This window comes from Chenopodium album, chromosome 4, assembly GCF_948465745.1.
Source record: "Chenopodium album chromosome 4, dcCheAlbu1.1, whole genome shotgun sequence".
Taxonomy (NCBI): Eukaryota; Viridiplantae; Streptophyta; class Magnoliopsida; order Caryophyllales; family Amaranthaceae; genus Chenopodium; species Chenopodium album.
In genome coordinates this window covers 63,290,376-63,362,464 of record NC_137837.1, presented here as the reverse complement: position 1 = coordinate 63,362,464, position 72,089 = coordinate 63,290,376, and the positions used below count along the sequence as shown (strand labels likewise).

General features: G+C 39.1%; 1 protein-coding gene and 1 non-coding gene across 2 annotated transcripts; both read left to right on the top strand.

The window, feature by feature from the left end:
• Nucleotides 1-33,307: 33,307 nt before the first annotated feature.
• Nucleotides 33,308-33,411, top strand: LOC145629635 (small nucleolar RNA R71). The gene has a single exon (XR_014111797.1). It is a non-coding gene; the product is annotated as a small nucleolar RNA R71 (small nucleolar RNA).
• Nucleotides 33,412-37,532: 4,121 nt separating this feature from the next.
• Nucleotides 37,533-38,949, top strand: LOC145628003 (protein FAR1-RELATED SEQUENCE 8-like). The gene is made up of 2 exons (XM_081680339.1): nucleotides 37,533-38,664; nucleotides 38,801-38,949. Exons 1-2 carry the CDS (start codon nucleotides 37,533-37,535, stop codon nucleotides 38,947-38,949), a joined length of 1,281 nt encoding a protein of 426 aa, XP_081536465.1.
• Nucleotides 38,950-72,089: the final 33,140 nt, after the last annotated feature.

The following is a 72,089-nucleotide window of genomic DNA, read 5'->3' as shown; positions in this document are numbered from 1 at the left end:
ACAACATCGAATGTTCATAATTAAGGAAACATGGCACCAAAATATCTCATATTTTAATTAATGCAATTAGATAATATCATATATTATTCATGACCATCAATAAAATATCATATATTCTAAATTAGTCATGAGATAGAATCAAATCTTATTTTAATCTTAAAAGATAAATCATATTTATCCTCAAAGATTATCCTAACAAAGTTAGGAAATTCTATCCTAATTACTAGCCAATCACAAAATTTTAAATCAATTATTATCCAAAAATAATTATGGGATAATCACATTATTTAAATCAATTATTATCCTTTTGGAATATGCTCAGAATATCCTAACAAATCTTATCCAAAATTAACCACTTTAATTTTGGATAATTACCAATTTAACAACTTTAAATATGGATAATATCAAATATAACAACTTTTGAATATTTGATTTTATCCTAAAATAAAAGGTTTTATCCAAATAAAACCAATTTTATCTTTTAAAATAAAAGATCATATTTTCAAAATATTTTATCTTATCCAAAATAAAACTGATTTTATCCCAAAATAATTCATAATTATCTTGAAATAATTTTTCAAAACAGTTTTTTTTTTTTTTTTTTTTTTTTTTTTTTTTTTGAAAAAACCGCAAGCCATCACCGCCGACCACCGTGGTTGGCTAGCCGAAGCTAGCCACGGTGGCTGGCTGCCATAACAGCAGCCACTGCCGCAAGGCAGCAGCGGGCAGCTGCTCTGGCAGCCGTGGCAGCAGCCGTGCAACACTTGCACGCTGCTGCCCACAGCCACCCCGACCTCCGCCCTCCCCTTCCCTCCCTCTTGGACCACCACCTGGTCGGCAGCCGCCGTGGCTGCGCCACCCAATCGCGGTTCCCAACCAAAATAATAAGTTTTTTTATTTTTAATTTAATTAAAATAACATTTATTAAAATTAAATTAAATCAGTCCATAAGATTAAAATTAAATCACATTCAACTTTAAAATTAGGGTTCTTCATAAAATTAATCCCAACTTAATTCTAACTTTTAAAATTAAATTGATGATCATACACAAAACGCTTTTATGTATAAATCAATCCGATTAAAATTATGAATCATAAAATAAATCGAATTAAATCAAAATCAAGCACAAAAATCATATTTTAGGGCTAGGATTTTCGGAAAAATTCAAAATTTAGGGTTAGGGTGTTCGAAAATTTCGAACATATTAGGGCTAAAATTCGGTCTCTTCATGGCTATTTTGAGCATAATTAAATCACATTTAATCGATTCCAAAAGTTTAATCACATTAAATATAATAATTGAACCATAAATAAATTAATCTCCCTCTTAATTGAATTAAAATTGTGGACTATCAAAGAATTATAGTCAATATGCGTAAATGCAATAGGCTAACTGATACCACTGTAGGGAATTATAGGTACTACGCAACGGAAATAATCATGAATCATATTCATACAGTACCTAATCCCAAGATATAATGCATAACACATAAAGAACATATAATCGTACCTTTGAAGCGTGATTCCACGTGCGATCGAGCAAGAACAATGGGAGATAAAGAACCTCAAGCGTGATTCCTCTACTTGGTCCACGGGCACAGATTAAGACCTCCACTAATGCTAGTTAGTTGCAATTGAACCCTTCAATTGACCTTCTATGGAGAAGTGCGAGCAACGAACCACCATGAACCACCACGAACCACCACACGCGCCACCAAGGTGGCCGGCCGTACGGACGAGGGGAGGAGAGAGAAAGCCGTGAGTTAGAGAGAGGAATTAGGGTCTTTGGGATTGGTTGCCTTGATGTCAAAATACACGGTGTGTGAATTATGACTACTTGGTTGCAACCCTAGGCATGGATCTTATTTATAGATCTCATCTCTAAATAAGAGCCAATGTCAAAAGCCCAAAACTTAATTCCAATCTAACTATGCTAGCCCAATCCATTTCATGATTAGTTAATTGCTTATGAGGCCCATTAATGGGCCTCTAACTTGCTTAACCCAATACCCTTGTGTGTGACCTCATAGGATCCATTCTAGCGGGATTTGGACCATTTGACTAGCCCAAAGATCATCTCTCATAGTCTAGCAACAGATGATGACGCCCCAAGAGAACGAACTTATTATCTCCATAATAGTGATCCTTGATATATCTAGTAATTGCACTTATCGAAGACACAACTCCTTCAATAACATCATACAATTAGATGAAAATGACCTTGATTAGGAACAATCAACACATTTAACTCACTCTCGCACAATTAAGCATGTTAATTATCCTACTAAACTAATTCACTCTCGTGCAACTAGCCTAACAAAGGTATGGAAGAAATTAGGGCTCTCAACCAACTCACTCTCGCACAATCGATTGAAAGCACAATTAAGAACATAGAATCAATTAGCTAGAAAGATTCTAATCCATAAAAGCATCATCCATACACAATAATCAAGAAACAATTCCATACTAATCACAATCAATCATTCAATTTATTAACATAACCTTCACCCATTTCCCTAGAACAAAATCTAAGCTAACATAATGAAGAAAGACATGGAAAACAAGGTAAAATAAGAATAAAAACAAGATTAAACAAATAAACTAATTAATCTACTCAAATCAATAAACAAAAAGCAAAAACTAAGAATTAAGCAAGAAATAAAGATGAGAGAAAGTTAGAAAATTCTCATTGAATAGATGAGAAGAAGTTCCACAAAGTTGCTTCTTCAACCTCTCAAAAACTCCATGGAAATCCAAGCTTTCTCTCTCTACACTACTCCTAAACTAACCCTAAGAGAGAGAAAATAAAGGCTAAACTAAAACTAATCTATCTCAAATAAAATGTTGATTGATCAGTTATCTTGAAAATGACCCAAAGAGGGTATTTATAATACAAGCTAAGAATAATATTAAATAAAATAAAAAGAAATAAAACTAAACTTAAACAATTAAACTAAAAACCAAAAATAAACAAAACTACCATAAAATAAAATAAAAGGAAAATGAAAATGAAAAGAAAAGGAAAAATGAAAAGGAAAAAGAAAAAACCCCAAAAACCCCACTAAACCGTCCAAACCCACGAAAAATACAATCAGACTTCCAAAACTCCCCTTTCGAAAATGGCTGCTCACCTTCTCCATCATCAACAGCGAACAATCATCACCGTTCATCGAAAATCATCATCAAGCATCATCACATCGCAGCCGTTCGATTTTCATTAAAAGTCACGCGCGAAGCTCGTGAAATAGTTTGGTCGAACCATGGGTTGGTGCTGCCGAACTACGGGGTTGGTTCGGTCGAACCATGGGTGTGTTTGACCACACCTCTTCTAATTACAAAACCTCAAAAGTTTCTGACTCGAACTTCGACCGAACTCCTTTGGTTTGCTCGAACTTGATTAATTGCTATTTGCTCTGATTTAGGGCGCTTGATTGAAGTGAATTGTTGCAATTTGTTGGCTGCTACTGTTGCGGTGGTTTTGGCGGCTGACGGAGTACGAGTTGGCTGGGATTTGTGGCGAATTGCGTGGTTGAAGGTGGGTGGTTTGGGTTGGAGTTTGGTTATGTTGGTTGCGGTTTATGGGAGCAGGGGAGATGGAGGTGATTTGGTGGTGATTGATGGCGGTTTTGGTATTGTTGGGCTGATTGGAGTTGCGTGGTGGAGCAGGGGCTGCTGTTGTTGCGGTTTGTGGGCTGGTAACGGGGTTTAATTGGGTGTGGATTGGTGGTGGTTGATTGATGGTGTTTTGGTGGTGGCTGGTGTTGTGTTGTGCTGAGATTGGTGGGAGTGCGTGGCAGGTGGTTGGAGGTGGTGATTGGAGATAAATTTGAAGGTAAGTTGGAGGTGAGGTGATGAATTGAGGTTGGTGGTTGCGTGGCTGTGGAGGCTGGTGGTGATTTTGGTTGCTGGTGGAAGGTGCGGTTTATGTGTGGTGAAAGTGGTGGAACAGGGGAGAATTGATGGTGGAGGTTCGCAGGTGGATGCGGTTTTGTGTGGTGGTTTATGGTGGTTTTGGCGGTGGACCTCGGACCTTGATCCCAATCGACCACGGACCCGAAAACACCTACAACCAAAAACAACACGAGGGGAATATTAAAAGATAAAATAAAATAAAATAAAATAAAATAAGATAAATAAAGTAAAATAAAAAGCTAAAACTAAATAAATAATAAAATAAAATGAAATAAAATAAAATAAAACAAATTAGAAACTAAAAGAAAATAAAATAAATAAAATGAGAGAAACTAGGAATTTATTAGAAAACAAGAACTAAAAACTTAAAATATAAACATAGAATATAAGATAAATTAAATAAATTAAGAAAATAAGCTAAAAACTATTAAAAACTACTAAAATACTCAAAATAAAGATAAAAGACGAGAATAAGCAAATAATAGAAATAAAGGACAAAATGGGCTAAATTATTGGAAAGTAAGCCGGAAAACGACTCAATAAACACCCTAAAAGTGACATAAAAGTCACTTATCACATTTCACCCTTCAATTATACATCCTTTCCTCATAAACCACTTTGAGCCTCGTCTAACTATAGACCCTTGTTTTTTCAACCCATAACTACCTAACCTTGGGATGGGATGGTGTGTAACTTATGCAATTCTAAAAAAAAAAGCTTGAGTGATTTCAAAAGATCAAAATAAAAATAAAAGCAAAAAAATAAATAAAAGTGTACAAAGGGCAAGTGTTCCAATGTCTTTAATATGAACACGTCTCAGATTGCGTCTCTTATCGAGTGCTCGGTACCGTGCCTGAGAAACATGAATGCCAAGTGAGTGATAGACCGCATGATCGGGATTTCCAACACTTGCAAAAATAAAATAAATGCTAAAGCAAAAGATAAAAGAGAGCTAAAAAAGAGTAGAAACTCAAGCATAAAAATATAAAGATTCAAAAGCGAGGTTGCACACCTTGGGGGCTTATCTAGGATCTTGAGCCTTTATCCCCTTCTTCTATATCCTTTAGCCTAACCACGTTACAACCCTTAGAAAGACCTTTTTGAGGTATACGCACTTGTGCGAGGTTCGCCTAGAGCTACGTTTGGCCTGATTCCTAACGGATACGTAGGCAACCTCACATCGAGGTGCGGCCGTAATAAACATGCATTCATATTCACATTCACACACTTACACCATGATCATATCAAGGGATGTCCTATGCTCATCCCTATTCACTTAGATCTAGACTTGGGGGCTTGATCCCTACATCATTAGCTTACCTAGCCTAAGAGTCACCGTCATTTGACTATTTTAACAAACAATATTTTCCCACGCACTTAGCCCTTGCGACCTAACTTTAGTGTCACTTTCACACACTGAACAGATACATGACCAAATATACTTCCCTTAGGACCCTTTGTCATGAAATCTTAACATAACGATGAAGCATGCCTTGTCACATCACTCATCAATCATAATTGTCATTGCATTACGAAGTATGAAGTACTTAGCCTCCGTGCCTAAGTTACCCAAATACTTTCATCATGGAGTCAACAGTTGAGATAGCCTAGGATGGATTAATCCTTGCACCTTGAGAGATAGTATCAAGCAACATTTGACTAAGATCATTCAACATGCATCTTCAAACTTTCGATTCTTTTTCGCGTCTTTCTTTTCCGGGAGAAAGTCGGTACCCTCCACAAAAATGACGGAAATTTTTTTCTTTTTTGCATTTTTGAGTTGCACGATCACATTACGATGCACACACAAGTCATGTACACATTGAGTCATGTCGTGTCACATCACCTTGATTTGAGTCTAACACATGTGTCAAACAGTTTGAGTCGAGTCAACCTCGAGTTAGTCAAACATATCGAGTCAAGTTTATACCTTGAGTCGTGTCAAGTCGATGAGTCAAGCAACATTAAACCTTAGATCAACCCTAAGATAATTAAAGAAATTGGCAAAGTTCTATAGTCAAATATAAATACAGGTGCAGCAGAACAGGGAAGACCCTACTCCAGTGCCAGACGAAAACAACTAGCGTCTGACAATAGCTGTTAGCGCCTGGCGCTAGATCAGAGCGTTTGGCGACAGAGTCAATTCTTGGCGCCAGAGATATTTCAACAGTGACAGAGCTCGAAGTCTCTCAGAATAGCAATTTCGGGTTCCCTACTTAAAGCGCCTAAGAATTGGCTCATCACGGAGACACCGACATACTGGTTTTAGCGGAAGCAAAATTCAAGCGAGCTTTAAAGATCGACAAGTGTTGGTCTTCGGTAATTTTCTTCGGAATATTATCGCAGCAACTGAGGATGACTTCAAGTAAATTTATTTTCGACGGCATTCGCTAAGATTGTGGAAGTTGTCACCAAAGATTTGAGAAGATAGCACGAGATGGGCGGTCTTCGACGACATTCGCTAAAATTGTGGAGGTTGTCACTAAGATTTGAGAAAAGATTTGAGAAGATAGCACGAGATGGGCGGTCTTCGACGGCATTCGCTAAGATTGTGGAGGTTATCACCCAATATTTGAGAAGATAGAACGAGATGGGCGGTCTTCGACGGCATTCGCTAAGATTATGGAGGTTGTCACCCAAGATTTGAGAAGATAGCACGAGATGGGCGGTCTTCGACGGCGTTCGCTAAGATTGTGGAGGTTGTCACCAAGATATGAGAAGAGCGGTTCATGATGAGGCAGTCTTCGACGACTTTTGCTATGATTGGAAAGGTTGTCACTATGATTCAAGAAAAGGCTCAAGATGTAGCAACATTGATCGACGGCGTTCCCTAGATTGCGGAAGATCGTCAAAACAAACAGCAAGATAGCGTTCCCTAGATTATGGAGGGTTGTCACAAAAAACTGAGGATTGTTTCAAGAGAAGCAATCTTCGATAATATTCCCTTGGACGTGGAATATTATCAATGCGGATGAGGATTGTTTCAAGAGAAGCAATCTTCGATAGTATTCCCTTGGACGTGGAATATTATCAATGCGGATGAAGATTGTTTCAGGAGAGATAATCTTCGATACTATTCCCTTGGACGCGGAATATTATCAAAGCGGAGGAGAATAGTTTCAGGCGAAGCAATCTTCTATAATGGAAGCAGTTACGGGCGTAGCGGTTTTCAAGCGAAATGACATTCTCTAGCTTGTAGGAGGTCATCAAAACAATCGGTTACTTTCAGAGACGTGTGCTCGACGGTGCAAGATACGCGTTTTTTAACTCTTTTATCTGTTTAACTAACGCTAGTTTTGCAGGTATCAACGTTACAATAATGATTTAGGATCGCAGAACGTTCTGAATCATTCTCTGTCTCTATCGATACTTTGACTTTTGTTTTCGAAACTCGCGTTTCTCAAAACTCAGTCAAAGTGGGGGCTTCTGTAGACACCCATTTGTGTCTCCCCAAAACCAAACCCGGTGATGAGTACCTTTCATGTCGAATCATAATCGAATGAAGTGAAAGTGTGGAAAGTCTAGTGTTGCGGATAGTTTTAATTTCTTTTCTCTTCTCTTTGTTTTTGAAAACTTATTTTAAGAAAACATCCAATATGGTTTGGTTGGTCCATGATATGGATCCAATAGTAGTGTAGTTGGATGGGGCTTGACAAGAGCTTTCCAACGATATATTATAAGCTCAATTCCGATGAATATTGAGGAAGTTATGGCCAATTTACTAAACTGGGCCCGGTTTGAACCTTATATACGGCCCAATGATCTAGGGGAGGGCGTAACATGGATTTATCATTCCTAATGCAATTAAGAATGGTTTTAGTCTACTAGATTCTTCTAGAATGTTCTTTTCATTCCTAATTCAATTAGCATTGATAAATTGACTTTTGTTGACATTTCAGAGTTTTAATTAAAATCAAAGAACATTTTTGAGGAAAAGATACGATTTTATCCTCCTGTACGGCAAAGTTTATCTGATTTTCGAAAACGCGTCAAAAATAGGACTAGCTCTTGACGCCAGGTGTAGGCGTCGTTCGAAGTGCGCCTACGTTAAAAGCATGTGGTGAATATGCTTGGCACTCATAGGAAGTGGGAGTTGACATATACGATTAGGGACAAGAAAAGTAGGGAGCCGCCAACAAGTTTTTTTTAAGGAACTTGTAAACCGTTCACGGATCATTTAAGGCAACCACGAATAAGGGACAACAAAGGCAACAACGATTGACCCGTGAAGGTTACACCCCATTCATAATCCATGATATTACTAACTCCATATGGTTCGGAACCACGAAAGGAGGATCGGGGATGATGGTACGAAGTGAGTCATGGAGTCACATTCGCCCGTATTGGCCTCTACTCGATTATTATAGTGAAAAATGATTCCTGCGATCTCAATAGCATACAAATAAAATTCAATTTGCTCCAAACTATTATTATGCTAAATTGGTTGAATATTAATGCAACACATAATTCTAAAATATTAGTGATCACTTGAATTAATTAACAAGATTAAAAAGGAACCTAAACCGGTTGTCCAAATTATCTTATTAGGCGTGATTTTCAATTACATATTCCCTTTAAACATGGAATACAATGATCATAATAATAAATAAAATAAACATTAATATTGAAAGCAATTTAACAATAAAAGCGTTAGTCAAATCAAATATAAAATAACCTAATCATGATACTAGCAATATAAAATAGGAAAAATTAGAAAAAATAATCCCAACTTTCTTCAATTTTCGTAGAATAATCCCAACTTTCATTTATTCTGGAATAATCCGAACTTTAGGGGGTCTTCTTTTTCTTCAATCTCAAATACCGGTTACCGGTTGAATGGGTTTCCGGTTTTTTTTTTTTTTAATTTAAAGTGACCCGTATCACGCGTTAATTGGTTAAAAAAATATAAAAACAAAAAAATTAAAAAAAAACAAAATAAAAAAAAATCAGCAAAACCCCAGGCCAAATCCGGCCACCCTGCGCTGGTGATACGAGCCATCTCCGGCGGCTGCTGCTACTCCCCTCCCCTACCCAAACCCCGACGCTGGTTTCCCCCCTCCCCTGCGCCGGTTTCCTTCCCTCCTCCCCTACGCCAGTTTCCCCCTCCCCCAACGCTGGTGATGCGACCCAATCTCCTCCTCTCCATTTCCGCCGCCACCACCAATCGCAACTCCTTTTCCAGCCACTACAAGCACTCAAAACTTCCTTTAAATGTCTCCCCAACTCCCGAAAACCTCTAAACACCCTTCCCCCACCATCGAAAATCCTAGCCGCTAGGGTTTTCGACAATTCTAGCCGCTAGGGTTTTCGACGGTGAGGAAGTGGTTGTTGGGGGTTTTCGGGAGGGGTTTCGAATGGAAAAGGAGGAGATTAGGGGTGGAGGTGGGTCGAAACGCCGGCACAGAGGGTTTGGGGGGAAAGGGGTGCACATTTTGGGCAGGGGAAGGGAGGGGTTGGCGCGGCTGGCGGTGGCAGTTGGTGGTGGTGGTGGGGGTTACGGTGGCAGGCAAGGTATTAAGGGTTTTTTGGTTTTTTTTTTTTTTTTAAATTTTTTTTAAAATTAAATTATTTGTGTTTGGACCAATTGCAGTTTGACACGTGGCACATAACCTATTACAGAAGGTCATTGACTTTCGTTGACCGGTTTGGGATTGAAGAAAAAGAAGACCCCCCAAAGTTCGGATTATTCCAGAATAAATGAAAGTTGGGATTATTCTACGAAAATTGAAGAAAGTTGGGATTATTTTTTCTAATTTTTCCTATAAAATAAAATAAGAGTAATTAATTTAATTAATTACTCACTTTCTGCGTTTCCTTTAAATTGCTACATCATGAATAAACTGTTAGTAACTTCAATAAAAATATAAAATAAATAAAAATTAAATTAAATAAAAAGTAGAGTTGATTTGGTCCAAACCCTCAGTTATTTGTACCTTTCACGCCTTGGTTTAAGGACGGAACCTCGGGTTAAGTACAGACTCCTTGGAGTGCTTAGGGGAATTGTTATGAAAGAATAAGGAGGCTAGAAATTAGGTTAAAGAGGGAGAAGAGAATGATTTTTGGTGTAAGGTGAGAGAGAATGATTATTGGTGCCCCCGAACTGCAGAAAGGGGGGTCCTATTTATAGGGAAAATGAGCAGAGGGAACACGCGGAACCCTAAAAAGATAAAAACCCTAAAAAATAATACCGTGTCACGGCAAAGAGCACCGTGACACGATGGCAGGCACCGTCAGACGGGGGAAGATCCTGTGACACGGGGAAAAATTGAGTGACGCGGGAAATAATTAGGTTACGGGAAGTGAAAACGGGTTTAGGGATTACGCGGAGAAAAAACGGAGCAATCCCGTGGCACGGGATGTGCACCGTGACACGGGAAGAAATGTTGTGACACGGCATTGTCCACCGTGGCACAGTGCAGTATGCCGTGTCACGGTGTATAAAGTACGCGGAAATTACACGGAATATCCCCGTGTCACGGAATGAGCACCGTGACACGGGAAATCGCACCATGACACGGTGCAAAATCCCGTGACACGGGAGAAAATTGTGCAGAATTACAAAAATGGGCACCGTGTCACGGGAATAAGCTCCGTGACACGTCAGCTTTTGCCGCTTCGCGACATTTTTGCTGCTGCGCGGTAATTTCAGTTTTTTACCCGTTTTTAAAATAATCATAACTTTTGATCCGTAACTCGGAATAAAGCATATAATACATAATTGAAAATCTTATCAAGTATAATTTCCAACCCAATTAGAATCAAGTCAAAATGATATGTAGATTTTAAGATATGGTTGTTTTAGTGGAAGGGTATCGGTTTTAGGCCGAGTTTAGTGTTTTGCTCATATCTTTTTCGTTATAGCTCGGAATTGGGCTTATGATATATGGTTGGAAAGATTATTTAAAGGCCTATCCAAAAAATTAATAATTGGATCAAAATTGTATATCCATAAAATCAGTTTCTCTCAGTTTTGCGATGTGGACACGAAAAGTGGAAAATAGGTTATGGTTTAGGGAAATGAGCTAGAAATTGGATTGGTTCATGAAATATATTGGATAGAACATGGATTTAAGCACTCCAAAGATTAAATACTCAATTCGACCAATAATGGCGGTGAAAGGTGTTCATCAACGGGTTTGGTTTTGGGGAGACATTTTTAGGTGTCTACAGAAGCCCCCACTTTGACTGAGTTTGTAGAAACGTCAGTATCGAAAACGATAGTCAAAGTAGCCGATAGGGACGGAGAATGATTAATGGCGTTCTGCGATCCTAAATCATTATGTGTACGCTGATACCTGCAGAAAAATGTTAGTTCTACAGATAAAAGAGTAAAGGGATAGAATGCTTATCTAACACCAGTGTATCGGTGGCAAATAAGCTTGGTAGCTTCCAATGCTTGAAGGAATCCACCGGATGACGTTTGTTGAAACGCTTTCCATGCCTGAGGAAAGCCGACTGATGAATTTGGTAACTTTCTAAGCCTGAAGAAATCTACCAGATGATACTCTCCATGCTTGAGGAAAGACGACATATGAATTTGGCGGTTTTCTATGCTTGAAGAAATCCACCGGATAATACTTTCCATGCTTGAGGAAAGTCGACAGTCCGCTTGTCCCCGGACGTGGGCTGTAGATGGTCCGCTTGTCCCTGGACGTGGGCTGTAGATGGTCCTCTTGTCCCCGGACATGGGCTGTAGATGGTCCGCTTGTCCCCGGACGTGGGTTGTAGATGGTCCGCTTGTCCCCGGACGTGGGCTGTAAATAGTCCGCTTATCCCCGGATGTGGGCTGTAGATGGTCCGCTTGTCCCCGGACGTGGGCTGTATATGGTCTGCTTGTCCCCGGACCTGGGCTGTAGATAAGACCTGCAAAATAAAATTTGCCAAGGGACTCATATATACTGCGATTGACTTGACCAACTAATTTGACCAAGTTTGACTTGACATGACATGTGTATGACTTGTGATTGTGTGTGTCTTGAGTGAGTGTGTGCACTGGCACAAGCAATTAAAAATGAAAAAGCAAAAATTTTCCGTCATTTTTGTCATGAGTGGAGGGTACCGACTTTCTCCCGAGAAAGAAAGACGTGAAAAATGAAGTTTTGTTTTTGAACTTCCCCAAAATAAAAGTCATGATAAGAAAAGGGAAGAAGTTTTGAACTTTCTTGTTGAGCAAGACGAAATGAATCACATGGATTTTCTTCTTGTCATATTAAACTGCCCGTCTTGAGTATAATGTATGCATGATGTATGTTCTTAGGCTAGGAGGCTAAGGACAATTACATCATGTGACACGATAGATGAATGAACTTAGGTCATGGAGCTAAGCATCATATATGGTGTAAAGAAGCGATCTTGAACGTCACTTAGGTCTGGAAGCTAAGCACGTATATAGATGAAATGATTAATGAGTATTGCATAATGAATGTTGCTTAGGCCAAGGAGCTAAACACGATATGAGATGCATGAAACAATGAATTTTGCTCAGGTCAGGAAGCTAAGCAAGTATACATTGTTTCTTCTAATGAATGTTGTCTTGAAAGATGATGAAGCATGCACAGTGTTGAAACAAGATTTCATGAAAAAGGGTTCTTAAAGGGAAAGATCATATGGATATGGATATGGATGTGTGAGTGAAGTGTGTGAATGTGATACTAAGGCTGGCTGCAAAGGCTATGGTGATGGAAATTTATGTGAGAAGAGTCAAAATGGTGACTCTTTAAGCTGGGTAGGCTAAATGATGTGGGATCAAGCCCTCAAGTCTAGCTCTAGATGGATAGGGTCATAGGATTAAGCATTGGATATTCTTTGACGCGATCATGCATATGAATGTGGCCGCACCTCAATGTGAGGTTGCCTACGTATCCGTTATGAATCAGGCCAAATGTAGCTCTAACCGAACTTTGCACAAGTGTATGTACACCTCAAAGAGGTCTCTCAAGGGTTGTAATATGGTTAAGTTGATGGTTTAAAGCAGAAAAGGGTACAAGGCTCAAGACCCGAGAGAATCCCCAAGATGTGTAATTGTGAATTTGAAAATTTTGAATTTTGCAAGTTTATTTTCAATATATATATATATATTTTTTTTCATTCTTTTGAATCAATGTAGGCAATCTCAGATCATGCGGTCCATTACTCACTTAGCATTCATGTTTCTCAGGCACGGTACCAAGCACTCGATGAGAGACGCAATTTGAGACATGTTCATATCAAAGACATTGGAACATTTGCCTTTAGACATTGTTTTATTGTTGCTTTGCTGCTTTTTTTTTTTTACTTGCTTTTTGAAGGTTATACAATTACACATCTTCCAATCCCAGGGTTAAGTGAATGTGGGTTGAAGAAATGAAGGCCAAACGTTAGATGAGGCTCAAAATGGTTGATGAAGAAATGGAATGTGATTGAACGGTTAACAGGGAATGACAGGGTTGCAAAGGTGCCTCAAGTCATTGGTGTACCTTGGGTTTAAATCGGTAATTGATTTTTTTTTTTTTTTTTTGTTTTTTTTTTTTGCGAATGAATTCGATGATCGATTGCAAAGGAAAGGATTGCTCATTGATGGAAAATGGCATATAGACATAAGGATAAGGAGAACCTATGCTAGACTTATTAGGGGAACAGGGTTAAAGCGAAAGAAAAAAGCATGAAATCTTGTATGGAAACTTGTCTTGTGCTTCGTCTTCATGGTTGCTTATGAATTACTTGCTACCGCCAAGAGGAACAAGAATTTTGTTATTGCTGATGCTTTGACTGGAAGAAAAAAAGGAAGGAATGACGTCCCCCTTATTCTTCCAACTCTTGCCTAGTGATTCTTGAACTCGAGTACTATGGAACAAAATGAGCTCACTTAATGCATTGACTCAATACTCGGATTGGAAAGGAAGAGTGTATGAAAGAATTTTGAAAACCAATGGGGAATACTCCACCCATTCCTATTACGACGGAAAACGACGCATGCATGGTCCTAGTATAGTGCATTACTCGAAGACAAAGTGTGTGCAACGACTCAACATGTGTGATTAGGTGAGTTTATTAAGACTCGTGGTATGATCGCATGGCTAGACATGAGGACGTTGTGAAAAACAAAGGACCCAATGACCAAATAGCACGGAAGACTAAAAGACAAACTAACTTGATTAATTTTGTCCAATTTTAATGTTTAAGCTATTTATAAGGTGAAAACGGTCCATTGGCAATCGTTAGTCATAAATAAGATCAACCACAATCAAAGACAAAGAACACATGTTAAGGTTACCACAAAAATTGATCACAAGAAACTAGGAAGATGACTAGAATTCTAGAAGAGTTATGACTCATGGGTATAAAAAATAAATAAATAAAAATCTATAATCCTATGTTATTTGATTTGACACGGATTAAAGGACTTGGCTAAGACTAGCTTGACACAAATTTTTTATTTTTAAAAAAAAAATAAAAAAAAAGGTAACGCTAAAACGACACCTAAACTGGACAGGCTGTAGTATATCGGTTATTACTTTTGATCTGTGACTCTGATTAGGAGGAAACCAGCTCCACATGAAAGATAAAACCCGGGGCTACAGATCCATAGGTGGCACGATACGTAACTATTTCTAGAACTCCAGCTATGACCAAAACAAGTTGACACTTGTGCAGTATACGGGAATAAAAATCCGGGTGACTCAAAAATTAAAAAAAAAATCTATGGCTCGACTCTAATAATAAAAAAGGGTTTGATAAGTGAAAAGAAAAATTAAAAAAAAAGGTCAATAAAAAAAATGCACACATAAGCATATAGTCACGCATGATGCAATGAAGTTCGCAACCTAAAGTCAAGTTCTATGTTCGACTATGGTCAAGCTTTTGGGTGTCAAAGGGTACCATGGTTAAGAGTTTGGACGCGTTAGCAAGGCAGCCTCCCTTGAGGGTGTATGCCAACGGGAGGCTCCGCAAGTTCGTGATGAAATCGAACTCGACTCCATGGTTTGGGTGGATTTAAAAACTCGAATGAACCCTTATTGCCATGAGCGTTTTCGGGTTGATAGAGCATAAATCCCCCGGGCTAGCCACATACGTAGAACACGTACTATTGTGGCAAAATAGGTAAGCTAAAATGCATATGCACATGTGACAATGCCAATTAAATCGCAGGAATACAATTCAAGAATCTTTCAAGTCTCATCCACTCATCTCAATTAAATACCGATCACTCAAATCGATAAATAACAAAGAATCCTCCCCAGTGGAGTCGCCAAATTGTAGGCGTCATTCGAAGTGCGCCTACGTTAAAAGCATGTGGTGAATATGCTTGGCACTCATAGGAAGTGGGAATTGACATATACGATTAGGGACAAGAAAAGTAGGGAGCCGCCAACATGTTTTTTTTAAGGAACTTGTAAACCGTTCACGGATCATTTAAGGCAACCACGAATAAGGGACAATGAAGGCAACAACGATTGACCCGTGAAGGTTACACCCCATTCATAATCCATGAGATTACTAACTCCATATGGTTCGGAACCACGAAAGGAGGATCGGGGATGATGGTACGAAGTGAGTCATGGAGTCACATTCGCCCTTATTGGCCTCTACTCGATTCTTATAGTGAAAAATGATTCCTGCGATCTCAAAGGCATACAAATAAAATTCAATTTGCTCCAAACTATTATTATGCTAAATTGGTTGAATATTAATGCAACACATAATTATAAAATATTAGTGATCACTTGAATTAATTAACAAGATTAAAAAGGAACCTAAACCGGTTGTCCAAATTATCTTATTAGGCATGATTTTCAATTACATATTCCCTTTAAACATGCAATACAGTGATAATAATAATAAATAAAATAAACATTAACATTGGAAGCAATTTAACAATAATAGCGTTAGTCAAATCAAATATAAAATAACCTAATCATGATACTAGCAATATAAAATAAAATAAGAGTAATTAATTTAATTAATTACTCACTTTCCGCGTTTCCTTTAAATTGCTACATCATGAATAAACTGTTAGTAACTTCAATAAAAATATAAAATAAATGAAAATTAAATTAAATAAAAAGTAGAGTTGATTTGGTCCAAACCCTCAGTTATTTGTACCTTTCACGCCTTGGTTTAAGGACGGAACCTCGGGTTAAGTATAGACTCCTTGGAGTGCTTAGGGGAATTGTTATGAAAGAATAAGGAGGCTAGACATTAGGTTAAAGAGGGAGAAGAGAATGATTTTTGGTGTAAGGTGAGAGAGAATGATTATTGGTGCCCCCGAACTGCAGAAAGGGGGGTCCTATTTATAGGGAAAATGAGCAGAGGGAACACGTGGAACCCTAAAAAGATAAAACCCTAAAAAATAATACCGTGTCACGGCAAAGAGCACCGTGACACGATGGCAGGCACCGTCAGACGGGGAAAGATCCCGTGACACGGGGAAAAACTGAGTGACGCGGGAAATAATTAGGTTACGGGAAGTGAAAACGCGTTTAGGGATTACGCGGAGAAAACACGGAGCAATCCCGTGGCACGGGATGTGCACCGTGACACGACATTGTCCACCGTGGCACAGTGCAGTATGCCGTGTCACAGTGTCATGGTGCAAAATCCCGTGACACGGGAGAAAATTGTGCAGAATTACAAAAATGGGCATCGTTTCACGGGAATAAGCCCCGTGACACGTCAGCTTTTGCCGCATCGCGACATTTTTGCTGCTGTGCGGTAACTTCAGTTTTTTACCCATTTTTAAAATAATCATAACTTTTGATCCGTAACTCTAAATAAGGCATATAATACATAATTAAAAAGCTTATCAAGTCTACTTTCTATCCTAATTGGAATCAAGTCAAAATGATATGTAGATTTTAAGATATGTTCGTTTTAGTTGAAGGGTATCGGTTTTAGGCCGAGTTTAGTGTTTTGCTCATATCTTTTTCGTTATTGCTCGGAATTGGGCTTATGATATATGGTTGGAAAGCTTATTTAAAGGCCTATCCAAAAAAATAATAATTGGATCAAAATTGTATATCCATAAAATCAGTTTCTCTTAGTTTTGCGATGTGGACACGAAAAGTGGAAAATAGGTTATGGTTTAGGGAAATGAGCTAGAAATTGGATTGGTTCATGAAATATATTGGATAGAACATGGATTTAAGCACTCCAAAGATTAAATACTCAATTCGACCAATAATGGCGGTGAAAGGTGTTCATCAACGGGTTTGGTTTTGGGGAGACATTTTTAGGTGTCTACACCAGGCATTGGCGCCTGGCGCTAGTGTTGGCACCTGGCGCCAATTAGCCAGCGTTGGCGCCAACTCTGTTTTAGGTGCGCCAGATGCTCTGTTTGATATTTTATCTTTTTGGATGATTTTCTCTATAAATAATGTATTAAAAACTCCGTTTTCATGAATCAACAACCAGTTTTCTTCTACAATTCACCTACACCCTGTTAATAATGTATTAAAAACTCAAGTTTTCATGGATCGTTAAGGGGTGTAACCTTCACCCTGTGAATGGTTTACAGGTTCCTAAAACTTGTTGGCGACTCTTTTGCTCTATCTTCTTCCCTTTTGGACGCCACCGTACTTTAGTGTATGATCACATTGGGGTTCAAGCTAGGGGATTAACACTTGAATTTATTCCCTACAATTATCATCAATATAAACACCAAATTTCTCAACTTAGTTTCATGAAAATGGCTTCCAAAACAATAATATTAACAATAATGTCCCTAAAATCACTAAATTTCACACTAATAACCAACAAATCCATAACAAAGAAAATCAAAATCACATGCAATTCACTCAAGCTACTTCATGCTTAATAACTAAAAATTTTGCATAAACAAGTGAAATTAAGTAATTAAATAGCAAAATTTAAAGTTATACCACTTTGTCGAAGCTTGAACACCACTAAGAACCTCCAAGAACACCACCTTCAATTAAGCTTGCAATCCATGAAAATGGAGGATTTTTGGTTATTTTGGAGAGAGAAAGTGGGTGAATTTGTGAGTAGAGTGAAATTTTTTGATGGATTTGAAGGAAAATCAATGGAATTTGTGAGAAATGGGTGAAATTTGAAGGTTAGGGTTTGAGTTTGTGAGGAGAGAGAAGAGAGCAAGAAATATGGTTTTCGAAATTATGAGGACGAAATGGGGAAGAAAGGGTTAAAACCCGATTTTCCCAGCTCTGTGCGCCCGCACAGGTATGCTGCGCGCCCACACAATCATGCTGGCGCCCACACAGAAGTCGCGCACTAGGTCGCACAGAATCTCTGTCTCGAATCTCCAATTTTGAATAATTCTGTGCGGGTTCTGACAGTGAACGCGCACCCGCACACCTACCCTGCGCGCCTGCACAGAGGTCGCGTAAACCTTCTGCCTCGAGCTCCAATTTGTGAATAAATCTGTGCGGGTTCTGACAGTGCCAGCGCGCCCGCACACTTCACACTGCGCGCCCGCACAGATGTTGCGCACAGGGTCGCACAGAGTAAAATTTGATTTATCCTTACATCTTCGAAATAGAAAATCCTTGTTCCTTCATCATCCAAACACCTATCAACCAAAAAGGGGAAAAATCAAATTCAAATTAAAATTCAAAAAAAAAAAGAAAGTGAAATCGGAATATTTTTTTTAAAAAATATAGAAAGGAGTTAGTGTAGGGAATAATTCAAGCGTTAATCCCTAGCTTGAACCCCACTGTGACAAGGCCATACACTTAAGTACGGTGGCGTCCAAAAGGGAAGAAGAAAGAGCAAAAGAGTCACCAACAAGTTTTAGGAACTTGTAAACCGTTCACAGGGTGAAGGTTACACCCCTTAACGATCCAAGAGATCGTCAACTCCATAAGGTCTAGAACCAAAGAAGGGTTCGGGGATGAAGGTACAAATCCAACCTAAAAGTGATTGAACCTGCCCTAATAATAGGCCTCTACTTTGTTCTGATCGTATTCATGTGCACTTTTTAATTAACATGCAATCAATAGGATTACCCTAAACCTATTTATCTATGTTGGTTGAATTTAATGCACAAATAAACTATTACTGGCGATCACTTGAAATATAATCAAATTAACCCTAACAAGATTATTAATTATATTATTAAGCGTGATTACAAGTACCAATTCCCTTTAAACATGCAATAAAAGGCGTGATCAAGGAATAAATAATAAATATCAGGCAACATAATAAATAATCAAAATCATAACAATTATATTAATCATAATAATAATCATAATAATAATAATCATAAATAAAATAATCATCATCAAAATAATAATAATAATAATATTCATAATCATCATAAATTATAATCATTATAATCATAATCATGTTCATGTTAAAATTAAAGCATAATAATAATAGCAAGATCCTAGGCATGATACTAACAAGATTAATAACAAACCCTAGCATGTCACTAAGCAATAAAAATCAAACCTTTAACCCTAACATGATACTAACAATCATAAATATTAGGAAGAACATAGGAAGCATCGTAACAATCATATTTAATATTAAAGTTACCGTAGACATGATACTAGGAATATCATAATAACAATATAAACATGATTTCTACATCATAACATCAATAAATCAATTAAAGTACTTACTTTAATGCCTCGTACCTTTTCTAATAACAAAATACACACGTTAGTAACATCAAGGAAAATAATAAACAACAATTAAATTAAATAATTGAAATAGAGATTTGGGACCAAACCCTCAGAAATTAAACGTTTCACGTCTAGGGCGAAGGCAACTTCGAATATGGCTAGATGTTTCTAGATCTTGTGAATGCGGAATTTTCTATGTAAAAATCAAGTTTAAAGAACTAAAGAGAAAGATGAATGAATGAATTAGAAGAGAATGAGAGTTGAAAACTGATTAAAGGTGAATGTAGATGAATGTTGATGAGAATTGGTGATTAATGAAAACGGAGTTTTTAATACGTTATTTATAGAGAAAATCATCCAAAAAGATAAAATAAACAAAACAGAGTCTGACGCACGCAAAACGAGATTGGCGCCAGGAATTGGCCATTAGCGCTAGGCGCCAACGTCAGCGCCAGGCGCCAACGTCAGCGCCAGGCGCCAATGCTGGCTCCAGGCGCCAATGCCTGGCGTTAGGCGCCAATCCTGTTTTTGACGCGTTTTCTAAAATCAGATAAATTTTGCCGTACATGAGGTTAAAATCGTATCTTTTCCTCAAAAATGCTCTTTGATTTTAATTAAAACTCTGAAAAGTCAACAAAAGTCAATTTATCAATGCTAATTGAATTAGGAATGAAAAGAGCCTTCTAGAAGAATCTAGAAGACTAAAACCATTCCTAATTGCATTAGGAATGATAAATCATATTAGGCCCTCCTCTAGATCATTGGGCCGCATATAAAGCTCAAACCGGGCCCAATTTGGTAAATTGGCCATAACTTCCTCAATATTCATCGGAATTGGGCTTATAATATATCGTTGGAAAGCTCTTGTCAAGACCCATCCAACTACACCATTATTGGACCCATATCATGGACCATCCAAACTGGATTGTCTGTTTTCTTAAAATAAGTTTTAAAAAACAGAGAGAAGAGAAAAGAAATTAAAACTATCCGCAACACTAAACTTTCTACACTTTCGCTTCATTCGATTATGATTCGACGTGAAAGGTACTCATCACTGGGTTTGGTTTTGGGGAGACACAAATGGGTGTCTACAGAAGCCCCCACTTTGTCTGAGTTTTGAGAAACGCAAGTTTCGAAAACAAAAGTCAAAGTATCGATAGGGACGGAGAATTATTCAGAACGTTCTGCGATCCTAAATCACTCTTGTAACGCCGATACCTGCAAAACTAGCGTTACTTAAACAGATAAAAGAGTTAAGAAACGCGTATCTTGCACCGTTGAGCACACGTCTCTGAAAGTAATCGATTGTTTTGATGACCTCCTACAAGCTAGAGAATGCCATCCCGCTTGAAAACCGCTACGTCTGTAATTGCTTCCAATATAGAAGATTGTTTTGCTTGAAACGATCCTCCTCCGCTATGATAATATTGCACATCCAAGGGAATACCATCAGAGATTATTTCTCTTGAAACAATCCTCAGTTGTTTGTGAAAACTCTCCACAATCTAGGGAACGCCACCTTGCTGTTTGTTTTGACGATCTTTCGCAATCTAGGGAACGCCGTCAATCAATGTTGCTACATCTTGAGCTTTTTCTTGAATCATAGTGACAACCTTTCCAATCATAGCAAAAGTCGTCGAAGACCGCCTCATCATGAACCGCTCTTCTCATATCTTGGTGACAACCTCCACAATCTTAGCGAACGCCGTCGAAGACCGCCCATCTCGTGCTATCTTCTCAAATCTTGGGTGACAACCTCCACAATCTTAGCGAATGCCGTCAAAGACTGCCCATCTCGTGCTATCTTCTCAAATCTTTGGTGACAACTTCCACAATCTTATCGAACGCCGTCGAAGACCGCCCATCTCGTGCTATCTTCTCAAATCTTTGGTGACAACCTCCACAGTCTTAGAGAAATCCATCGAAAATAAATTTACTTGAAGTCATCCTCAGTTGTCGTGATAATATTCCGAAGAAAACTTCTAAATCTCGCTTGAACTTTGCTTCCGCTAAAACCAGTATATCGGTGTCTCCGTGATGGTCCAATTCTTAGGCGTTTTAAGCTAAGTGAGACGATCTTTTGTCAGATCGATCACTTATTTGCGGTTGTAATCAAATCGACTACTCAATCATGTCAAATTTCTTATAGGGGCTAACTGGCATACCAAGGAACCCAAAATTGCTGTTATGAGAGGCTTCCAGCTCTGTCGCTGCAGAAATATCTCTGGCACCAGGAATTGGCTCTGTCGCCAGACGCTGTGATCTAGCGCCCAGCGCTGAAATCTTTTTCCAGGCGCTAGATGTTTTCGTCCAGCGCTGGAGTAGGGTCTTCCCTGTTCTGATGCACCTGTATTTATTTTTTACTATAGAACTTTGCCAATCTTTGTAATTATCTTAGGGTTGACCTAAGGCTTAATGTTGCTCGACTTATCGACTTGACACGACTCAAGGTATAAACTTGACTCTCTATGATTGACTCGGGGTTAACTCGACTCGAAGTGAAATGACACGTGTGACTCGTGACCCGTGTGTGCATAGTATTATGATTGTGTGACTCGAGAATGCAAAAAAGCAAAAAAATTCCGTCATTTTTGTGGAGGGTACCGACTTTCTCCCAAAAAAGAAAGACGCGAAAAAGAATTGAAAGTTTGAAGATGCATGTTGAATGAGCTTAGTCAAATATTGTTTGATACTATCTCTCAAGGTGCAAGGATTAATCCATCCTAGGCTATCTCAATTGTTGACTCAATGATGAAAGTATTTGGATAACTTAGGCACGGAGGCTAAGTACTTCATACTTCGATGTAATGACAATTATGATTGATGAGTGATGTGACAAGGCATGCTTCAGCGTTGTGTTAAGATTTCATGACAAAGGGTTCCTAAGGGAAGTATATTTGGTCATGTATGTGTGATGTGTGTGATAGTGACACTAAAGTTAGGCCGCAAGGGCTAAGGGAAGATATTATTTGTTAAAAGAGTCAAATGGTGGTGACTCTTAGGCTAGGTAAGCTAATTATGTAAGGATCAAGCCCCCAAGTCTAGCTCTAAGTAAATAGGGATGAGCATAGGAGATCCCTTGATATGATCAAGATGTGAGTGTGTGAATGTGAATGTAAATGCATGTTTATTACGGCCGCACCTCGATGTGAGGTTGCCTACGTATCCGTTAGGAATCAGGCCGCACGTAGCTCTAGTCGAACCTCGCACAAGTGTGTATACCTCAAAAAGGTCTTTTTAAAGGTTGTAACGTGGTTAGGCTAAAGGTTATAGAAGAAGGGGATAAAGGCTCAAGACCCAAGATAAGCCCCCAAGGTGTGCAACCTTGCTTTTGAATCTTTATATTTTTATGTTTGAGTTTCTACTCTTTTTAGCTCTTTTTGCTTTAGCATTTATTTTATTTTAATAAGTGTGGGCAATCCCGATCACGCGGTCTATCACTCACTTGACATTCATGTTTCTCAGGCACGGTACCGAGCACTCGATAAGAGAAGCAATCTGAGACGTGTTCATATCAAAGATATTTTCATATCAAAGACATTGGAACACTTACCCTTTTGTACACTTTTATTTATTTTTTACTTATTTTTTTGCTATTTTAATCTTCTGAATTCACTCAAGCCTTTTGAAATTGCATAAGTTACACACCATCCCATCCCAAGGTTAGGTAGTTATGGGTTGAAAAAACAAGGGTCTATCGTTAGACGAGGCTCAAAGTGGTTTATGAAGAAAGGATGTATAATTGAAGGGTGAAATGTGATATGATGTGGCTACAAGAGGTGCCTCAAATCATCGGTATACCTTGTGCTTAATTCGACATGGATTTTTTTTTTTAATTGCAAAATAATGGAATGATCATATATAAGGAAATAAATTCTCACTTTATTAAAAGAAAAAAAAATAAGGATCCTACAAAATAAATCTAAGGAGAATAGAAAGGTGCCTATTCTAGACTTGTTGTGGAAAGGGTAAATAAGAAAGAAATAGAAAAAAGAGGTTACGAAATCTTGTCGTTGAAGCTTGCCTCTGTCTTGTGTTGTTTGCTCCGACATCATCCAGTCTTCTCGCTAGCTAGAAGCAAAGGGATCTTATTTGCCTCTATGAGATCTTGAATGAGGTTTTGAAACCTGTAGCATTCATCAGTAGTATGACCGCGCCCTCGATGGTACTTGCAATAGGAGTTTGGATTCCATCTCGAAGATCGATTTTCTAGTATTGGATCCTCGGTAGGGCCAATAGGTTTGATTAATCCTCGATCATAGAGACGATCGAAAGAAGCATCGTAGGTCATTCCAATGGGTGTGAACTCTCGCCTGGGTTTCCTTTTAGATCCTTGATTGTCCATGGCTAAGACACCATTATGGTCAAAGGTACTAACATTATTACTAGAGTGGGCGTTTTCGGAAGAAGAAGGATTGTCGTTCTTCTTTCCTTTCCAGCCACCGTGGTTACTATTGTTAGTAGCTTTTTGCTTTGCGAGGTCGTCTTCGATTTCAATTCCGATGTCATAAACGGCCTTGAAAGTATTCAAGTTATGTTGATATTTTAAGTGCTTTGAATACTTTTCTTGGAGATTCTTGATAAACATCCTCACAGACTCCTTTTTGGTGGGGACTTCAATCATCTTGGCGGAAGTTTCCCTCCATTTATTAAAGAAAGAAGTAAAGCCTTCATTCTCTTTTTGTCTTAGCATCTCAAGTTGTCTATGGTCGGTTTTAACTTGGATATTGCACTTGTACCTATCAACGAAAGCGTTTACTATCGATTCCCAGGTAGAGGTTTTCTCCTTGTCAAGGGAGAAGAACCATTGTTGGCAAACGGTTTCAAGAGATAGTGGGAACAGAGAGGGGAAAACCTTCTTATCGATATCCTTAATACTCATTATAGTTTCGAAAGCTCTTAGATGGAAGTAAGGGTTATCAGTTGCCTTGAATTTAGGGATGTCAGTGGCGTTGAACTTATGCGGAAGAAGTTCCTTGTCCAGCGAGACCCCTTGTGAACTAAAGCCCTGAAATTTATAGTCATTAGATAGCTTGCTCAAGTTTTCTTGCATGAGGTTCATTTGTTGTTGCTTCACAGGGACATCGATCTTGAGTGTGAGTAGCTTCAGTGTCTCAGTCACGTTAACCAATTGGTTCCTAAGCTCATTGACTTCTTCTTGGCTTGCCATTATCTTTCTAGCCTTCCTCTTTTGACGAATCGGTTTATCAAAAAGTGAGACTTGAATAAAGAGATTGTCCTTGATTAATCGCCCTTCTCTCCTCGACCAAGTACTGTGGAAAAGGAAATTGGGGATATTTATTGTTAATTATTTGACTCAAACTTTATTCAACATGCAATGGATGGAGGAAGTGAAGAAAGATTGGAATAGAATGTGAAAGAAGATTTAGATGGAGGGATATGAAGAATTAGGAATAGAATGTACCCCCCAACTCAAATGACGGAAAAGACCGACCCATACATGAACCTAAAACATGGTCATGGTGACATATACTCGAAGTGTGTGCTAAGACTAGTGAGTGTAGGTGATATGTTAAGACTCGTGTCATGACCACGGGGCTAGACCATGTGACTAGCCTCGATTAATGACTCGACAAGGCATGTTTGACAGCGAAAATTAACCGAATTAATTAGTAAACTAGTTAATTAGACACTAGGTGATGACTCGATCAATAATCCGAATTGTCGGCCAAACGACAGGACTGGCGTCACACTGTGTAGCTTGGCGCCAGACGACAGAGTTTTCGTCAGGTGCCACACTCCTCAGTGTGGCGCTACAGCTCAGACTTTGGCGCCAATATTGGAGCTTCAATCTGGGACTGTTTTCGGTGTTATTAATCAACTGGGGTATGCCTAAAGTCGTACTAGGTCAATTCCGATTAAAATATTAGGCTTTATTGACTCAAATTAATTAATTAATTAATTAATTAATTAGGCAAAGTTCTTTAAGTCATTAATTTATTTAATCTCAACACAAGTCAACAAACGGTTAAGAGAAACATAGAATATATGCATAACAAATAATGCACAATTAGTCAAGTGGGCACAATATGATGCAATGAGTTCGCAACCTAACCATGGCTCTAGTTCTCTAAAGTTTGGGATATGGTTTAGTCAATAGAGGGTCCATGGTTAATTGTCCGGATGCACCGCGCGGAAGCCTAACCGTGAAGGGTTGGCGCGAGTGGATGGGACACCGCGAGTTTTAGAAAAACTCGCTTCCATGGTTTGGTGAATTCAACATCTCGGATGTACCCTTTGTTGCATAGAGCGTTCAATCAGGTAGATGGAGCATGAATTCCCAGAGGGTTATGTCCATATGTAGAACACATATGGGTTTTAGAAAAGTGAGAAAAAATTCAATTAGGAAGTAGGATCGAGCAAACAATACGAAAAACCGGTCGAAATTAGAACGCATATTTCTGGCTCGGTATTGGGGGAGGTTGGCGCCAGCAATCAGAGACTGGCGCCAGTTTTTAACTGTAGCGCCTGGCGCCAATGCTGGCGTCTGGCGCTACGGCTAAAAGCGTGGCGCCAAGCTTTGGCCTCTGGCGCTACTTCCCACATGCCTCAGCAGCTTTCTGTGCTCGATAAAATTTTCCAGTTTCACGTGGTGTTATTTCGGTCCTAGTTGTGAAAGATATTTCTCAAATTTCCTACGTGTAAAATCCTATGTTTTTAACTCATTACGGATGGTCTTTCCAATGAGATCTTTTTTATGCATATGACAATAATGTTAATCAAAATTACGCACATGAAATACTTAGAACATTTCAAGTCTCATCCACTCATTCTAAATCATTGCCGAAACAAATTCAGGAATTAAAATAGAAATCCTCCCCAGTGGAGTCGCCAAAAAACTGTAGGGAATAATTCAAGCGTTAATCCCTAGCTTGAACCCTACTGTGATCATACACTTAAGTACGGTGGCGTCCAAAAGGGAAGAAGATAGAGCAAAAGAGTCACCAACAAGTTTTAGGAACTTGTAAACCGTTCACGGGGTGAAGGTTACACCCCTTAACGATCCAAGAGATCGTCAACTCCATAAGGTCTAGAACCAAAGAAGGGTTCGGAGATGAAGGTACAAATCCAACCTAAAAGAGATTGAACCTGCCCTAATAATAGGCCTCTACTTTGTTCTGATCGTATTCATGTGCGCTTTTTAATTAACATGCAATCAATAGGATTACCCTAAACCTATTTATCTATGTTGGTTGAATTTAATGCACAAATAAACTATTACTGGCGATCACTTGAAATATAATCAAATTAACCCTAACAAGATTATCAATTATCTTATTAAGCGTAATTACAAGTACCAATTTCCTTTAAACATGCAATAAAAGGCGTGATCAAGCAATAAATAATAAATATCAAGCAACATAATAAATAATCAAAATCACAACAATTATATTAATCATAATAATAATCATAATAATAATAATCATAAATAAAATAATCATCATCAAAATAATAATAATAATAATATTCATAATCATCATAAATTATAATCATTATAATCATAATCATGTTCATATTAAAATTAAAGCATAATAATAATAGCAAGATCCTAGGCATGATACTAACAAGATTAATAACAAACCCTAGCATGTCATTAAGCAATAAAAATCAAACCTTTAACCCTAACATGATACTAACAATCATAAATATTAGGAAGAACATAGGAAGCATCGTAACAATCATATTTAATATTAAAGTTACCCTAGACATGATACTAGGAATATCATAATAACAATATAAACATGATTTCTACATCATAACATCAATAAATTAATTAAAGTACTTACTTTGATGTCTCTTACCTCTTTTTAATAACAAAATACACACGTTAGTAACTTCAAGGAAAATAATAAACAACAATTAAATTAAATAATTGAAATAGAGATTTGGGACCAAACCCTCAGAAATTAAACGTTTCACGTCTAGGGCGAAGGCAACTTCGAATATGGCTAGATGTTTCTAGATCTTGTGAATGCGGAATTTTGTATGTAAAAATCAAGTTTAAAGATTGAAAGAGAAAGATGAATGAATGAATTAGAAGAGAATGAGAGTTGAAAACTGATTGTAGGTGAATGTAGATGAATGTTGATGAGAATTGTGATGAATGAAAACGGAGTTTTTAATACGTTATTTATAGAGAAAATCATCCAAAAAGATAAAATAAACAAAACAGAGTCTAGCGCACGCAAAACGAGATTGGCGCCAGGAATTGGCCATTGGCGCCAAGCGCCAACGTCAGCGCCAAGCGCCAAGCGCCAATGCTGGCGCCAGGCGCCAATGCCTGGCGTTAGGCGCCAATCCTGTTTTTGACGCGTTTTCTAAAATCAGATAAATTTTGCCATACAGGAGGATAAAATCGTATTTTTTCCTCAAAAATGCTCTTTGATTTTAATTAAAACTCTGAAAAGTCAACAAAAGTCAATTTATCAATGCTAATTGAATTAGGAATGAAAAGAACCTTCTAGAAGAATCTAGAAGACTAAAACCATTCCTAATTGCATTAGGAATGATAAATCATATTAGGCCATCCTCTAGATCATTGGCCCGCATATAAAGCTCAAAACGGGCCCAGTTCGGTAAATTGGTCATAACTTGCTCAATATTCATCGGAATTGGGCTTATAATATATCGTTGGAAAGCTCTTGTCAAGCCCCATCCAACTACACCATTATTGGACCCATATCATGGACCAACCAAACTGGATTGGCTGTTTTCTTAAAATAAGTTTTCAAAAAAAGAGAGAAGAGAAAAGAAATTAAAACTATCCGCAACACTAAACTTTCTACACTTTCGCTTCATTTGATTATGATTCAACGTGAAAGGTACTTATCACTGGGTTTGGTTTTGGGGAGACACAAATGGGTGTCTACAGTTAGATATTTTGTTGCCTCCCGAGAAGCGCTTCTTTATGAGGTCACTAGCTTGACCATGAGAAAAAATCTTCAAGTGGGAGGCTTGGGATCCAAAGGATCAAGCATTATACATTCGATTATACCAACTTCTTCCTTGCAAAAGTAATGCTTTAAATGATGACCATTAACCATAAACTTGTTACCATCCGCATCTAACTCAAAGGAGCCATAAGGAGTAGTCTTTGATATCACAAAAGGACCCGACCATTTTGATATGATTTTACCCAAAAACAAACGAAGCCTTGAGTTGAAAAGCAAAACTTTGTCTCCAACCTTAAAGTTTTTGTATCGAATATGTTGGTCATGCCACTTTTTGGTCTTCTCCTTATATAACCTTGAGCTCTCATAAGCATCATCTCTAAGCTCTTCAAGTTCATTGAGCTTAAGCAATCACTTCTCACCGGCCAACGATAAATACATATTGAGCTCTTTGATAGCCCACCAAGCCTTGTATTCTAACTCAACCGGCAAGTGACAAGCCTTTCCATAGACCAACCTATAGGGGGTCGTGCCGATTGGAGTCTTGTACGTCGTCCTATGAGCCCATAGTGTGTCATCAAGTTTGAGAGCCCAATATTTCCTTGATTTGTTCACCATCCTTTCAAGAAGATTTTTGATTTCACGATTCGAGACCTCCACTTGTCCTTGAGTTTGAGGGTGGTAAGGTAATCCAACCTTGTGATGAACGACATACCTCTTAAGAAGAGCTTCAAATTGCTTTTTGGCGAAATGGGAGCCTCCATCACTAATTAGCACCCTCGGAACTCCAAACCTAGGAAAAATGATCTTCTTTAGAAGCTTAAGCACAACCTTGTGATTATTGGTAGGTGAGGGTATGGCTTCAATCCATTTTGTCACATAATCGACCGCTACCAAGATATATAGATTCTCACAAGAAGAAATGAAAAGCCCCATAAAATCCACCCCCAAACATCGAAGGGTTCAACTTCTAAAACACTTTGTTGGGGCATTTCGTCCCTCTTGGTAATGCCTCCGCTTCTTTGACATCTATCACATTTCGCAACGAATTGGTGGGCGTCTCTATGCATTTTCGGCCACCACAATAAAGATTGAGAGATTTTTGCCACTGTTTTGTCAACACCACCATGTCCTCGACATGGTAGTGAGTGGCAATGCTCAAGAACACCTTGAATTTCATGATCTGGAATACACTTCCGATAAAGTCCATCTCCACATTGCTTGAATAGGTATGGGTCATTCCAAAAGTACCTTCTCACTTCCTTGAAAAACTTCTTCTTTTGTTGAGAAGAGTACTCCGGGGGAACAACTCCACACGCAAGATAGTTGGCTATATCCGCATACCAAGGGGTAGAAGTTGACACCAAAGCCATGAGAGCCTCGAATCCTATCTCATCATTAATCGGTACATCCTCCTTGTTCTCAAACGGTAGCCTAGACAAATGATCCGCTACATAGTTCTCCGCTCCCTTTTTGTCCCTCATTTCCATGTGAAAGTCTTGGAGAGAGAGAACCCAACGGATCAAGCGAGGCGTTGCTTCTTTCTTGGTCATGAGATACCGCACCGCGATGTGATCCGTGTACACAATAAATTTTAAGGATATAAGATAGGACCGAAACTTATCAAATGCAAACACTACCGCTAACATCTCTTTCTCCGTTGTTGTGTAATTCTTTTGAGCCTCATCTAGAGTCCTACTTGCATAGTAGATGACACATGATTTTCCTTGTTTCTTTTGACAAAGAATGACACCTACTGCAAAGTCACTAGCATCGCACATTAGCTCAAAAGGCAAGCTCCAATCTAGAGCTTGCACAACGGGAGTAGAAATGAAAGCCTCCTTGAGCTTACGAAACGCCTCAAGGCAAGCCTCGTTGAAGTTGAAAACAACCTCTTTTTTGAGTAATTTGGTCAAAGGTTTGGCGATTGAAGAAAAATCTTGGATAAACCTCCGGTAAAAACCGGCATGCCCAAGAAAAGCCCGTACCCCCGTGATGGAAGTAGGAGGGGGCAACTTTTCAATTACCGAAACCTTGGCCGCATCAACCTCAATGCCATTTTTTGAAACCTTATGGCCGAGGACAATGCCCTCCTTGACCATGAAATGACACTTTTCCCAATTTAAAACCAAACTCGTCTCTTGACACCTTTTCAAAACTTTTTCAAGGTTAAAAAGACAAGTGTCAAAAGACGAGCCACCAACACTAAAATCATCCATGAAAACTTCAATTTCTTTTTCAAACATCTCAGAGAAAATGGAAGTCATGCATCTTTGAAAAGTAGAGGGAGCATTTCATAATCTGAATGGCATTCTTCGGTATGGAAATGTCCCATATGGACATGTGAAAGTAGTTTTCTCTTGATCACTTGGATGGATAGGGATTTGGAAAAATCCGGAATACCCATCCAAAAAACAAAAGAAAGCATGGTTAGAAAGCCTTTCAAGCATTTGGTCCATGAAAGGGAGAGGAAAATGATCTTTCTTGGTGTTTTTGTTCAATCTCCTATAATCAATGCACATTATCCACCCGGTCACCGTCCGGGTGGATATTTCCTCTCCCTTTTCATCCTTGATTATGGTCATTCCACCCTTCTTTGGAACCACATGAACCGGGCTAACCTATTTGCTATCGGAGATAGCATAAATGATGCCCGCCTCACGTAGTTTAAAAATTTCTTTCTTCACAACTTCTTGAAGGTTGGGGTTCAACCTTCTTTGAGGTTCAATGGAGGTGGAATGATAATCTTCAAGATGAATACGATGCATGCATAAAGAAGGGCTAATACCTTTGATATCATCAATGCTATACCCAATCACATCCCTATATTTTCTTAAAACATCAAGAAGTTTTTCCAAATTAAGACCATCTAGGGTAGCATTGAAAATAATAGGGTATTTTCCCTCCTTATCAAGAAAAGAATATTTCAAAGAAGGGGGAAGGGGATTGAGTTCTACCTTGGGAGGAGGCTTAGAACTCTCCTCCAATTTCTTCTCCTTGGACTCAATCTCGATATCAACTTGTTGTTCATCTTCCTCCTTTGAGGATTCCTCCATTGCCATGACAAATTCTTTAGCCTCTTGAGAGTGGAACTCTTCTTTGCATGTAAGGGCTTCTATCATTGGATCTTGGGGCCTCATCACGACCCTACCCAAGCGATCTAGCTCTTCATTCACAAAATCAACTCTATAGCATTTTTCAACCATGGGGGTCTTGAGCAACTTAGAAAACTCAAAGACAATCTTTCATCGGCCACTTCACATGTGATGGTGTTGTTCTTGCAATTGATGACCGCCCCCAAAGTTTTAAGAGCTTCAGGTCCCAAAATCAAAGGAGTGTTAACATCTTCCTCCATATCCATCACTACAAAGTCACAAGGCACGTAGATGTGTCCCACTTGAATTGGAACATCCTCAAGCTCTCCACAAGTTAATTTCACCGATCGATCGACCAATTGAATTTTCTTCCTTGTAGGGATCATCTCTATATTGAGTTTTTGAGCAATGGATATAGGGATTAAACTAACACTTTCTCCAAGATCGGCTAAGGCGCCCCTAGCTTCCATGTTCCCAATTTTCACCAGCAAAGTGAAACTTCCCGGATCTTTTTCCTTCTTGGGCATCTTATGTTGGACAAGAGCACTCACTTAATGTGGAAGGGTGATAAGCTCATCATTGAGCTTCCTCTTGTTGGTGAGAATATCTTTGAGGAACTTGGAGTAAGATGGCATTTGTGTCACAACTTCAAGAAAAGGGAGATTGATATGAAAATTCTTCATGACACTAAGAAATTTTGTAAACTTATCATTCAACTTCCTCTCCGCTAGCCGACCGGGAAAAGGAACCGGTCCATCAAGATTCCTAGCCTCACTAGGAATTGAAGTTGTCTTCTTATTGTCAAGCTTCTTCTTCTCCGAACCTCCTTCTATCTCATCACCCTTTTCTTTCTCACCTTCCTTGTTTTCATTCACACTCTCCTCTCCTCCTTTCTTTTCCTTACTATCCCCTTCATTTGGCCCTTCATAGGAAGTTCTCGACCTCAATGTGATCTTCTTGCATGTATCGGGTTTCAGATTGTGAGATGGGTTAGGTTGTGGTTGTCAAGGTAGAGTGGATGGTGAATTGAAAGGAGTTCTCTCGGCCAATTGAGCTAGTTGTGAATCAACCATCTTGTTGTGAGCTCTTATCTCTTGCATTTGTTGCCCAAAAGATTGCATTTGCGCATGCATGGCTTGGAGGAGTTGAGTTTGAGTTAGCTCCACTTGAGGTGCTTGTTCTTGATGATTTCTTTGAGGTGCTTGGGTTTGATTGTTGTATTGGTTGTTCCACGGATAGCTTCCTCTTGGGTTTTAGGGTTGAGATGGAGGTGGATTTTGATATTGAGGGTTGGATTTATAGGAAGGTTGAGCTTGTTGGTTCCATTGTTGAGGTTGAGGTACAAACCCAGGTGGTGGTTGTCTTCAAGATACTCCATCGCCGCTTCCTCTAAATCCCTCTTGCCTTGTGTTGTATGCCGCTACATTTTCGGGGCTTAAACCTCCACAATAGGATGTATCATGGTTCGTTCCTCCACAATTTTGACAAGAGAAAGATTTAACTTGAGAAGAGATTGCTCCACCACTTGAACTTGCATTCACACTCGTGTTCAACTTGAAAAGCCCTTTTGTTAGTTGATCAATTTGATGTTGTAATTGATCAACTTTCTCCAATTCGTAAATACCAACTCTCTTTGGAGCGTTTCTTCTTCGGCCCCCCCAAGAGTAATTCTTTGCTACCTCTTCTATTGTGGCTTCAACTTTATTTTGAAGGATCTTGATTAATTGACCACCCGCCCCCGCATCCAAATTGGCTCTTGACATGGGCTCCAATCCGTCGTAGAAAAACCGCATGAGCAACCCTTGATTTTACTCATGGTGGGGACATGCTTGTACCAACTCTTTGAATCTCTCCCATGCTTCACCAAGAATTTCATCGGCATCTTGCTCAAATGATGCAATTTTCCTTTTCATTTCGGCGGTCTTCTCCTCAGAGATAAAGCGCTTCAAGAACGCCTTTACCACCTCCCTCCATGTTGTGAGAGTGTTAGGCTTTACTTGCTTTAGCCATTTCTTTGCTTGTCTGGTGATTGATTGCCGGAAAAGGTGCATACGAATGTAGTCTTGACTCACTTCATTGGTTTGCATCACTGCGCACAATTTAAGGAATCGGTCCAAATGTTCAATAGGGTCCTCACTTGCACTTCCGGAAAATTGCTCCGATTGGACCATTCGAGTATATTGTGGATGGATTGAGAAGTTGGTTTCCGTGACGGGTAGCAAAATCCCTCCTGTGAGTTCATAATCCTCCGGATTTCCGAACTCACGAAACAAAACATCATTCTCTTGTCCTGCCATTGATTCGCGTGGTGAACTTGAAGAGTAAGTATCACTCTCACTATCAACTATATCACCAAAACATCTTCCCTCGTCTTGATAAAGCCTACGGACTTGTCTCAAGGTTCGGTTGATTTCGTGGTCAATTTGATGTGAGGGTGCTCCTTAAGACCTACTAAGCATTCACCAAATCTAAGAAAACAATTAGAAATGACAAGGATGATAAAAAAAAAAAAAAAAACAAAAGCAAAAGAAAGCAAAATGACTCTAACAAGAGAAATAATAGACGCTAAACAAGCCGCTTCCCCGGCAACGGCGCCAAAATTTGATCGCGGGTTAGATAGGTCGTTAAGCTACTACCCTAACCAAATTAATAATTTATAATACCTAAACCTACACTAAACTAGTTAGTGGCAAGTAAAGGGTCGAACCACTAGGGAAGCACGCTAATTCAACATCAAATATCACTCATGCAAGAGTGAAAAGGGGATTGTTTTTGTTGGTTTTGTTGAGTAAGAACACTAAAACTACCAATAAGCAAGAAAATGATGATTAAAATCAATAGAATATGACGCTAGGGATACGGGAGTGTCCAATATGATTAGAAAGAGGAGAATAATGGTGATTATCATAAAACTTATGCCAAAGAACACAAGATTCTACCTAAACAATTCATTCTCATGCAATAGTCTAGGCAAATCAATGAAAGAGGTCTACACTAATAAGGACCATTCTCATGCATCCTATTAGTTACAATCAAATCAAGAGAATAAAGAAGCACAATCCATAAAAACTCCACTTTAATAACTCATTCTCATGCAATCATTAAAATAGAGATGATCCTAATCTAGTTCAAATCACTTTCATGCATTTAAACTAGAAAACATCAAATAGAATGCAACAATACTCCCAAGCTAATAAAAATCATGTCTTTCATCAATATATGGCATAAGTTCAATCCAACCATCATCACTCATCCAATATCAAATCATATCTTCCACCCCCTTCCCCTAGCTAAAAGTTTAGCCAAGAGAAGGGAGATTAAACATAATATCAAAACTAGAAATAAGCTCAAGAAACTTAAAACAAAACATGATTAAAATCAATGAAATCAATAACAACTAAATAAGCTAATAAGATTGACAAGAATAAGTAACAATAAAACAAATAAATAATATTAAAGGAAAGGAGAAGAGATTACTAAAGAAAGGATTAATGAAAGATGAAAACTTGGATTCTTGCTTGATTAATGGAAGATTAAAACTTGAGCAAAGTTGAATACAATAAAGGATGCTTGAATAACAATATATTTTCTCTCTCTAGATTAGGCTAATGTTCTATGGTATTAGTACTAAGTGTCCTCTATTACAAAGAGTCCCGTCTATATATATGTGGCTCCCCCCAAAAGAAAGGGACTTGGACAACAAGGCACAAAGAAATCAGAAACCCAGCCGTGCGCGCCCGCACACGACATATGCGCGCCTGCGTAGTAGGTGTGTGCGCCCTCTCAGCGTAGTGCGCGGCCGCAACTTTGAGGGTATGGGAAAATCAAGCGCGCCCGCACAGTAGGCCTGCGCGCCCGCGCATCAAGTCGTGCGCCCGCACAGAAACCGCACAACAAGTCGCGCAAACTCTCTGGTTAGGCTCTGTTTCTTCACTGCGCGGGTTCTGACAGGGATGCGCGCCCGCACAGCCAAAGGTGTGCGCCCGCATAGCTGCCGCACAGCACCCCGCGCACAACAGTTAGCTTGGCTTCTTGATATCCTCTTTCTTTCTGCACATAATACCTACAAAACAAAAGCATGGAAATCAAAATAAAAACAAAGCGAGAAGACTAAGAAAAGGGAAGATAAAAGAGAAAAGAAAAGAGGAAGCAAAACTAAGTAAAAATGCTTAGAAAAAGGGTCAAACAAGTGCAAATGAGGGGAGAATCCTTAGAGAAAAAGGATAAAAGAGTGGCATAAATGCTACTTATCACATTTCGACACGAACATTAGTCACTTTAGAAAGACATACTTCCCACTATGAGTAAAAACATGAAATACACTTGAAACAACACTGTATGGTCTAGAAAGATTTGCAGTTTTCATTTTTCATTATTAGCTGACACCCTCACATTTCTAGCCCACTATGCATGTACACATTCATACAATAAAAATCATTCGTATAAATAATCATATCCAATTAAAAGCATGTTTCATTTGAGTTTTCCTAGATTACAATTGTTGTAATGAAGAAGAGAGAATCTCAAACAAGAACATCTCAATAATGGCAAACTGCTAAATTAGATATTGTTCACAAAATTTGCAATCAACACTATTTAAAAGAATCAATAATTTGGCATGATTACAAACAAACAATGATTAATATAATTAGTGTGAGTGTGTGACCATACCAATTCTTCTAGAGTCCTACACATAGAACTATAAAAGTAGCCAAATTATTCTCAATCCTCAGCACAGAATTCCAATACAAATTAATCTCAATTAACACAGTAACATCAAACACACTAACTAAATTAATCATCACAATAAAATTATTTAATAAAACAAGAAGCGCCCAGTTTATTACCACGATAAACATAAATTGTTTATCGGATGACAATGTTGTAATTATTTCAAAATCAAAATGGGCCAGATCATGTCATGTTGCCTAGAATATCTACACGTGTTAAAGTAAAATAAGTTGTCAGATTCACATGTTAGCGTTGACAATAAACGGCCGTTTGTTACTTTTTGGTGAACGTTTTGTAAATGCTAATCATGGTTAGTTGCAGTGTATCTTCTTTTTTTTTTTCCCCAAATCAGAGATTGAATTGTAGAAATATTGGAGAAGTCGAAGCCCTAATTTATATTACCCCAATTTTGTGATATCGTCATAGTAAATTTCAGCTGCTCGATTGGCGATTGAAGCTCGAAGATGTCAATTCACTGAAGCTAAAACTGGTTCGCTTAATAAAAAAAGGTATGTAAATAGAATACACAATGTAAGCGTATTTGAATTATCTGGGTGTTTTGCGATATTGATGTTCATGTATTACCCAGTTATAGAATTGTAGGGTAGTGGTAATTGGTATTTTTGGGGTGTTGAATCTGCTCATTTATATGTTTTTCATATTTTCAGATTGATGGAATTCGACTCTTAAATCGGAAAATCTGATAATTGTGTTTCCTAGTTGCTTCTTTCTGAGTGTTGAATTTAAATACAAAATGTCGACAGAACATATTTTTATTTTTCCTTTAGTGTACAATTAAACAAAAAATTATGGTCTTTCTTTTTATTGTTGCATTATCTGTACAATTGCATTTTATGTACATTACAAAGTTATGGTGTTCCTTTTTAGTGTTGCATGTTTTATTTTATGTGCAATTGCATTTACTTTACAATAGTACACAAAGTTTGGTGTCCTGTTTTATAGTTGCATTGTCTGTACAATATTACAAAGTTATGGTGTCCTATTTTATAGTTGCATTTTCTGTACAATTTCTACAAAGTTATGGTGTCCTATATAAGTGTTGCATTATATGTACAATTGCATTTTCTTTACATAAAAACAAAGTTAAGGTGTCCTATTTTTTGTGTCCTAACTTGTGATGGTGAACCTTGATTATTAATGAGACCTCCTATAATGTTCAGATAATGGAGAAACTAGATAAGGGAAGTGTAGTGGATGTCTGTGGTATAGGTGTGGAAGCAATGCCACCTAAATAAGGAGATGATGGTTGTTTGGAAGTTGGGAACTCTCTTGACATGCAATGTATGGACCTAATTGCACATGCATCTAAACCAACAACAATTGAAGATGGACCTGATGGTTGTGTTCCTGGTGGTCAAACTTGTTATAGGACCCCTACCCGTACAATTCAGACTGTGCACACCGTTGTATCTAGTAACAAAATTAGTGTTGTTAGTGTAGTCGAGGAACCTAAGGAGGACATGATTTTTAAAACTTTGCAGGATGTTGAAGCCTATTATAAGGAATATGCTGAACAGATGGGCTTTGGTGTCAGCAGGGTTCAAGGTTCTTTCTCTAAGAAGGATAGGGAGAGGAGGGGGACTACATGGAGGTGTGAATGTTGGGGGAGACCGGACATGAGAGCAGAGAGAGCGGCAAAGAAGAGGGTTAAATCAATGGAAGTTGCTGGCTACAGTAATTTAGTTGGAGGGGTTATTGCGGAGAATGAGTTGAATAGTTGCAAAAGAAAGTCCAAAAAATGTGAGTGTGGTGCTAAGATTTATGCTAGTGTTAACGAAGATGGTGACTGGCAGTTGAGATCTGTTATTTTGGAGCACAACCATGATTTAATCCTAAACGGAGCGAAGTTGGTGAAAGAGTATAGAATGAAGCAGCTGACATCCACTGTTAGGAAGAGGTTAATAAATTATTATGATGAGGGGGTACCCGTGTCTCATTTCCATGGCTCCACAGCCCTTGAAATGGGAGGGGTTGAGAACATGTCTATGACGGTGAAGGATTTCCAACATGAGGTTTACAAGGAGCGTCGCCTTAGGATGGAAGGTGGGGATGCGGCTGCTATGATGTCATACTTTGAGTATATGATGGCCGATAGTCAGAATTTTTTTCATGCTAATCGCTTAGATGATGAAGGTCGGTTAAAAGATGTGTTGTGGGTTGATGCTCGTAGTCGAGCTGCTTATGAGTATTTCGGGGATGTAGTGTGTTTTGATGCTACATACTTGACTAATGAGTATGAATTTCCATTTGTGAATTTTATTGGGGTCAATCACCATGGACAGTGTATTCTGTTGGGGTGTGCATTGGTGTCGCATGAGGACTCAGATACGTTTAGATGGATTTTTCGCCAGTGGCTTTGTTGCATGGGGAATAAAGCCCCGGTCGGTATCCTTACAGACCAAGCTGCTGCGATGCGTAAGCCGTAGGAAGAAATTATGTCGAACACTATACACAGGTGGTGCATCTGGCATATTATGTCGAAATTTGGTGACAAGCTTGGCAAATGCCCGAAGTAAGTGATCTTATTAAAGTCTTTAACTTTGATATGCAGGTTGTCTTATTAATATGTGGTTTTTGGTTAATATATTTTCACATTATGGTGTTAAGCAACTAAAGCTAGTGGTAGCAACTAAAGCAAAGGGTACACTAATGACTACTAAAATTGATATTTTTAGTAAATGTAAACCAGCTGCACTTTGAAAGCCTCAGTATATGTCCTTGTTGTTCACCTCTAATTCTACCTCTAAATCTAGTGAATGTTTTCTCTTTGACTCACTTTATGACTCACTGTATGAATAAAAGGAGAAAAAGCTATTATTTGATACAGTGCAAGTTATATATTGAAATATTATATGTTAAATTAGATATAGTGCAAGTTATTAACTACAATTTGGTTAAATACAGTGGTTATATTTCAATCACACATATGGTTTTGTACAGTCCATATTTCACTACAATTTGATATAGTGCAAGTTATTATCAACTACAATTTGATATAGTGCAAGTTATTATCAACTACAATTTGATATAGTGCAAGTTATTAACTACAATTTGATATAGTGCAAGTTAATATTATATGCTACTGAGCTGTCAATCACATATGGTTTTGTACAGTCCATATTTCACTTAATATTATATGCAATATTATACATCAGTTTAGTGCTGAAGTTTAGTTTAATATGTTTACTTGCAAGTTTAGCTTAATATGTGATGATGATGTATTAATTTTAGAAATTAATTTTTTTTTTGGGTTGTGGTTATAATTTCTTGACATTGATTAGGTACAATGAGTTTAAAAATAAGCTGAAAACTATGATATATGAAAGCTTCACCGTGGATGAGTTTGAGGAGAATTGGGTTGCATTGATTAAGTACTACAAGATGGAAAATAATGAGTGGTTGACTTATATGTTAAAAGAGAGACACATGTGGGTTCCGGCCTTCATGAAAGATTACTTTTGGGCCGGTATGAAAACTACTCAAAGAGTGGAGAGCATCAACAGTTTTTTTGACGGCTTTGTTAATCGGAAAACCAAGTTACATGAATTTCCTAGACAATACAACAGATCAATGACCAAACGCGTTAACGATGAAACTGATGCGGATGACAACTGCTCAAAGTATGTTCGCAGGCTGGTGAGTGGGTTCAAGCTGGAGGAGCTGTTTCAACAGATTTACACTGACACAAAATTTCAAGAAATACAGACTGAGCTTTCAAGACTCCTGTATCGCTATTGTCGTGATGAGAAAATGTTGTCCAACACAGTTGTTCAGTATCTGGTTGAAGATAGAGTATGGATTGTTCCACAAGGATACAGGGAGGAGAAAATAACTGATCGCCGACGGTTCTACCGTGTCACGTTTGACAGTGTGACCAAAGAAGTGTCATGCGATTGCCGGAAATTTGAAACATTTGGGATTTTGTGCAAACATATGTTCCGGATATTTGATCAGAACTTGGTTTTTGATATACCTGAGAAATATATACTTACGAGGTGGCGGAAGGATGTAAATCGGAGGCATACAAGGGTTAAAGTCCCTTACCATGATCCCTCTCACTTGGCACAAGTCAAGAGATCCTATAAAATGCTAACCACTTTTGAGCCTATATCTGATATTGCTGCCTCTGTTGACGATGAAGTCGTTCACCATGTGCTGACTTCTCTAAAAAAGCTACAGGGTGAAGTAGAAGCGTTGAAGCAGAAGAAAGATCTTCTCAACAAAGCTGAAGAAGTTACTCACTTTCCTGCTGATGGCTCTCAAGTAGAGCAACATTCATGTTGTGTGGGGTCAATAGTTGCTTCAGTACAAAAACAAGAAAACAACCCCCCTTACTCTAATGACACTCCTACAGCTGGCTAATAACATGTTACAGACCTCTCTGTTGATGCTGATAACATCCATTGGTCTCAATAACATGCACCACCACCTACTGCCCCAAAGAAATCGATTATTCTTGACCCAGTTGTACAGAAGAAGCGTAGAGGGAGACCAAAAGGTAGCAGGAACAAAACCCTTGCAGAAATGGGCTACAAAAAGGCACAGTTAAAGGAGCAACAACCCGATGTATGCTTCGTTTTAATTTCAATCCTTTAAATTTAATGAGTTTAGAGCACTTAAAAAGCTTAATTGATTGCTATTTTGCAGCCTGCTGCTCAATTTATTCTTCAAACCTACTACCCATCGTCTTTTAATGGGAATATAATGGTAAGCTCTTTTATCAGTTAAGTTTCTATTTATTCGACATTAGAAGTTGCTATTTTTGTGATTGTAGGCGTCGCTCGAAGTGCGCCTACGTTAAAAGAATGCTGTGAATATGCTTGGCACTCATAGGAAGTGGGAATTGACATTACGATTAGGGACAACGATTAGGGACAAATAAAGTAGGGAGCCGCCAACAAGTTTTTAAGGAACTTGTAAACCGTCCACGGATCATAAAAAGGCAACCACGATAAGGGACAACGATAGGCAACAACGATTGACCCGTGAAGGTTACACCCCATTCATAATCCATGAGATTACTAACTCCATATGGTTCGGAACCACGAAAGGACGATCGGGGATGATGGTACGAAGTGAGTCATGGAGTCACATTCGCCCGTATTGCCCTCTACTCGATTCTTATAGTGAAAAACATTCCTGTGATCTCAAAGGCATACAAACAAAGATTCAATTTGCTCCAAACTAAATTGGTTGAATATTAATGCAACATATAATTATAAAAATTTGGTGATCACTTGATTAAACAACAAGATTAAAAAGGAACCTAAACCGGTTGTCCAAATTATCTTATTAGGCGTGATTTTCAATTACATATTCCCTTTAACATGCAATATGGTGATCAAAATAAATAATAGAATCAATATCAACATAAAAACCAATTTAATCATAATTCCAACAACATAAAAATCATTAGAAAAAATAATAATAATAAAAAGAGAATGATCCTTACTTTGAATCTGTTTGTTTGCAACTACAAAATAATAAACGAGTTAGTAACTTCAAGGAAATAACAAAACAATAACTAAATTAAATTAAATAAAGTAAGGTTGATTTTGGGGCCAAACCCTCAAACGATTCTACCTTTCACGCCTTGGCTTAAGGATAGAACCTCGAGTAAAATATGGACTCCTTTGAGTGCTTGAAGAAGGAATTTTTGAAGTGAAAAGGGTAGGCTAGTGTTTACGTTAAGAGCATAGAAGAGAGAAAAATAAGAATAATCCAATTCCCCCCCCCCCCCCCCCGTACATCAGAAATGAGGGGGTATTTATAGGGAAATGTGCTGAGGGAGCACACGGAACCCTAAAATAATAAAAACCCTAAAAATGCATCCCGTGACACGGTCAGACTGTACCGTGACACGGTTAGACTGTACCGTCAGACGGTACAAGTTCCCGTGACACGGTCAGTTTTAGAGAGTCGCGGGAAATTTTTAGAAAACGGAACGGAAAACGCGTTAAGGGTTTACGCGGAAAGGACACGGAACTTCCCGTGTAACGGCAGACCTCCCGTGTCACGGGAAGTCCCACCGTCAGTCGGGAAGAGTTCCCGTGACACGGTCAAGCTTGACCGTGACACGGTCAGTTCCAGTCCGCTTTTCCGTCTAAATTCATTTTTAACCCTAATTTCTTTCGGCTTTTTAAGTGCCGATTGATAATTTCGGGCTTTTTTCTGAGTTTTATTATTCGGGCTAAAATAAGAAAATAATAAAAATAAATAAAATATTTGGGCCAAAAAATAATAATAAAATAATAAAATAAAAAGTTTTGGGCTTAAAATTAATTAACAAATTAAAACTATGTTTTTACCAAACACCAAGACTGATCCATAGACCTTTCAAAAACAAGAATTTAATAAGATACGATTTTTTAAGCACTCTCGGGATTAAATACTAAACCCGACCAATAGTGGCGGTGAAAGGTTATTTATCATCGGGTTTGGTTTTGGGGAGACATTTTTAGGTGTCTACAGAAGCCCCCACTTTGACTGAGTTTGTAGAAACGTCAGTTTCGAAAACGATAGTCAAAGTAGTCGATAGGGACGGAGAATGATTTAAGACCATCTGCGATCCTAAATCATTCTGTATACGCCGATACCTGCAAAAAATGTTAATTCCACAGATAAAAGAGTATAGGGATAGAACACTTATCTGACACCAGTGTGTCGGTGACAAACGAGTTTGGTATTTTCCTATGCTTGAAGGAATCTACCGAGTGACATTGGTTGAAACGCTTTCCATGCTTGAGGAAAGCCGACTGAAGAGTTTGGTACCTTTCTAAGCCTGAAGAAAGCTACCGGATAATACTTTCCATGCCTGAGGAAAGTCGACGAACGAATTTGGTGTCATTCTATGCTTAAAGAATTCCACCGATAATGCATTCCATACTTGAGGAAAGCCGACAAAGGGATTTTGTGGTTTTCTATACTTGAAGAAAAATCCACGGATGATGCTTTCCATACTTAAGGAAAGTCGACTTGGCGGTTTTCTATACTTGAAGAAAAATCCACCGATAACGCTTTCCAAGCCTGAGGAAAGCCGACGATTGCTGAATTGATAAGTGTATGGTGGTTCAATTATCCTTGAACGTGGGTCGCAGATGATTCACAATTTTAAGCCGATTATCCGACTATATTAAATGCTTAAAATGCCGAAAAATAGGCTGACGCTTGCCAGGGGTAAAATGGTAATTTTAGTCCCCCTTAAATATCAGTTGGGATTTTCTGCGTAACTGTAGCGAAAAATAATCGCCCAAAAAAACTCGGAAAGTCAGTCAAACTGGTCAAAAAGCTAAGAATATTCCCTGACCAGGCTCAGATTTGCCGCGCCACGTAAGCAGGTCGCCGTGACACGGTCAAGGCTTCCCGTCAGACGGGACAAGGATCCCGTGTCACGGGACACCTATTTTTTCTTTTTTTTTCTTTTTTTCCTTTTTTGTTGTTTGAACCAGTCAACAACGGCTCTTTTTTTGTCCTTTTCTGCCTTTAAATCTGCGTGCACCATTCCACTATTTCACATTTTTCTTGCTTTCACACTTGCTTTCACCATTTTAACTTCTCTCTTCCCAAAAGCTGCCGCGCCACGCCTGGGGTGAACCGCCGGCCGTTCAAAACTCGCCGTGACACGGTAACGGAGACCGTGACACGGTTAGTCTCTCTTTTTTTCCTTCTCCTTTTCTTTTTGCTTTGCTGCGGTTGTTTGGCTACTGCGCTGCTGCTGTTTCGTTGCTGCTTCTGTTTCTGTTCCTGTACTGCCGCCCAGTTCACCGGAGCTCCGTCAGCCTTGAAGGTTTGCCGTGACACGGTTGCTTTTGACCGTGACACGGTTAGTCTTGTCCGTGTCGCGGCAGCTGCACTGGTGACCGGAACACAATTTCGTTTTGGAGTTCGAATTCCATCAATTTCGTTGTAATTTTTGACCTTTTGCAAACATTCATGTAAGTCCCTTTGATTTTTGCTTTGAATTTGCTTCACATTAACAATTTCATGACAAACCCCAAAAAAAACAATTTGGGGGTTTTTGATTTTTAAGCTTTATGTTGGAATTCTTGTCATGATTTTATTTGTATATGTGTACATGTGTGTTTGTGAGAAATTTGAGACAAAAATTGCATGATTTGATGGAGAATTGAACAAATCACCATTTTTGGGTGCTACTTTGTGAAATAATGTTCATGGTGAATTTTTGTGAAATGATGTGTTGATTCATATTTTGCATATGTACTATATTGTCATGGAGAACATAGTATCATGCGGCTAGGAGAACTGTAGTATTAGTTTGTCGTGGAGAAACTAAATACCATAATTTTGCCAATTTTTAGCCTTGAGGTAAAAATTTAGCATATAATTCAATAACCAACTAAATAACTCAGGAAATGACGCTAAGTTTTTGGATTATTATTTTGCAATTTTAAAATATTTAGGAAATGATGCTAAACATTTATAATTCAATAAACAACTAAATAACTTAGGAAATGATGCTAAGTATTTAGATTTTTTATTATAAATATGCAACTTGAATTGTATGTTTAGGAAATGATGCTAAACATTTAGATTTTGACAATAGCATGCCTAGACGACGAGACTGCGACCTTTCCACCCGCGGCCGGCGTCGGGCTTTTCGGGAGGACACTCCCACGGTCCCTGAGGACATGGACGACGACGTCTTGGAGTTCGAGCCTCGGACATCTACGAGTAGGAATAGGTGGGTTCCACCTTCATGGACCCCGGACTAGCTGGTTTTCTATCGTGAAAACCACGTCTCTCACCGTGCACTCTCTGGCATAGTCGATGGCACACTTCGCCAGCACGGTTCCGGAGCCGGTGATTTGATCCCTCGGCTTCACCAGGTTATTACGAGGGATCCTGATACGCGCGCTTTATGGGAGTCGTCCGGTTTGGTCGATTTTTACTCGGCAGTTGTAGGGTTTCGCAGCCCCCGGGGTTGCGGTGCGACGGTCGTTCGCGCATTGTTGGAGTATTTCTGGGATACTACCAACACGTTTCACCTTGCTTGGGGGGAGATGACGGTGACCCCCTTAGACTTCAGCATGATCAGCGGGCTGCGCTTTACTGACCGGGCAGTAGGCCAGATGTCCGATCTATCTTGGGCATCGGCTGAGGTAGCTGATTTGTTGGGTCCGATTGTTCAGCATATCAGGACTCGACCAGTATCTCGAGGTGGTCCTAGGAGTGGACGATCGGAGTCGGCTTCAGTTCTTGCCCGTGGCTTTGATATGGAGGATACGACGGCCGAGCAGCGGGTGCGGATCTTCATCTTGATCCTGATCTCTATGACTCTTTCTCCTGATAGGAGTTCACGCGTGCTCCTCTGCTACCTCCCCTCTTTGGCCAGGATTCCCGAGATAGGATCCTACAGCTGGGCCAGTCTTGGGTACGCGGATCTTCTTCTATCCCTACGTCATGGCTGCCGTCAGCTGAATGATGAGTCTCCTATCACCGTTTACGGCCTGTGGAGAGTCGTAGAGGTGATGATCTTTTCCCTTCTTGTTTCATTTCGGCTTGTTCGGTTCGTGTACTAAGTATCACTTTGTTGCAGATATGATTCTACGAGTAATTCCCAGGCTTGGCTCCTCGCCGGCGTCGAGGAGCGGTCCACGACTTTCCTGTCGGGGCCAGCTGGCGCGACCGAGGAGAGTCGCGGGTGGAGTCTGTTCCAGCACTTCGCGGGCTACTACGCCGTGGCACCTCTTCTGTTGGCGTAAGGATTAGTTTTGTCACATTCTTTCCTTCTGATATTGTTTCCGTTGTTCACGCCTAACTCTTCATGATTTTCAGGTCCCCATCGGTGTCCAGTACCGTCCTTGGGCCGGGATGACTGACCTGCTCGAGGCCCTACGTCTTTCAGCGTATCGTACCATCTTGGTTGGTACTGGGCGCTTCGTCTGGTATTTGGGGGAGCGATTCGTCCGTCAGCATAGCGGCGATCGCTTTGTGGTGCCTTCTTCTCCGCCAGAGTCGATGCTGGACTCCCGCTTGATCAGAGGGTTGATCAACAGGGGAGAGCCCTACACTATTCCGTGGCAGGAGCTCGTTCGCATGGAGAGCGACTACGCGCGGGATTTGCTTCCCTCTCTGGCTCCTCCACCCCGTCTTCCGGAGGTATGATTTCTTTCGAGAATCTTCTTTGCTAGTCTCTGTTTCAAATAGTCGAATAACCTGATTATTTGATCATATTTTCAGACGACCATTCACCCTGTAGGGAGGATTCAGATTCCTCCTCAGTCTGTCCGTTACCCTGGGCCGATCGGTATCACGGAGGATCATATTGCCGACGCGCCGGAGGGTTATAGACAAGCGCAGGAGTCAGTGCCCGAGGTTTTTGAGCCGGTGAGTTTTCTTTGACGCATTATCCACTCCTTTAATGCTGCTTATTACTGATTTTTCTTTGTTTTTATCCTCAGCCTAACCGCCCAGAGGTGATGGGAATCATGAAGCTGGTGGACGCGCTGAAGTATTGCATCATCAAGCTTCGGCGTGGTGCAAGTTGTCGGAGCTCTAGCGACGTCCTTGAGGTATCACTTATTATTATTTCTACCGTTTGTTTTATTTTGTATCATTGACATCTTTTGATTTTGTGTTTTTCAGGAGCGACGGAGGTCCCGCTCGCGCTCGAGGCCCAGAGGCTCGGACGAGGAGGAGCTTGGTCGTGGTAGACGATCTCCCGAGGCTCGCCGGCGTTATCAGCGAGAGCCACAGACTACTCAGCCGTTCCAGGAGGCTCAGTGGCAGCAGGGTCAGTCTTCTCAGCGTCCGTCATTTTCACAGCCTCCAGTTCCTAAGTTTGGGTCTCCTTTGGATCCTGGTTCATTCTCGGCCCCATTATCCGGGATTCCTCCACCAGTGTCGGGTTTGTTCTCAGTTCCGCTGTATGGGACGATGCCTTCGCCGACGATTCCAGTATCTTTGGGCCAGTCTACTTCGTTCTCCGGCTGGACAGGTCCTGCTTTGAGCTTGACTACTAATGGGCCTACGGGGACTAGTAGGGACGCTACTCCCCATACTCGGATGGTCGAGGGACTCTTTGGTTCGCCGTTCCCATATACCCAGGGCGAACCACCTACCCAGGGTGGAGACGCGACTGATTCTGATTCTAGGGATTTTTGACCGAGGGTTTTTGTATTATGATTCTTTGTACATGCTATGATGACACTTGACATATTGTATTACAACTCTTTATACATTATTTACAGTTTATACATCTATTATTACGTGTGTTAGTGTGTGTTTGAGACTCTTTGTGTGTGATTGTGTACTTATTAATGACGCGACGAAGAATATAAGTGGAGTAAAGGAGGGTACCGACCTTCCCCAAAAGAAAAGAAATAAATAAAGAAAATACTTAAAATAAAATTTCCCCAAAAGAAAAGAAATAAAATAAAATAAAATGATGAGTAAATAAATATATATTAAAAAAAATCTTCGTGAAAACAAAACAAATAAAACAAAAATAAAAAGGTGAGAATATTATTAGAAATAAAACTCTCAGAGAAGACTATAAGATAAAAATAAAAAAGGTGAGAATTTTATTAGAAATAAAACTCTCAGAAAAGACTAAAAAAAAATAAATGTTAAAGATAAGAAAAAAAAAATCCGGATAGATACGGAAAAGATGAAAAAATCAGGCGCGTAAAGTGCCGTGACACGGCACTGTTCACCGTGTCACGGCAAAACCTGCCGTGTCACGGCAAAGGTTCCCGTGACACGGTGGAATTTCCCGTGTCACGGGAAGCGTATCATTCAGCGGTTTATTTCACGCGTGCGAAAAGATAAATTCTGGGCAGTTCCGAGCGCTTTTGCTATAAAATAAGACCAGATTATTCATGATGTGCATAATTACGAAACACAAAATAATTTAGAATTTCATATTTCAATAATCATGTCTCAGAATTTTGATAATACATTGCGCGACTGGTCTTATTCTTTGACCAATGCTGAAAAAAGAGAGTTAGAATTATTTCATGTCAGGGGTTTGCTAGCCCTGCGACATGTATCTATTGAACATGATTTTCTTAGAGCAGCATTAGACTATTGGAGTCCAGAAACGCATTGTTTCAAATTTGATTATGATGAAATCTGTCCTCTGCCGGAGGAATTTGGTGCAATCTTTGGATTTCCTGCTAGGAATCTTATAGCCATGCCTACCTTACGTGAATATTATTACCAAGACTTTGAACGCCATCTGAATCTAACAGATCCAGATTTAAATAGAATTGTTTGTGGTAATGAAGTAGACTTAGAAAAACTTGCTAACTTATATTTTAATTGCCCTATCTCTGAATCTTATCATGTATATCGTAGAAGGGCATATATTTTTTGCATGTTTAGCAAGCTACTATTTGCAAACGGTAGGGTAGGACATGCTTGTCTAGCGTCTGTACTTGAGCATGTAGAATCCGGAAGATCTCCTATGCCGACGTGCCTTGGAGAAATATTTCGCGGCCTTGATGAGGCAAAATCTGACCGGAAAGCCATCAGGAAGGGTTCTCTGGTACTATTACAGGTAAAAATACGCTCTGAATAGCCCCCGTGACACAAAACAGTCACCGTGTCACGGTTAGGGTCTGCCGTGACACGGTCAAAACTGCCGTGTCACGGGAATCTGCAGTTTTTTTTTTTTTTTTTTTTTTTTTTTTTTTTTTTTTTTATATATATATATATATATTTTCTTGTTGTTTTCTTGTTTTGCAGATTTGGTTGATGGAGCGTTTGGAATTATTTGAAGCCCCGAAGAATTATTCTGCGAACATGTCGTATGAAGATTGGAAAAATTTCTTTGCAAAGAGAATTTTCCATTCGTTGGGTGGTGCCTTGGTGGAGGCTTACTAGGATGGTTGGCACGAATGAAACTCCATATTGCCGTGTTCCTAGTATCTCCAAACTGACTTTTTACTGTCCCTCTCGACTAATGCGGCAGTATGGACTGGAACAAGTAGTTCCACGCTATAACGATAGTCCTCGTGAAGTATCGTTGCATGAAAGTAACGTTCACAAGTACGAGGCTTATTGAATTGGAAGGCCTTTGTGGACCGTTTCTGCAAGTGACCAAGCTCCTCCTCCATTATCTAGTGCATACAAGGCGTGGTTGAATCCTAGAAGTAGGAGGGAACGATTCGGATTGCGCAAGTCTGATGTAAAGAGTCGTCTTGGAGAGAAGAAAGCTCCTCTTAAAGATCGCCTAGGTCCGAGAACACAAGGAATTGAGTTTAAGACTCCTAAGATGCCAAGAAAGAAGACCTATGTGAAAGGAAAGGGTAAAGAAAAGATGGTGTATAGGGAGAAGCAACCGAAAAAGTTCAAGAAAGGTGAAAGGGGCGAAAGTTCGACTAGGGGTGTGACGGTTCGGGCTACAAAAGACACACTAATGGTGAAGGCCGACCTAATTGAACAAGAGAAGGATGTTCCTAAAGAGAAGGGAGATTAGATCATTAGTGCTTTGCATTTTATTATTTATTTTTATTTAAAATAAGGCGTATGATGCCAATATTGTAGTCGCATATATTTTAATAATAATAGCGCATTTATTTCTTAAATAAAAAAAAACAATGACTTTTATTTATTATCCGAGTCAAGGAGTCGGGCGCAATGGAAGAACGAAAACAAAACTCGAACAGGAAATTCGCAACGAATGCGCCTGAAAATCTGCCGTGTCACGGTCAAAGAGTCCCGTGACATGGTTAAAGTTTCTGCGTCACGACAAAACTTTTTTTTTTTTTTTTTTTTGGCAGGGTGACGTGGCGCGGAACAGTTCTCCCGTCAGACGGGAACAAATCCCGTGTCACGGGAGACACTCTGTCCTTTTATGCCGTTCAGAGTTTGCCGTGACACGGGATGTTCTCCCGTCAGACAGGGATATGTCCCGTGTCGCGGCTTTTTTTTTTTTGTCGTGACGCAATGTTGGACCGGGCACATATTAAATCAATAGAGGGAGGATTTTTTTTATTTTAAAGTGGCCGGGCCCCCTTGAGGGGTTGCCTACGTATCCTAAAAAGGAATCAGGCCAGACGTAGCTCTATTGGGTCATGAACCCATGCGACTAGGTGTATAATTTTTTGAGTTGATCCAAGTTGGTTAAATTATGGAAGCCGTTGCCGTCCATGTCTACCAATTGTGCCGCTCCGCCACACAGGATGACTTTAACAATGTACGGGCCTGACCAGTTCGGTCTGAATTTTCCTCTTGGATCTAACACATTTTTGCGAAGTGCTTTAAGCACTAGGTCACCCTCTTTGATATTCCTGGTCTTGACTTTTTTATTAAAATGTCGTGCCATACGCTGTTGGTAGGTTTGGACATGATGCAAAGCTGCCAAGCGTTTTTCATCAAGCAAGACCAGTTCGTCGTATCTTGCTCTAATCCAGTTGACTTCATCTAGTTGGCTTTCCAATGCGATTTGGAGAGAAGGTATCTCGAGCTCGATTGGTTGTACAGCTTCGACGCCATAGACCAAGGAGAAGGGGGTAGCCCCTGTCGATGTACGAACAGAGGTTCGATAACCCCAAAGGGCAAAATGTAGCTTACTTGGCCAATCTTTATAATTTTCCGTCATCTTTTCGATGATGGTCTTCACGATTTTGTTGGCCGATTCGACTGCTCCGTTTGTTTGTGGTCTGTAATGTGATGATCGATGATGTTTTATATGATATTTCTGTAACAATTCCGCACATTCGGCTTGGAAATGTGTTCCATTGTCACTGATCATCTCATGTGGTACCCCATAGCGGCATATAATATTTTTCTCAATGAATTGAGCTACGTGTTTTGCCGTCAACTTGGCATATGAGGCTGCCTCGACCCATTTGGTGAAGTAGTCGATTGCTACGAGAATGAATTCATGCCCTCCTTGTCCTGGTGGTGAGATTTTGCCAATGATGTCAATGCCCCAAGTGGAGAAAGGCCATGGAGAAGTATATGTGTAGAGAAGTGAAGGTGGAACATGCTGTAAGTTAGCATAGATTTGACACTTCATACATTTTTTGACGTACTCGTGACAATCTCGCTCCATAGTAGTCCAATAGTAACCTTGTCGTTGAATTTTTTGGACTAACATCTTTGCATTCATGTGAGCTCCACATATACCAGCATGAAGGTTTTCCATGGTTTTATGTGCTTCTTTCTTGGTTATACATAAGAGATTCCTTCCTGTTGCGGTTCTCTTGTGGAGTTCTCCCCTGATGAGCACATACTGTGAGGCCAGGAGCCTCAAAGCACGGCGTGCCCTTTTATCAGTATTAGGAGGATACTCTGCTCTTGTCACATAATTAAGGATGTCTGTATACCACGGTTCTTCGTCTTCCTCCTGTGATTCTTGTTCATCATCAAGTGCATGAACATAAGCTGGTTCATACCTTCTCTCTATGGTCAATGGCATTCTGATCGTGTCAGCTGGAATTCGCACCATTGATGCTAACTTAGCTAGTGCGTCAGCGAACTGGTTTTCTTCTCTTGGCAGATACGTATATTCCACTTCATCTAGTTGCTCCGTGAGAGTTTCCAGATAAGCTTGATATGTAGCGAGACTTTCACTCCTCACTTTCCATCTCTTAGAGATTTGGTTAATGATTAGTGAAGAGTCACCGTAGATTCCGAGTTTCTTGATTCCCAAGGCGACAGCTGTTTCTAATCCCAAAATGCATGCTTCATATTCTGCGGCATTGTTGGTGACATCAAAGTCGAGCTTCATGGAAATTGGGATGTGTTCTTCATTGGGTGATACGAGCAAGACTCCCACACCACATCCCTTTTGGTTTGAAGCTCCATCGAAATAGAGCGTCCAACTATCGTCTTCGGTCATGAGTAAATCTTCGTCAGGGAAATCATACTCATCTTCTTCTTTCTCAGCTTCTTCTAGCGGAAAGTCTGCTAAGAAGTCAGAAACTGCAGAACCTTTGATGGCCTTTTGTGGCACAAATCTCAAATCAAATTGAGCTAGATTGACCATCCATCTCGATAATCTGCCGTTGAGTGTTTCTTTCTCGAACAGATATTTGAGAGGATCCATCTTAGACACGACATGCACTGTATGAGTGAGCATGTAATGTCTCAGTTTTTGTGCGGCCCATACAAGTGCGAGACATAACTTCTCGAGTGGCGTGTATCGCGTCTCATATCCTTGGAGTTTCTTGCTCAAGTAATAGATTGCATTCTCCTTGCTTTCGATCTCTTGTGCTAGCATTGCCCCCATCGTTTCTCTTGTGACTGTAAGGTAGAGTCGAAGAGGAAAGTCAGGTATTGCTGGCGCTAGCACGGGTGGGTTTGCCAAATACTCTTTGATTTTGTCGAAAGCCTTTTGGCAGTTATCATCCCATGTGATTGGGACATTCTTCTTAAGCTTCTTGAATATAGGTTCGCATATTGCTGTGAGCTTTGATATGAACCTACTTATGTACTGCAACCTTCCAATGAAGCCTCGAATCTCCTTCTCATTTTTGGGTGGTGGCATGGCCATGATCGCTTTTACTTTTGAAGGATCTATTTCAATCCCTCAAGAACTGATCACATATCCAAGTAATTTGCCTGACGTGACTCCGAATGCACATTTTGCTGGATTTAATCTCATGTTATACTTACGGAGTCTTGCAAAAAATTTGCGAAGTGCGACAATATGGCCTGGGCGATCTTTAGACTTGACAATCATATCATCAACATAGACCTCCACCTCTTTGTGCATCATGTCATGTAAAAGTGCTGTAGCTGCTCTTTGGTAGGTGGCACCCGCGTTTTTCAACCCGAATGGCATTACCGTATAGCAATATGTACCCCACTGTGTGATGAATGTGGTTTTCTCCATGTCTTCTTCGGCCATCAATACTTGATTATATCCGGCGTAACCATCCATGAATGACAGGAGTGCATGGTTTGCTGTATTATCGACCAGAATGTCAATGTGAGGTAGAGGGAACCCATCTTTTGGGCTTGATTTATTGAGATCCCTGTAATCAACACACATTCTGACCCTTCCATCCTTCTTTGGAACTGGGACCACATTTGCTATCCATTCCGGATACTTGGATACTCTGATGAAACCTGCGGCCAATTGTTTCCTGATTTCTTCTTTGATTTTGAGAGCCACATCTGGTTTCATTCGGTGCAGCTTTTGTTTGACAGGCTTCATACCTGGAATGAGTGGTATCGTATGCTGAGCTATATCCCTGTCAATTCCTGGCATATCTTGGTATGACCAAGCAAATACATCAACAAATTCACTAAGCAAGTTAATTAGCTCTTTGCGTTCATCTTGACTTAGTGTTAATCCAATTTTTACTTCTTTAACAGTCGTATCATTGGAAATATTAATTGTTTCTGTATCTTCAATAACTGCTGTTTTATTTTCGTGTTCTTCCATTGCTTTTATTATTTCTTTGTCATTTTTATCATTAGAAAAGCAATATTGATCAGGGCTAGGGGAATGGCACACATCGTAAGCAAAGGTATTCATTTCATTGAATTCACTGGCTAATACATCAAGAGAGGCAAGGTCAGCTGCGACCTCACCAGAATTATTAGGACTAGAAGGATAAGGCTCAACAAGAGACTCAGGGCTGAACTCTATAGCAGAAAGAGGGTCGGCCTCAAACTCTAATGACTCATCTACAGACTTAGACTCAGACTCGGACTCGGACCCAGACGATTCAGACTCATCAAACATAGGACCCTCGCCAGCGGTGATTTCCAACTTCTCTCCACTTGGCGTAGTGATCCTCAATGTCTTGCGCCATCCCCTTGAAATGTTGTCAGTTTGGACGATTAACTCAGAGGGATCAAACTCCTTGTTTGCTATGACCGCTTGAACGAGCTCAGAGTTATCATTGCAGACCGGCTTGGATTCATTTTTCTCCATTCCAAAAAGAAGGTTAATTCCCAGATCATCAGAGTTCAGGCTGGCTGGCTTCTCGACTGTGGAGAGTTCTTCATCGATGAAGTCACAATCGAGGAATACCTCGAATCCTGGTTCACGGATCCCATCATGGACAAATGGTTCGGGGAATTCATAGCATGGGAAGTCTTCCCCTTCTTTGATGTACTGGCCATTGAGAGTGAACAGATATGGATCCATGGCCATTTCTGTCTTCGTGATTCGAGCATTGTTGCGAGCCTTCAATTTCAACGCAGCCCGTTTCAGGTCTTCCTTTGTCAGCTCGAATCCTAAGCCGAAAGTGTCCTTCTTGACTGCACCAGGATGGCCCCAAGATTTAGCCATTTTCTTCTTGAGCCCAAGGGTCATTCCAGGAAAGTGACCTTGCTTCTTCATAATGGCGTTGATACTAGTGTTTGAATAAGGATCGAAGTCGAGATGACACTTTTCCTCTTCTTCGATCGCAAGAACATCATCTAAAGAAAACCCCCACAGATCTTCATCTTCCTCATCGTGTTCAACATGGACGATAGGGTATCAATAACTTGAATGCGCATAGGAGAAGCATCGATAGTAATCGAAATCCCTCCCACTATGGCTTTCACTTTCTGGTGAAGCGACGACGGAATCGCCTTTAGCTCATGAAGCCAAGGGCGTCCTAATAACAGATTGAAAGAGGCTTTAATGTCCACCACCTGAAACTTGGTGCGACGTTCAATAGCCCAGTAGTTATATTTAGTACGATAGTACCCACGGCTTGACGGCGAGTATTATCGTAAGCTCGAATCCCTTGAGTGGAGGGAGTCAATTCTTCGTTCTTTATACCCAACTTCCTTGCAGTACGGAGTGGGCACATATTGATTGCAGAGCCATTATCAACCAGGCTCATAGGAACATTCATCTGCCTACACACTACAGTGAGGTGTAAGGCCTTATTATGTTGGTCCCCTTCCGGGGGTAGATCCTTATCAGAAAAGGAGATCAGATTGTTCGTACTCGGTAGCTCAGTAGTGAGAAAGTTGACCAATCCTTGAGGAGTCATGTCGTCATCAACTCCTATCTTCACTAGAGCATTCATTACAGCCTTTCGATGCTCGTGGGAAGTGGCCAAAAGCTTCCATACATTCATCTCCACCTTGGTCTTTTGCAGCTGTTTGACCACATCGCTATTCGCAGGGTTGACGGAATCAACTTTCGGATTTGATTGTGGTGGAGATGGAGATGGGTTAGGTTGTTGCAACTATCCACTTCTGGTGAGAACCTTGACCTCAAGGTCCCCCCAAACATCTTCACTGGTGCCGAGAGATGAACAGGCTATGTCTTTGAGATAGACGTCTTCATCATCACTATCCCAAATCCCATTCACTTCTTCAGTGTTTGAGATAAATACAACTTCCGGCAGAGGTTTATTCACAGGTTGAATGAGTATTGACGGATCAAAGGAGACTTATCTCCCATGATAGCCAAAGCATCAGAAAGAGGACCTGTTTGAATGTTAGGCTTCTTGCCCCTGGAGGGACAGGAAGTTGGTTAGCATCTATCAGGTCTTGGATTGTGTCTTTCAGCCTCCAACACTTCTCAGTGTTATGACCCTTGCCTTGATGATATTTGCAATAAGCATTGGGGTCATAGTTGGCGGTCCTATTCTCAGGTCGAGGTTCTGGAAATGGTCCAATTGGCATAATCAGTGCCTGACCATGTAGACGGTCATAAGCCGCATAATAAGTCATTCCCAAAGGCGTATAAATCCTCCTTTGCCTTTGGAATCTTTGAGTAGAGGCATTAAGGGCCAGCACATCATTGATGTTGATATTGTTGGTAGCATTATTGGGCTTAGAAGACGAAGAAGAAGGAGTGTCGTTCTTCTTGTTTTTCCAAGTGCTGTTGTTATTGTTGCTACCAACAGACTTCATCAGTTCGTCTTCGATATTGATTCCAATATCGTATACAGCATCAAAGGTACTTAGAGGCAGAAACTTCAGGTGTTGCTTGTATTTATGCGTCAGATTGGCAATGAACAAGCGAACCATCTCCTTCTCCTTGGGAGGATCCACCAAGAGCGCAGCTGTTTCTCTCCACCTGCTTAGGTAAGTGGTGAAGCCTTCATTCTCTTTCTGTTTGAGAATGGAGAGTTCACGTTCAGAAGTCTTGGCCTGGATGTTACACTTGTACCGATTCATAAAGCTTTCAGTAACATCCTCCCAGGTCGTGACATGCTTGGATTCCAGAGAATAGAACCACTGTTGACAGGCATGTTCTAAGGAAAGAGGAAACACCGTAGGGAAGAGTGTCACATCTACTCCCTTAAGAGCCATAGTTGCAAAAAAAGCCTTCAAACGGAAAAGTGGATTATCAGTAGGCTTGAACTTGGGAATATCAGCAGTGGAAAACTTCTCAGGGAGCTTCTCTCTTATAGACGAGGAGGTGATAGGCTGTTCCACATAAGTGAACTCTTCGGAAATCTTGCTCATTTGTTCCTTGATCTTGTCCATCGCAGCAGTAGTGACACTGTTTTGCTTGTCTTGCTCTACAGTGCTGACTCTAGTAGTGAGTATCTGCATCATGTCAGACAATCTTTCGATTGTCCTGTTGAGGTTCTCGATGTCTTCCTTAGTGGCCATTGGTTGAAAGTAGACTGGAGACGGATCTTGTGGAGATGACTGAGGTGGTTTCCTTGTACGCCTCTTTGGTACAAGAGGTTGTTGAGGTATGGACTCGAACCGTAACAATCTACCCTTGCTTCTTGCCCAAGTGCTGTGACACCGAAACAAACACACCTTTAATGACCAAACTTGACCTTAACCTATCCGGATTAAAGAGAAATTTTTTTTTTATCGAAGCTCTACTTATTAAAAAAAAAAGAAAACATGGGAGGATACCATCCGACTTACTCCGAAAAAAAGAAAAAAAAAAAAAAAAAAAAACGACACAAACGAAACTTCCCTAAAATACGGTCAAAAGTGGTGCATGACTAAAAAAAAGTGCGGACATAATATGTGAGTGATTAGGTGAGGTTATAGACACGTGTTTTGACCGTATAACTAGACACGACTCAATACTGGACACAAAAATCGAGAAAAAAGACTGACGAAACACTTTCCTGGGCACCGTGTCACGGTACAGACTGGCGTGACACGGTTAAGGCTTACCGTCAGACGGTAGCCTTTACCGTGTCACGGCACTGTTTACCGTGACACGGCAGAAAATGCCGTGACACGGTGCGCAGTTCCAGGTCAGTTTTGTGATTTTTTTTTTCAGATTTTAATCGATTTTAAGTCCGTACTAATTACTATGTGAGAATAAAAACCCTCGGTCATGGGTCAAACAAAAAGAGCAAACACATTAGGGTTAGCATCGAACAAACACATAGCATTTAGGCACGATAATGCAAAAAAAGTTCGCAACCTAAAGTCAAGATCTATGTTCAACTATTGGTCAAGCTTTGGGTGTCAAAAGGGTACCATGGTTAAGAGTTTGGACGTGTTAGCAAGGCAGCCTCCCTTGAGGGTGTATGCCAACGGGCGGCTCCGCGAGTTCGTGATGAAATCGAACTCGACTCCATGGTTTGGGTGAATTTAATGACTCGGATGAACCCTTATTGCCATGAGCGTTTTTGGGTTGATAGAGCTTAAATTCCCCGGGGCTAAGACGCATGTAGAACACATACGTTTTTTCAGAAAAATCGAAGGAAGTCAACTGTGGGAAAAGAAAATAGGTCACCGGACTGATTTTAGGACTGCCGTGACACGGCAGAAATTCCCGTGTCACGGTACAATGTGCCGTCATACGGTACACTGTACCGTGACACGGCAGACTCTGCCGTGACACGGCAGTCAGAAAATCTGACTGGTGCCCTGTTTTCTTTAGCGCGCAACCAAGTTATCCAATTTTTCCTACGGTACAGACCTGAATGCGACGTTAAAACGTCTATGTAGATGCAAAAATGCCAAATTAATCACAGGAATATTTTTTCAAGAATCTTTCAAGTCTCATCCACTCATCTTAATTAAATACCGATCACTCAAATCGATAAATAATTAAGAATCCTCCCCAGTGGAGTCGCCAAATTGTAGGCATCGCTCGAAGTGCGCCTACGTTAAAAGCATGTTGTGAATATGCTTGGCACTCATAGGAAGTGGGAATTGACATTACGATTTGGGACAACGATTAGGGACAAATAAAGTAGGGAGCCGCCAACAAGTTTTTAAGGAACTTGTAAACCGTCCACGGATCATAAAAAGGCAACCACGATAAGGGACAACGATAGGCAACAACGATTGACCCGTGAAGGTTACACCCCATTCATAATCCATGAGATTACTAACTCCATATGGTTCGGAACCACGAAAGGAGGATCGGGGATGATGGTACGAAGTGAGTCATGGAGTCACATTCGCCCGTATTGGCCTCTACTCGATTCTTATAGTGAAAAACATTCCTGTGATCTCAAAGGCATACAAACAAAGATTAAATTTGCTCCAAACTAAATTGGTTGAATATTAATGCAACATATAATTATAAAAATTTGGTGATCACTTGATTAAACAACAAGATTAAAAAGGAACCTAAACCGGTTGTCCAAATTATCTTATTAGGCGTGATTTTCAATTACATATTCCCTTTAACATGCAATATGGTGATCAAAATAAATAATAGAATCAATATCAACATAAAAACCAATTTAATCATAATTCCAACAACATAAAAATCATTAGAAAAAATAATAATAATAAAAAGAGAATGATCCTTACTTTGAATCTGTTTGTTTGCAACTACAAAATAATAAACGAGTTAGTAACTTCAAGGAAATAACAAAACAATAACTAAATTAAATTAAATAAAGTAAGGTTGATTTTGGGGCCAAACCCTCAAACGATTCTACCTTTCACGCCTTGGCTTAAGGACAGAACCTCGAGTAAAATATGGACTCCTTTGAGTGCTTGAAGAAGGAATTTTTGAAGTGAAAAGGGTAGGCTAGTGTTTACGTTAAGAGCATAGAAGAGAGAAAAATAAGAATAATCCAATTCCCCCCCCCCCCCGTACATCAGAAATGAGGGGGTATTTATAGGGAAATGTGCTGAGGGAGCACACGGAACCCTAAAATAATAAAAACCCTAAAAATGCATCCCGTGACACGGTCAGACTGTACCGTGACACGGTTAGACTGTACCGTCAGACGGTACAAGTTCCCGTGACACGGTCAGTTTTAGAGAGTCGCGGGAAATTTTTAGAAAACGGAACGGAAAACGCGTTAAGGGTTTACGCGGAAAGGACACGGAACTTCCCGTGTCACGGCAGACCTCCCGTGTCACGGGAAATCCCACCGTCAGTCGGGAAGAGTTCCCGTGACACGGTCAAGCTTGACCGTGACACGGTCAGTTCCAGTCCACTTTTCCGTCTAAATTCATTTTTAACCCTAATTTCTTTCGGCTTTTTAAGTGCCGATTGATAATTTCGGGCTTTTTTCTGACTTTTATTATTCGGGCTAAAATAAGAAAATAATAAAAATAAATAAAATATTTGGGTCAAAAAATAATAATAAAATAATAAAATAAAAAGGTTTGGGCTTAAAATTAATTAACAAATTAAAACTATGTTTTTACCAAACACCAAGACTGATCCATAGACCTTTCAAAAACAAGAATTTAATAAGATACGATTTTTTAAGCACTCTCGGGATTAAATACTAAACCCGACCAATAGTGGCGGTGAAAGGTTATTTATCATCGGGTTTGGTTTTGGGGAGACATTTTTAGGTGTCTACAGTGATTGTGTTAGTTCTTCATGAATACATTCCTCTATGACATAAAAAAAAGGAAATGTTGGCTGGAAGAACATGGTGAAGAACATGGTGTGGAAGAGAACATGGAGCAGAATCTTAATGACGATGACAGTGAATGTACTCCTCAAATGGATGTTTTTGGCACAGAAAGCGGTGAGGATTCTTTTGAATTCTGAAATTATAACTTTAGGATGGCTGGATGAATAACAAGGCCTCTATTGGGATTGTACTCTCATGAATCAATCATCATCTTTTTAGGATTGTATCTATGGTTTTTGTAATTCACAACGCTGAAGTTGTTGATGTATTTGTTGTGCTATGAGTAGTGTATTAGGATTGACTCAATTATGTATTTGTTGTGCTATGAGTAGTGTATTAGGATTGACTCAATTAGGATTGAGTAAAATCTGAATTGACTCTATTAGTTTGCTCGGCTTGTGCCTTTGCTTATGATTCATTTTGGGTTAGTTTTCTCTGATTCATTTTGCTCTAATTCAGGTTGGGTTAGTTTGCTCTGATTCATTTTGCTTCTGGATTCATTTTGGGTCATTTTGCTCTGATACATTTTGGGTTAGTTTGGAGTTTGGTCTAATACTTTAGTTATACTTTGCTCTGTTAAATTTTTCTTCATGATCTCTTGTGCCTTTTGCTTGTGCCTCATTATTGTTAATTTAGAATTTATTCTTGAATTATTGTTAATTGATTCATGCTGTGTCTTTGCTTTTGATTCATTATTGTTAATATGCGAATACCCCAACCCATTCAAACAAATTCACTCTTTAGCCCATTTAAACATCTTTGATGGACTTTGGCCCACATTTATACATCCTTGATGGACTTTGGCCCACATTAATTGACTTTGATTCATTATTGCTAATATGCGAATACCCCAAACAAATTCACCCTTAGCCATGATTGGGGAACATTTATGCATCGATTGAAATGGGCTGGCCCGTATTTGATAATATTGTCCATAATTCAACCAACAAGGAATAACAAACTTCACAAAATACATGTTGTGGCTCAGTAAAGATAGATTACTGATAAAACATTGGAATAAGAAACCTAACCGATTTCACTAATACATGAATCACAACATTCGTTACATAAATCAAGGCTTTTTTGGCAAAATAATGAACCAAAACAACCACTTTAGTGATTTTAGTCCCAATCCCAGTAGGTCATGTAGTTGAACCCCGGAATATCACCTTCATCCCGCATATCCATAATTGCTGGTATATATTGCTTAAGTCGGTAGCTAGGCTGTATTATTAACACAAAGAAATGAATTCGGATCAAATATATTGCTTAATAAGTGATTGTTAATTGCGTAAAATTAATTTTGAGAATACGGTGGGAAGTTGAAAACTTACTATTGCAGTGAAGGATACGATACGACCGTACATAGTGGATTGTCTATGCATGAGATATGGCTCTACTCTGAAATCCCATGCTACCAAGACCCCGCCTAATCCAATGTTTGGTCCGAAGGCTTCAATCCTGTATTTGCCTCCCATATTCTGAGTAATTTCATTTACCATTGGCAGTGCAGCCCTAGACTCCGTTAGCACAAACAACATTGGATTAAAAGCCTCAACCAGACGGGCAAAATTATCCTTAAATGGTGGACGATGGACACTTCTAGTATTCCAAACAATCACCACATAACCCTTGTCAAACCTTTTTTCATTTGTGAATCTATCACTCTTTTCTGACCTCACTTTAACATTGAAATACCTGGTACTACTTGCAGCTGTAATGCTCGCATCCACATCAACTTCAATGCATGACAAATTATTTCTAACCTCCATCACATGGACTCCAGCTCTACTCGCCCCCATAATTATATCCCGTGTCTCTAAAGGCAGGTTATACTTAGGTGGGTGGTTTGTGTTTATCTCAATTTTCAAATCAAGAATTGGTTTTATGGCTCGAGGAATGTACTCAGGTAACCCTTGGCAATAACGTTCGCAGAACCATTTCAAGAATACAGCACCTCCTTTATGCATGTACGCCTCCACATCTTCAATAATTGGTGTATATGCGGCTCGAACATCATTTGGACCCAACCGCATTACTCTCCACGGCTGGCTGAACCACAAGAGGTGTTCAAGGGAATTGCACAGCTCTATGTGGAGAACTTCAGTTGGAATCTTCATGTAATCAGAGAGCTCATTCCCGCTATAGAAATATTCAACATTATTGAAATCTAATTCAGACTCGGTTGTAGAGTATATGGGTTTGAAGTACATGGTTGGATGTTTTGGATGGTATTGCACCATCTTCAACCTATTTGTGAGTTGTAGCTGGGCATTTTGAGAAGTGATAGATTTTCGACTCCCAAGCATGGTTTAAGGTGGGTTGCTAAGTGTCTACAATAATGAAATGTATTATGCTATATGTGCTATATGGGGACACAACAAGTTATTTGTGCAGAAACACATGACGTGTCATATTAATATAAATATTTTTTGTATTTTAATTTTTTTTTATTGATTTATTTGCATTGATATTGGTGTATATTTCTAAAAAAATATTAATGAAAGTATATAAAGCACGAAGTTTGTCAAATAGATGATTAATAAAATGTAAAAGTAAAATTAAAATTTGACTTTAAATGAATTAAGTAAAGTTAGAAGGTGAGTTTTTACAGTCATATTTGTTTTTTTGTATGAAATATTGTTCAATTATAATTAATGATAACTTTAATAGTTAATGGTATAGTTTGTGTTACGAAAATAACTACGGCTGGTTGATGTATTTAATCGAGGCACCCGTCATTTTCAAGGGCTCGCTAGAATAGAAAAAGATTATTAAAAAAATAATAATAAATTTAATTAAAAACAAATAAATATACCAATAGGGGTTTATTTAGTGCAATACAAGCTACCTCATCTACTGCCTACTCCTAGTCCTTTCATCCTAGATATATGTACAACAAAAAAAATTTCTTTTTAGATTACCCATGTACACTTTATTCCCTTTTCCATTAAATGGTGGTGCATAAATGGTGGTGCATAAATCAGACCACTTTCTTTCTTTTGCTTGTTTGTTATATGGTTTCTCCATTTAACAACTTCTAGATTCAACTTCTCAACATTTATATTCTATTTTCTGCACATTAGCATTTTACCATTTTTTCTCTTTCAATGGCACATAGAGGTAAAAAATGTAACTGTGGCCTCCCTATTTCAAAGAGAACTTCATGGACGCATGATAATCCCGGTAGGAGATTCTTGGCCTGGCATGCAAGTTCTACAACTTTGAAACAGGCCAACGGGGCTGCGATTACTTTGAATGGTATGATGAAGATATTTCAGACTGGCAAAGGGATGTTACCAATGTACTTTTGAGTGAAAAACACAAGATGAACACCGATCTTACCGTCCTCAAAAGCCGGGTGATTTGCATGGAGCATGAGATTAAAAGGCTTGTTCAAGAGAATGATCAACTCAAGAAGAAGACTGGAATGGCTGTAGTTAATTGTAATCAATTTGGGAATGTAATGTTTATTTGTGCAGTTATCTCCTTTTTAATTAGTTACATCACAATCAAACTAGTTAGCTAATAAGAGGATTTAATGGGCCACTATTATCTTGCATAATTTCTTATTAGATGGTTGTAACTCTTAAATGTGACATTCCTAGATCTTATTGTTGTTTCCAAATTGCATTCCATGTTGTTAATTGTTATTCAATTTTTCTTTGTCATTTCACAAATAGAATCAAGTTCATATAAAACAGTTATTTCTCTTTTAAGATAAACCTTTGTTAAAAACATCATATATGGATCAAAATATGGAATATTTTTTTTTTGAAATATAAATGAGTTATTTGTTTAACATAAATGAGTTATTTGTTTACAATAAATTATGTTAATATATCGTATTAGGAGTAATCAAAACTATTTAAAAAAAGCTACAAGTCAATATAAATCAGTCTTTTGTTTAGGATAAAGCATGTTATTATATCATTTTTGGATTAATCAAAACTATTTTAATAATAAATAAAAAAAACTAGTCCATAAAAAGTAAAAAATCAGTAATGTGTTTAAGATAAAGCATGTTTAAGATAAAAAGTAAAAAATCAAGTCCATAAAAATCATTTATTTGTTTAAGATAAAGGATGTTAAAACATCATATTTCGATTAATCCGATCTTTTAAAAAAAAATCAAAAATTCAAATCCATATAAATAAGAAATTTGTTTAAGATAAAGCATGTTAATATATCATATTTGTATGAATTTGTATAAAATAAAAATCAAATCCATAATCTTCATGTTTATATACGGCATGTAAATATATCATAATAGGTTCAATATAAAATGAAAATAGTCAACTCAATAACACAATTTTCAACACAACATTACTACTAATTCATTAACCATTAATAAAAGCTACAAACCACGATCATTGTTCAACACATTAGAGAGCATATTAATTACTTAACAAAAGCATAAAATAAGTACTAATCCTCGAAAGGATTTTTAGGATACATAATAATCACCATAGCCGAGAAAATATTATCATTCTAACATCGACATGCAAATCAAGCCTTTACTAATTAACTGCATCCTCGACAGCCTTTGAAGTCGAACCAACCTCCACAGCCTTCGACGTGGAACCAACCTCCTCCATTCCAACCCCCAGGGTACTCACCACAACTGCTTTTGCCTGTAATAAGATAAAAAATAAAAATAAAATTAAAACAAATTACTTACAGGATTTTATAAATTAATTAGAGTAAGATAAAACAAATTACCTTGATTGATGCAACAACACGAAGAGGGAAGCTAGCTGAACCGGCCACCATGACTTCGTCTTGTTCCGCCCTGCGCTTATCCCACATAAAGATCACCCCATCTTTCAATCCCATACTCTCATCAATATTCCAGCCCAATTGATCCCCTAAACTTCCAGCTAGTTTCCCAAAGTTAATCTCAGAAACACGGACCTCAGTAACAATGACAACAACAGGATTGTGAATATCCATTATCTTCTTAAAGTTGGACTCAAATGACGGCCTAGTAACACCCCTAGCATTCCATATAATACAACTTGAACCTAGATCAAAGGCTAACTCTCCTTTCTTAATTTCAGGCATTAAGGTCACTTGGGAATACCTATCACAAGTGTGGGAATCAGACCTCCCAACTGCTACAGAAAAGTCAATATGGGCCAGAGGAGAAAATAGGTAAAAAATTTGAAGACCATCGGTGTAACATCCCATTTCAATTTTCAACCTAATGTCACCTAAGGCATAAACTGGTCCATTAAAGTCTAGAAAAGGTTCTGGGTCAACAAATCCTTGCAGAAACTTAGGAATAAGTTTTGTGTTACTAGACTTTGGGAACTCAAAATAAAATTATGCAGCTTAACAAACACTTCATTAACATTAATTCGACCCACTATGTCAAACAAATTGGAGATATGGGCTGGTGTTTTAATACCTTTAGGCGAAACCATAACCATCCCCTTCAGCTTATCCTCCCATGGACTTTCTGGACTGCGAAAGATGTCGCGCAACACTTCATCTTTCAGGCGTAACAACTGCTTACTCTCGGTTTCAACATAGTATGTGTATTTGTTGAAGTCGATTTCCTGTTTCCCATCGAAGTTGGGCTCCAAGAAACACATTTCATCTGTGGTGGGAACGAGATAGCAACCACAAGGGAAAACTGGGTTAACAGGGTCAAAGGTAGCCATTTTTGGGTTGATTGGCAACGTGGAGTTCTTGGTGGAGTTTTAGTTTTTATATTTTTTAAAATAAGTCAAAGAGGAAAGAACTGAGGTTTTGTTGTGTAAGGTGTAGCCTACAAATCTTTCCTTTTATAGGCAATATTCGCGTCTCCTAAAATACCCTTACCCTAAAATACCTAAAATACCCTTAACCATAAACCCTAACCCCAAACTTCATACCCTAATAATCCACAAAAACCCCTAAAGATAACTAGAATAAGTTAAATAAACCTTACTATAAAACATATTACATTCTTCATTGAGTCTTAAGAGTGATTATTTATTTAATGTTTGTGAATTTAAGGTGTCCATAATTTGGATTAAAATCGAGTCGTGTTTTTATTGTAAATGATTATAAGTATCCATTGGAGGGGTCGACAATCCATAAATTGGATTTAAATTGAAATCCAATCCAATCTTAATCGGAAATTGCCCTAAAATATCGATTTTGGATTTTAATAAAATTTAGCTCAAAATCTAAAACTTACTACTTCTTAAACAATCTAAAACTTACTACTTCTTAAACAATCACAATTTATTCAATTTTAACAAAGTTTCATTTTAATAAAAAAATCGCAATTTTTAAAAATCCAAATGACGAAATTAACTTCGGATTGGATTGTCATGGTTAAGATTGGTAATCGATATGATTGTTAAATTATAAACTTCCAATTAAAAAATCACAATCATATCGATTTGATTGTCACACTTTAGGTTTCGATTGTTGGATAATTTACTAGTATTAACTTGCGGTAGTGTAGGCGTCGCTCAAAGTGCGCCTAAGTTAAAGCATGTTGTGAATATGCTTGGCATTCATAGGACGTGGGAATTGACATACGATTAGGGACAAAGCAAAGTAGGGAGCCACCAACAAGTTTTTTAGGAACTTGTAAACCGTTCACGGATCATAAAAGGCAACCACGATAAGGGACAACGAAGGCAACAACGATTGACCCGTGAAGGTTACACCCCATTCATAATCAATGAGATTACTAACTCCATATGGTTCGGAACCACGAAAGGAGGATCGGGGATGATGGTACGAAGTGAGTCATGGAGTCACATTCGCCCGTATTGGCCTCTACTCGATTCTTATATTGAAAAGCATTCCTATGATCTCAAAGGCATACAAACAATAATTCAATTCGCTCCAAACTATTATTTAACTAAATTGGTTCAAAATTAATGCACACATAATTCTAAAAATTTGGTGATCACTTGAATTAATAATAAGATTAAAAGGGATCCTAAACCGGTTGTCCAAATTATCTTATTAGTCGTGATTTTCAATTACATATTTCCTTTAAACATGCAATATGGTGATCAAAATAAATAATAGAATCAATATAAATATAAAAACCAATTTAATCATAATTCCAACAACACAAAAATCGTTAGAAAAAATAACAATGATAAAAAGAGCATGATCCTTACTTTGAATCTGTTTGTTTGCAACTACAAAATAATAAACGAGTTAGTAACTTCAAGGAGATAATAAAACAATAATTAAATTAAATTAAATAAAGTAAGGTTGATTTTGGGGTCAAACCCTCAAACAATTCTACCTTTCACGCCTTGGCTTAAGGACAGAACCTCGAGTAAAATATGGACTCCTTTGAGTGCTTGAAGAAGGAATTTTGAAGTGAAAAGGGTAGGCTAGTGTTTAGGTTAATAGCATAGAAGAGACAAAATAAGAATAATAAAATTCGGGTTCCCCGTTCACCAGAAATGAGGGGGTATTTATAGGTAAATGTGCTGAGGGAGCACACGGAACCCTAAAATGATAAAAACCCTAAAAAAGTATCCTGTGACATGGTCAGACTGTACCGTGACACGGTCAGACTGTACCGTCAGACGGTACACTTTCCCGTGACACGGTCAGTTTTGGAGTGACGCGGGAAATTTTCAGAAAACGGAATGAAAAACGCGTTAAGGGTTTACGCGGAAAGGACACGGAACATCCCGTGTCACGGAAGACCTCCCGTGTCACGGGAAGTCCCACCGTCAGACGGGAAAGGTTCCCGTAACACGGTCAGACTGTACCGTGACACGGTCACTTCCAGTCCATTTTTCCGTCTAAATTCATTTTTAACCCTAATTTCTTTCGGCTTTTTAAGTGCCGATTGATAATTTCGGGCTTTTTTCTGACTTTTATTATTCGGGCTAAAATAAGAAAATAGTAAAATAAAAATAAATAAAATGTTTGGGCCAAAAATAAATAATAAAATAATAAAATAAAAAAGGTTTGGGCTTAAAATTAATTAATAAGCTTGGGCTAAAATTAAAACTATGCTTTTACCAAACATCAAGACTAATCCATGGACCTTTCAAAAACATGAATTTAATAAAATACGATTTTTTAAGCACTCTCGGGATTAAATACTAAACCCGACCAACAGTGGCGGTGAAAGGTTATTTATCATCGGGTTTGGTTTTGGGGAGACATTTTTAGGTGTCTACAGAATCCCCCACTTTGACTAAGTTTGTAGAAACGTTAGTTTCGAAAACGATAGTCAAAGTAGTCGATAGGGACGGAGAATGATTTAAGACGTTCTGCGATCCTAAATCATTCTTTATACGCCGATACCTGCAGAAAAATGTTAGTTCTACAGATAAAAGGAGTAAAGGGATAGAATACGTATCTGACACCAGTGTATCGGTGACAAATGAGTTTGGTATTTTCCTATGCTTGAAGGAATCCACCGGATGACGTTTGTTGAAATGCTTTCCATGCTTGAGGAAAGCCGACTGAAGAGTTTGGTAGCTTTCTAAGCCTGAAGAAAGCTACCGGATAATACTTTCCATGCCTGAGGAAAGTCGATGAACGAATTTAGTGTCATTCTATGCTTGAAGAATTTCACCAATAATGCCTTCCATGCTTGAGGAAAGCCGACAAAGGAATTTGGTGGTTTTCTATACTTGAAGAAAAATCCACCGATAACGCTTTCCAAGCCTGAGGAAAGCCACCTTGGCAGTTTTCTATACTTGAAGAAAAATCCACCGATAACGCTTTCCAAGCCTGAGGAAAGCCGACTGATGAATATGGTGTCATTCCATGCTTGAAGAATTCCACCGATAATGCCTTCCATGCTTGAGGAAAGCCGATTTGGCGGTTTTCTATACTTGAAGAAAAATCCACCGGATAATACTTTCCATGCTTGAGGAAAGTCGAAAGATGATGAGATTGCAAGTCTCTATGTATCGAGAACCTTGCGTCATGAAATGATGGTGGTCCGCTTGTCCCCGGACGTGGGATGTAGAGGGTCCGCTTGTCTCCGGACGTGGGCTGTAGATGGTCCGCTTGTCCCCGGACGTGGGCTGTAGATAAGACCTGCAAAAATAAATTTGCCAATGGAAACATACTGTGATTGACTTGACCACTAACTTTACCAAGTTTGACTTGATGTGACATGACATGTGTATGACTTGTGAGTGTGTGTGTGTGTGTGTATATGTGTGTGTGCAGACACAAGCAAACAAAGATGCAAAAGCAAAAATTTTCCGTCAATTTTTGTCATGAGTGGAGGGTACCGACTTTCTCCCGAAAAAGAAAGATGTGAAAACTGAACTTTTATTTTCGAACTTCCTTCGATGAAAACTTGGAAAAAGTTTTTTGAACTTCCTCAAAATAAAATAATGAAAAGGGAGAGAAGTTTTGAACTTCCTCCTTGAGCAAGACGAAATGATTCGTATGAATTGAATTGTTTGTCCTGAAAATAATGTATGCATGATGCATGTTCTTAGGCCAGAAGGCTAAGGACAATTACATCATGTGACACGATAGATGAATGAACTTAAGTCATGGAGCTAAGCATCATATATGGTGTAAAGAAGCGATTTTGAACGTCACTTAGGTCTGGAAGCTAAGCACGTATAGTGATTATTGCATAATGAACGTTGCTTAGGTCAAGGAGCTAAGCACGATATGCTCAAGACGAAATGATTCATATGGATTGAATTGTTTGTCCTGAAAATAATGTATGCATGATGCATGTTCTTAGGCCAGGAGGCTAAGGACAATTACATCATGTGACACGATAGATGAATGAACTTAAGTCATGGAGCTAAGCATCATATATGGTGTAAAGAAGCGATTTTGAACGTCACTTAGGTCTGGAAGCTAAGCACGTATAGTGATTATTGCATAATGAACGTTGCTTAGGTCAAGGAGCTAAGCACGATATGCTTTGTATGATTAAAAATCATTGATATATAAATGTTTCTTAGCACATTATGCGAAACAATGAACATTGCTCAGGTCAGGAAGCTAAGCAAGTATGCAATGTTTCTTCTACTGAATGTTGTCTTTAAATATGATGAAGCATGCACAGTGTTGAAACAAGATTTCATGATAAAGGGCTCTTAAAGGAAAGGATGATTGATATGGATATGGATGTGTGAGTGAAGTGTGTGAATGTGATACTAAGGCTGGCTGCAAGGGTTATAGCGATGGAAAGAGATGTGAGAAGAGTTAAAGATGATGACTCTTTAGGCTGGGTAAGCTAATGTGATTTGGGTTCAAGCCCCCAAGTCTAGCTCTAAATGGGTAGGGATAAGCATTGGATATTCTTTGACTCGATCATGCATGGATATGAATATGAATGTGGCCGCACCTCGATGTGAGGTTGCCTACGTATCCGTTAGGAATCAAGCCGAACGTAGCTCTAACCGAACTTTGCACAAGTGTATGTACACCTCAAAGAGGTCTTTCAAGGGTTGTAATGTGGTTAAGTTGATGGTTTAAGGAAGAAAGAGGTAAAAGGCTCAAGACCCGAGAGAAGTCCCCAAGATGTGTAATTGTGAATTTGAAAATTTTGAATTTTGCAAGTTTATTTTCAACACATTTTTTTTTTGCTTTGAATTTTTTTTTTCATTCTTTTGAATCAATGTAGGCAATCTCAGATCATGCGGTCCATCACTCACTTAGCATTCATGTTTCTCAGGCACGGTACCGAGCACTCGATGAGAGACGCAATTTGAGACGTGTTCATATCAAAGACATTGGAACACTTGCCTTTAGACATTGTTTTATTTTTGCTTTGCTACTTTTTTTTTTTTACTTGCTTTTTGAATGTTATACAATTACACATCTTCCAATCCCAGGGTTAAGTGAATGTGGGTTGAAGAAATGAAGGACAAACGTTAGACGAGGCTCAAAATGGTCGATGAAGAAATGGAATGTGATTGAACGGTTAACAAGGAATGACATGGTTGCAAAGGTGCCTCAAGTCATTGGTGTACCTTGGGTTTAGTTCGGTAATTGATTTTTTTTTTATTTTTTTATTTTTTTTTTTTATTGAGAATGAATGAATGAATGAAAAAATTATATGACCGAGATGTAAAGGAAAATTGCTCATTTTATTAATGGAAAAGGTGAACGAAACACATGAAAAAAAAATTCAAAGTGGAAAACCTATGCTAGACATGAATGGGGGAATAGAGAAGAATGATAAAGAAAGAAATCATGAAATCTTGCACGAAGGATCTGCGTGCCTTGTATTTATTACTTCTTGCCGCCTGGAGGGACAGGAAGTTTGTTTGCATCCATCAAGTCTTGAATGACATCCTTCAAATTCCAACATTGCTCTGTAGTGTGGCCCCTTCCTTGATGGTACTTGAAATAGGCATTGGGATTCCATTTGGCGCTCCTTTCTTCAGGTTTTGGCTCTGGAAATGGTCCAATAGGCGTGATCAAGCCTTGACCATAAAGGCGATCAAAGGCCGCATCATAAGTCATTCCTAAATGAGTGTAAGTTCTTTTCTTCTTGGGCAATGGAGCATCAAGAGCTAACACTTCATTGACATCAACTTGGCTTATATTGTTGGTAGTATTTTCGTGCTTAGAAGACGAAGAAGAAGGATGGTCGTTCTTCTTGTTTTTCCAAGTGTTATTATTGTTACTACCAGCAGTCTTTATTAGCTCATCTTCGATATTGATGCCGATGTCGTATACAGCTTCGAAAGTGTTCAGTGGAAGAAATTTGAGATGTTCCCTATATTTATGAGTCAGATTTTGAATAAAGAGGCGAACCATCTCTCTTTCTTTGGGGGGATCTACCAAGAGTGAAGCTGTTTCCCTCCACCTGTTCAGGTAAGCGGTGAAGCCTTCATTCTCTTTCTGTTTGAGAATGGAGAGTTCACGTTCAGAAGTTTTAGTTTGAATGTTACACTTGTAACGATTCATGAAACTTTCGGTGACATCTTGCCAAGTCGCAGTACGCTTGGAATCTAGGGAATAGAACCATTTTTGGCAAGCATGTTCTAAGGAGAGAGGGAACACCGTAGGGAAGAGTGTTACGTCCAATCCCTTAAGAGCCATGGTTGCAGAGAACGCCTTCAAATGGAATATTGGATTGTCAGTAGGCTTGAACTTTGGAATATCAGCAGTGGAGAACTTTTCAGGGAGTCTGTCCTTCACATTCAAAGGAGTGGGAGGCCGTTCCACATA

Bases quoted from the DNA above. Each gene is read 5' to 3' on its own strand.
- LOC145628003 (XM_081680339.1), top strand. From the start codon at position 37,533: ATGGACCTAATTGCACATGCATCTAAACCAACAACAATTGAAGATGGA. The intron at 38,665-38,800 runs GTAAGCCGTAGG...TTTGATATGCAG, and splicing joins AGACCAAGCTGCTGCGATGC to GTTGTCTTATTAATATGTGG.